The 58672-nt window shown below is 42.1% G+C and overlaps 2 protein-coding genes across 5 annotated transcripts; both read right to left on the bottom strand.

Moving 5' to 3' along the window:
* Positions 1-2099: 2099 nt before the first annotated feature.
* HECA (hdc homolog, cell cycle regulator) lies at positions 2100-41423 on the bottom strand. The gene is made up of 7 exons (XM_039706861.1): positions 41317-41423; positions 28392-28564; positions 27852-28190; positions 27533-27739; positions 12316-13356; positions 9049-9203; positions 2100-6423 (listed from the first exon to the last, which is right to left on the bottom strand). The coding sequence occupies exons 1-7, from the start codon at positions 41421-41423 to the stop codon at positions 6259-6261; spliced, it is 2187 nt and encodes a 728-aa protein (XP_039562795.1). The 3' UTR covers positions 2100-6258.
* Positions 41424-50806: 9383 nt separating this feature from the next.
* ABRACL (ABRA C-terminal like) lies at positions 50807-55648 on the bottom strand. Of its 4 annotated transcripts, none has more exons than XM_039707184.1 (3): positions 55630-55648; positions 52728-52794; positions 50807-51386 (listed from the first exon to the last, which is right to left on the bottom strand). In XM_039707184.1, exons 2-3 carry the CDS (start codon positions 52786-52788, stop codon positions 51202-51204), a joined length of 246 nt encoding a protein of 81 aa, XP_039563118.1. In that variant the 5' UTR covers positions 52789-52794; positions 55630-55648; the 3' UTR covers positions 50807-51201. The 4 variants fall into 4 exon arrangements, with proteins under 4 accessions (XP_039563118.1, XP_039563116.1, XP_039563117.1 ...); XM_039707182.1 differs by lacking the exon at positions 55630-55648 and adding an exon at positions 55281-55349; XM_039707183.1 differs by lacking the exon at positions 55630-55648 and adding an exon at positions 55257-55281.
* Positions 55649-58672: the final 3024 nt, after the last annotated feature.

Below are 58672 nucleotides of genomic sequence, written 5' to 3'. Positions count from 1 at the left end.
ACAGTCATGACTCTCGTATTAATAAGAGTCATGCAGTCATCACACAAAGGAAGCATTGATTTGTTATTCTGTAACTCTATCTGGATAACCAGGGAGAATTTGTTTTGAAAGGATTCAGCCATAGCCTTTTACTTTTTCAGCTGCCTATTAAATGAGTATGTGGCCAGGAAAATGGGACACAGAAACTGTAGGATGGATGTGACCTGCACCCGCGTTTTTCTCACAAGAAAACAAGTACAGTGCATGTTTAACAAAAGGGAGTAGCTCCAGGGTTACATACTATAATGGAGCTCAGTGCAAACTCTTGAATATACAGCACCTCAGGGAGGTACATTAGGAAAGGTACAAGAAGGAAAGTATTTTCTTCATCTGAGGAAGGAGAAAATATCTTCTTGAAACATGACTTGAGAGTCCCTCCTGGATGCCACCACAGCTGGTTTGGCTCTGCAAACTAGCCCACGTGTTTCAGATCAGGTGGCCTGTGCACTAAGGAGCTATACCAGCTGCTTTAGCTTCTCTCCACACCCCACTGATGTTGGTTGGTCACTACTGAATGAAAAGCAAACGTGCAGGAAGCTCAGTGACTAACAAATGTATTTAAGGCCAAAAAATACTCACGTACCTAGAATACTGCAGCAGCAGCTGTTCTGTTTTACACGGTCAGGTTCAGAACAAACAGAAATTGCTTCACAGAATACTGTCAGAACAGAAATCAAATACAAATGTATCTGTGTAAAACCTGGGCATGTATTTTTAGGTGCACACACCCACACACATATGCAGCCTGAATAGTTCGCTCCCCTCCTCTGACACAATCAGGGATGCCTTCAAGAGGAAAATGAGCCCAGGCATGCTCCTAACCCAATCTGCCTGTGCCACCCCTATTTTAACTACATACTGTATCATGTACTGGCTTGAAAATCTTTTTATTTCAGTGACTTTTTCCTTCCTCTACATTCTCACAATGCTACTCAGTTTCTTTTAGCAACACAGTAACACAGCAGATCAAACCAGAAATTCTGCAGTTCAGTGCTCAGTACCAAAGACTGCAGTAATTATGATAGTGGAACAGTCTCTACAAAACACTAGTTCTCATTTAGTTTTCCCACATTGGCTTAATGCTTAAACCATGACCTAAGACCCTTCAGCAAAATATCAATATGGAATCACTGCAGTCACTTGTAATTAGCTGATAGCAGCTTATTTACATTCCCATTCCATGAGCAGGTACTTGTATTTTAAGCAGCAGTTATCCAGAAGGCTTTTCACAATTAACATACAGGTTTGTCAGTTTCAAGGTTATTCAAACCAGACGCAGAATCTGCTTCCAAAATTAAACCTGCACAGCTACAGTGGGCTCTTCAGAGTGTTTCCAAATCTCACCTCATGCCTCCTGAACTGTGGCACTCCTTCCCCCCCCCCAGAAATATTTACTTCACCTTTTGTATGTTCAGATAGCCTTGATCACTTGCATCCTTCCTGAACTTCTCTGTGGTAATGTATAAAGGCTGAAAAATCACGCTATAAGCACATAGAGCAAGGTTTGCTAAAATTAGTAATTTCATTATTAGTTACACTGAGAAACCTTAGGAACAAAAATTTGCAGCCAGGTTTCAGAGATGAAGTGTTCTGTCCTAACGTGGGAAGCCCTTTTGCCCTAGGTGCTACCCTGCTGTGTTCTTCCCTCCAGAAGCTCTTCTGATATTTCACAGTCATCACAGGGTACTTTTCCAGTAACAGACTCCACCAGAAGTGAAGGACACAGCACTCTGCCCTCCATTCAGCCCCACAGGCAGCAGCTCGCTTGGCAGACCAGCATTCCTGAAACTGCTCCTGCAGGACTGACTGTGCCACAGAAGGAGCATTTCTGACACCAACAAAGTGAACAGGACTTCAGTTTGGCATGGTGACACATCACACACACCCCACCGTGACCTCTGCAGTACAACAATCTTTAAAGTAACAATGAAGCTCCATTGTAACTGACACCAAAAACCTGGTTTTACTGTGTCTTTTAAAATTAAGGAAACTGGAGTAATTCTATGAAGAGCAGGTGTAAGAAACTACTCCAGAGAACAGGGAAAGAAGAACCCACACCATTAGCTGTCTGGTATTTATTATTTTTTAATACAGAGAACTCACAACAAAATATTCTCTAACAACACACATAAATGATATCATAACCAATTATTTTAATTTCATCAACATTCATTTGCTATGTACATATTCTTCCATCTGCAAAAGTGCAATCCAAGAATGTCTCAACAAGAAACCTTTATGGACAAGTACATTTTGAAGGGTTTTCTCACCAGTGGCCTTACAACGTGTTTGTCCTTGGTTACTTGGTACAGCAAAATAAGGAACACATGGGAGGGGGAAGGTAAAGAAAAAAAGAAAAATATTGGGCTAGATGCCTCCCTTGTAGGAATATTCCTTATTTTTCCAACTCAACTCATTATGAATACACTGCTCATTACTGGAGATGTTAATGTAAATAGACTACAGGATAGTCTATGGTCTGGCTATAAAACACTGTAGTTTTATAATGACTCTGCAGCATTAGACAGAACAACAATTTCAGGCTGCTTATGTTGGTAGGTGTCAAATTACACATCAGCGTGTAAAAGATGTCCATTTTGTTAGTTATGGTTATCAAAATTTATTTGTAGACATCTTACTGATGGATTAATTCAGTTTTACACATCCAAAATATGAAGCCTACCTAAATGCAAGCCTCTCCTATGGAAAGGAGTTAACTACTGGAAAGAAAAGCATTTGCACATGCAACTCCCATTACTATCACAAGGAGTATCGTGCACTGAAGAAGAGCAGAATGAACCTCTAAATCCAGAGGACTGCATTCTCATTTACACAATATATTGCAGGCAAATTTAATCTGACCATGGGCCAGCTTAGAAAGAACACACAGCATCAGAGAAAGGAAAGGTAATGAAGAGTAAACTAGCCAAAGAAACAAAGCAAGCAGCTCCCTAGCTGGGGAGGAAATTATCCCTTATGATGCATTTGTAAGCTCATGACTACTTCCAGTGCTTGTCAAGACAGGAAGCAGAGAAACTGTGGTCTAGTTTAACCTCCAAAGCAGCCATCAGGTCCTAAAGAAGTTGCATGTGCACTTCTACTTCGGCAAAGCCCAGGAAACTCTCCTGGCCAAAGGTGAGGGCTGACTGCTTGACTGGAAACTGCATGTTAGAGAAAATAGTGAATTTTCCAGTGAACCAAGAGCAGATTTCAGTACCAACAAGAAGCAGGGAAAGCCTTTACAAATTATGGATAATTTACTTTCGAGTGAAAGTTCAGAAGAACCGTTCTGTAGCTCAGCTGGTTTCCACCGAGGATCATTGTTACAGTGCTATGTATGCTGCTAGCCTCCAGCTGAGAGATGTGTTTCACAAGAAAATAGGTATTCCTCAAGCATTAGGTAAGACTCAACAGCAGGATTAAAAGGAAAAGCTGGCAAAGAACTAAACTGCTTTCTTAGATAGATTTGTATGTAATTCCTTGTCAGTGTTAAGACTTTAAATGTGCTTTTCCCATCCCATTTTCTCAGTCTGCTCCAATCCTGGTTTTGACTTGGATGTATTACACAATCTCTCAAATACTTATTTTTAAAGCTGACCATATTTCCTTTATTCCATGTCTACTCATTTCTGATTGTCACACATACAGGTCTAGAGAGGCATCCAAAAACTTAAAGGGCAGATTATAAACTAAGCTACTCTAAGGGAAGCAAGCAAACAAGTATCTAGGACAACTCCAGATCCCACTTCTCCTCTACCATGTGCATTGTACAGTGACACCTCCTCCAACACTGCACAAAAAGCAGCACACAATGCCATATATCCTGTGTGGGAACTGACACCCCAGACTCATTACGTGTGACTGGCACTCAAGACTGAACCTACAGTAAGAGATGTATGCTTTAATTGCTCTCTTTAATTCCCTAATTACAGGAGCTTTCTTTGCTGCGTGATTTCAGGCCACTGTGAGAGCTGCTGCTTTCTGTCTAGTCTGGTTCTCATGGTCCTGCCAGGCAACACAACTCCAACCTGGTCAGCCACCCTAACTCCAGCAGATTGCTCAACACACCATCAAAGCTGAAGGGCTCATCCTTCTGGAGGAGTTAATGCAAATTAGAATTCCATTGTTCTTCACAAGGAAAGTTCTACACTGCACAGCTAATTAGATTTTTTCTGCTAGAAACCTTCTTCCTGCCCAGGTATGCCCTAGGCCAGCTCCTGCTCCCATGGACAATGGGTGCAGTGCTGGTCCCACTGCAGCTGGGCTTGGTGTAACTTTGTGCTCACCATGAAAAGACAGTGTCAGAAGTCTCCAAAGTCTTTCCCATAATTCTCCCAGAAGAAGAAACAGGTTTTCCCAAAACTGGTGCCAACAGGACAACTGCACAAAACCTCAGGAATGTACTCCAAACCCAAAACCAAGCCCAGGAACTTGCACAGAAGGAGAGGAGCACGAGTGGTGAAGGCTACCACAGCCTGCTAACACGGCTGCTCAGACCAGCGCTGGACCACACAAGCTGGGTGGCACCCAAGGACACTGCCACTCAAACTGTGCCAACACCCTGTGCAGCTTGGGTATAACTTGAAGGGTAGCTAATGCTAAAAGGAGCTAATTCTGCAGTGGAGACAGCCAGGAAATAAAACTCTGAACTTGGCATTTTTACACACAAAGAAACATGGATTTTCAGCTTGAGTTTTATGTGCATGACAATTTCTTAATTCGGCAGAAAGTGTAATTCTCAGTCCAACATAGGAAAAAACACTATTTTGGCTTCTGACTTTTTTGTTTTCTTTTCCAGGGTGGCAGACTATCAGGGCCATTTTCAAGATGTGATTTCAACAGATACACTCTAAAAAGATTCTAATTTGGAAAAAACAAAAGGTTTCAGAAGGAGTAAAAAATAATCCACTGTGTCAACAGAAACAAACCCCACACTTCTCCAGTGGACAAACACTTCATAAATACACTATCGAGAAAAGCAAAAAAACCAAACGTCCCTTAAATCTCAACTGATTTGAGAAACCAAGCAAAAGATGAATGACCTATTTTGAAAAATTTATTTAAGGAAGGGAGAAAAGGTAGTCAAGAAACAACAACTGCAGAGTCTACAGGGCCAAGCTCTCTGATACAAATTCACTGCTTAATGCAGTCTTATGTACAGCACAGAGGCATGTAGGAAGTAAATATGCTAAGTTTGCTTTCTTAAAACATCTCCTTGTTTTTAGATCCTAGACTGAACACAATTTTTAAAGACAAAGGTGCAGCAATTAATTGTTTTAAAAGCTGATGACATGTTTGTACTCTACCTCTCAGCTCACACAGGTCTGAGGGCCCAGACCCCACTTCATGGTTCTCCTTCCACACCAGCCACACAAGCCTGCAGCAGACAGCAAACCCTCAGTCCCAGCAGGCACATACAACCACACCCCTGTTCAGCTCAGCCAGCTCCTTCCCTAAAATGTCTGTGAAGAAACACCTTTAAATAAAGCATTTTAAGATCTCCAGTTTGTTTTGGTATGAGCAGATGACCCACGACAGCCCTGCTGGAAGCAGCACTATTGCCTGCACTGTAACTCAGTGAGGGCAATGCACATCAAACACACGTAGCAGGAAGACACAATGCCAAAAGAAGTCATTCAAGATTGCATGTTCTGGCACACATTTACATTCACTTGTCATGATACCTCAGTTTACCCCAGTCATGGGAAATCAAAGAAAGCCTGCTGAGGGGACTGGCAACAGAGGGCCAGCTCCTGCACCCCTGGGAACCAATGCAAAAGGCTGAATTAATTCAACAGTAACAGTTTCTTTCCAAGGATTTCCCATTTCCACCAAGCTGGAGGAACAACCCTATGCAATTACCCATTTTCCAACTGGACATATTTCTCTGTCCTTTATGTCTCCCCACACCCTTCCTATAAACTGTATTACAACTATACAAAAAATAAACCCAAGTCATTTTTAGCTGAACTTTACCCCACACATGGGATATATTGAAAGGCCATTAAATTGGCTTGCCTCCAACCTTCACAGAGATCTTGTCAGGAGGATTCTGGTTTTAACAACATGTATATATACATATTAATATGTACACTGACAAAGAAGCTGCTCTTTCAGTTAGAAAAGAAATTAGATTTCATCACAGAATGAATCCTATAAAAAGATATGTAATAAAGTTGAAATACCCATAAAATAGCTATTACTAAAGCAAAGCTTTCGTCAATAAGCCTCCAAAACTTTAAATGAAGAAAATGGCTTCACAAAGTGGTAGTCTAGATTTCCACAGTGAGGACATTGCTGGACGTTGCTGTATTCAGAGAAATACTGCATGCCAATCCGCACATCTATTACTGGCTTCCCACAGTGCTTACAGTTCAGTCGAGCCTGCAAAAAACAAAGAAACAAACAAAAAAACTTTTTGAAATAACCACACTCCCCCTCAGCTTCTCACCTCTGGAAAAGGAGGTGCCAGAGGCAGTCCCCTGTCCTCCCCAGCAGGAGAAGGGGTCAGTCAGGAAATTGGCAGTAATGGGATGTGCTGGTAGAGACACTCCTCACCTGGACTGGAACTCACACACACACACCATCCTTTGAGATTAAAGACCACCACCAAATTCTGGGGAGTGGGTCACCTCCCACTCTGACTGATGGAGGGTAGAGAATATCAAGGTTTATTCTGTGCTGCTTAATCTCTGAATCAATTCCTCATTTCCCAGCACAAGAAGTGGAGTCTCAATAAATCATTAATGAAGCATCAAAGCGAAGAGAGAAATTTCGTATTTGTGCCACGTAATTCAACCATTTAGGTTGACGTTTGAACATCATCTGTCTATGAAATATATCAGCATTTTAGTCTTTTGGCTTAACAAATGTATAAATTGATCTATTTTATCAGCACAACATGGTATTGTGTCACTTTAAGTGTCTATTTAAACATTTATAGTACATATCAGGTTATACAAACTAAACATCACTTCAACACACAAACTATCCTACAAAATCCAGCTGACAAAGAAGCAACATTAACTGGGTGTATATGAGAAGTAATCCAAGGTCATAGGTGAGGACAGACAGAGCTATTAATATTCAGCTGTTGCAAAAAAGTGAGACTTCAGAAGAAATCCAGCTGAGAAACACAGCCCATCTGATACAAAGAAAGCAACAGGCAGCATGAACGCTCAGCAAGCCCTTTGGAAAAATCAAGAGAAGCAGAAAGGATTTGAGACTGTAAAGAAGTTAAAGAGTAAAAATGGCAAATGAGCAGCAAGGATCTGAGCTGCACCATAGTTTAACCTCACAGCCCAGTACACTAATGAAAGCTTCAGCTCTCCACTTAAAAGAACAAGAAGTGTTGTCTAGGCCATCTTGATTTAAGGGATTTTCCTGGATGAGGAGAGGAGGAAATTATGAAAGTACTATCCCCGTTGAGACCAGACTCAAAAAGAAACAAATCAACAACTTCACTGTTCTGCTTGAAAAGCAGAAATTTTAAGAAATACAATCTACTAGGTTATGAATTTTTATGGAACTCTTAACCAAAGTGTTTTCTCCTTAGGTTCTCCTCAGCACATCAGCTAAGAGTTAGTAATCTGACAATGGTTGCAGTTTGTTATTCTACTGCAAATTCGTGATGTAGAATTAAATGTTTTGAAGTAAGGCGTGAAATTATTCAAAATAAATCCAGAAAGGCAATTTGGAATTCTATTATATACCATATTTAAATGTCACTCTTCTGTATGCATAGAATCATCTGTAACAATCATGGTGAAACAATAATGCTTATTATCTGGCAATCACAGTCACTGCAGCTAATGCTTTTATAGTGAGTTCTTATACCATGTACTGTCACACTGTCCATTAATCATGTAATTAAGGCTCTTGTATAATGAGCTCTTAAATCTTTTCTTGTACATTCAACAGAAAAAATTCAGATTTGAAGCTGCTGACTTTTACAAAGGTAGCAAGTTAGTATCAGTGCTTTCCTCACCTTTAAAAGTTCTTATTTAAGAAGAAAAAGTTAAAGCCTCAAGAGACACTAAATTTGGAGGTAATGTATCAGTCTGTAGTTATAATTGCTACCAATGTCACCTTATCCAGCAGCAGCACCACCACTTGCCTTTTGAGCAACACATTTTGGTAAATATGTTAAATTTAAAATAAACTGTCATTTTGCATATTGAGAAACTGGTATTTCAGATGGCTTTGAAGTATGCACATTACCATGAAGTGATCCCAGTTTGAATGGGTGTATCTCTGCAGGGCTTCTGCCCTGACCTACTACACCACCTGCGTGTCCCAGCGAGCACCTGGAGCAGAGCACTGAGTCATTCCCAGACAGATGTTTTTTTCACAGCTGTCTACCCCTACCTACACAGCAGAAGTGCTCTATCATGTGGACAATTAATTCTCTGGAATTCAAACAATCCCGCTGTCTCAGACACACTCAGGAGTAGCCCCAGGCCTCAGATCTTGCTCTCTCAAGGCATAGATGAGGTGAGCATTTAATGAACATGAAGTTGCTTCAGGCTGTGTTGGGTGAGGGCCATCACCAGGGTCAGCCACAAAATTAAGGAGAGCTGAGTTATGTCCAAGCACAAAGACACTTTGGACCTTTCTGTTCCCTTGGAGCTTTTTTGCTACAATTATGATAAAACACAATGTATGAACTAAAAAACCCTGGAAACATAAAACATCAGCTCAAAAGGTGGAACTATACCTGGCACTAGTGATGAAGCATCAGATTTAATTACCAATGCATTTAAAGGGGGCTTTATTTAAAAACGTAAGTGTATTAACCACTGACCCTTGCAATGACTTGAGCCTAGCTAAAGGCCATTGTACCTCTGGGAACAAAGGGACAGAGACCCGTCAGCCCTCTTATCTTGCACTCATAGGTACAGGCTGGAAAGAAGGATGGAAGGAGGAAAGGGAAAAAAAGATACACAACCTTGACTTTATCGAATCAGTTGGAATTTCACCTTATGAGACTTACTTATGTATGGTACTAACCTGACAACAGGGAGATGCTGCCAGAATATCGTAGGTGTACATGGTTCCCAGCTGATGCCAGCTTCCATCCCATCGGGACTTGCACTTAATGCAGATAATTTTGTGAACCCCTTCTAAGCAGTCTACACAAACAGCATAGAGGTGCATAAGCCTTCCTGTGGACAGAAAAGACACATTTTAAGGAGCCAAAAGGAGAAGATTAAAATAGACATTTTCTGCAATGTGCTATCTGACCTTCAGAGATACAAATCACATCTTTTTTTCTTTTTTTTTTCTTTATAAAGAGTGAAAGATAAAGTAAAAAGTACTTCTCCATAGGAAATACACAGGGCCTGACTGAAGCTATGCAGAACTCAGGAATTAGTCATCACCCTGCCCACTCTCCCTTACATCATTTGCTGGTAGGTCTTAGCAGAATATTTTATAGAAGGAGTTGCTAAACCTCCAAGAAGAGATGCCAGGTTAAGCTGTAAGATCAGCTGCTGTGTTTCCAAAACCAGAATATTGCCCTAGCTTCATCCCCACATGACATAAGAAGTGGAAAAGTGCTGAAACTTATTAGCAAACTTGGTACAGATTCATTTAACAACTTGCTGGTATCTTCCAGCAAAGAGGGAACCAATAACCTAATTAATAGTCCCCATGGGAAAAAAGCAACAGTCAGAAGAGCAAATTTTTTTGATGTACTTTCTTCTGACTGTTCATTAACAAGTATATTTACATTATATATTACACATACGAAGACTTTAACATGCCGTTCAGAACTATGAATATAATGAGCTCTATCATCACCTTGGGCTCTGTATGGACAATGGCTCTCAAAACCTGAGTTACATTTATGTCCATAAAAAACAAAAAAGTGGCTCAGACTAGGAAATTAAATATTTTCACCACATACATGTGACTGAACTAACCAATGCAAAATCCGAGACCAACTTTCACAAAAAACCAAAATTCCTAAATAAATTATAAAGATCTGGTACCTAGATTACGCCTGACTTGTAGTGACTAAACTGATTTGCAATTTAATAGTTGGCCTGACACCGAGTACTAATCCTGTAACATACCAGATGTTGCACTGCTATGTAAGACAGAGCTCAGCAGTATTGAAGTTACAGACCAAACACAAAACAGGACTGTGTTCAACATGTGTTCACCTTGGATTGCAATTTGTGCTCTTTGGCATCAAAGCACTGAACACATCACAAACTGTAATTCAACAGACACAATCTTGTAACTCTTCTACAAAAATGGTACCAAAATATTAATAATTTATGATCAGTCTATACCAGACACTTACAAAATTAATAGTCTGTGGTTTTACTGGTTTTGGTTTTTAAGCCAACTATTTTAGAAAAACAAGAAAAAACAGACTCTTCTTAAAACATACATATAAAATACACTTACTAGTGTGAGCTGGTAAAAATTGAGTTATTCTACATTGGCATGTTCAGCTCTAGAAAACATGATGGGATGAAACTAAAATGTATTTAATATACACATAACATATATAATTAACTCCGTTCCTAAACTGAACACTCAAGATTGATGATGTTCAAACATCTCCATGCACAGCAGTTGTGTTGAGCAGGAAGATAAATATCTGTCCCCATCTGAAGTTCTGTACCATTTCTGCACTTTAAAATACTACCTTCCCCAACCATTTAATTATCAGGATAGTTTTTGTATTGGATATGAGGCACCTGGTATCTTAAACATGCCTGAAGTAACATAAATGATTTTCTGTACTGAAAAGAAAATAACAGCCCGGAATAGCACCTTACAGCTTAATTTCATTTCAGAGAATACTTCTGGTAAGAATCCACCTTACCCAGGACAAGGAAGCAAAATTTTAACAATTAATTATTCACAGCAACTTGTCTGAACAAGTTTTTCAGATATATCATCCAACAGTTAAAAAATAGTCAAGGTAAAGAAAAACCATTTCACAGTTTCATTATTAGAGGTAAATGTTAACAAACAATGAGTTTCACTATTATTACTAAACCAGTTTTTTGTACTGATAAAATCACAAGCACATTGTGTGATTCCCCATCGAAGCAAATAAGCATAGTTATCTCACACAGGTATATTCTGTTTATCCTGGAACTTTTCTGGCTTGTGTATTTTTTTGTTGCTTTTTCTCCTTAAAGTACATTAGGCAAGACAGAAACAATAATGTTAGTGTGAATACAGTTTAGTGACTTAGTGCATAGTGATTTAAGGAAATAAAAAAATCAAATACAAAATTTACTGAGCAAAGGTATGTTACATAACATATTATGACCATGCATGGGATACAATTTACTTTACTGAAAGGTGAGAAACTTTAATGTTAAAATACCTCTGGTTAATCCCTTACCAACACACTTTTCAACACATAATTCTGTGCTTTTGACCACCTGACAAGGAATACTCTCTGACTTATTTTAGCCATGCTGCCTGCTAGCAGGCTGCAGGACAGGCACATCCAGCCATGTACCACCCCATGACTTAAGGTTGGGCCACAGCTTTCTGGAAGAGCTGAAGCTCATGCTGGCCCACATTAATTTGTTTTTCTAGGAGGAAAAACCAAACACGTGCTATGGTCTCAACTCATCTGAGAGCTAGGACATAATCAAGACATAGCTCAAGCACGTGCAAGTTTGGAAATAAGTATAAAATCTTCACTGCTACACTGCTGCTTTAACACACCATATTAAAAGCTTACTCTCACCACATCTAACCTCTCCAAGCCTATGCTATCACAGGCCAGACTACAGCCTTTTCTGTATATAAGAAATAATACTTAGCTATGAAACAAAACTGATATTCTGTAGTCTGAAAGCAGATGAGAGGTGCCTCTCCCTCATCAGCAGTACAAATACAACTTTCAGCCAGGCTGCAGCACAGCATGCTTAAATTGAAAAGGTGGTTTACAAGGTTGGTGTGCATCTTGGAGTAATGTTCCCAAGAGATAAACAAGCATGCTTAAGCTCCAGAACAGACTGGCTGGAAAACCTTCCCATGGTCTACCTAGGAATCAGATCAGAACTTGTGTAGTTGTAAGCCCAAACACAAAGCATGGATCTTTCTATACGGCATCTTTTTTAATTCCTTCTAAGTGTTTCGATCTGATCCACGTGAGTATTTTGGACATTACTTCAAGCTTTACAGAACTGCTTAAAAATGCAGAACCAGGATGGAAATCTGTAATGGCAGGGACAGGGCACAGAAGGCAGTTCCATCATTTAATGAAACCTAGCATGACTGACAGACAACCTGTACCTTGAAGGTGACAGGGAACATCATATTCAATCTCATCATGTCTTGATGGGCTAAGGAACAGGGTCCCGTCCACCAGCGGAAACTGTTCAAACACTGGCAGCGCCCTGTGGCACAGAGCACAGTTTACAACGTTCCTGTGGCTGGCACTGAGAGCAGCGAGGATGAACTTCCGAAGGTCCTCCCCTTGGCCCACCTGGGCATCGTCTTCCATCCGCACATGGAAAGTATTCAATTTATGCCTGGGGATGTGAGTGAGCAGCTCAGACAGATCGAGCCTTCTCAGAAACTGCACTGGGGTATCGAAGTGTCCTGATCTGTGTGCTTGCAAGCCAGCCGCCCCATAATCAAAATGTGCATTCCTGAACATGCCCCCCCCAGCCATGTTCTTCTTATGGGGCTCCAGGTGAATGGCATTCTTCAAAAACTCCCCCAGGTATCGCGAGGAACGAGGGCCGCTGAAATGCGTGGGGGCGAGGATGGAGTAGCCGGTGGGTGGGGACTGGCCGGGAGAGACACAAGGCGAGCGAACGGCGTAGCTACCCCCCATGACACCCTTCTCCTGGGAGTTCTGCCTGTCCATGGAGTGCCTTCGCTGCAGGTCATTACTCAAGCCTTTCTGCGGCTTGTTGGCCGGCCTGCCTTTCTTGGCCTCCTCTGCTGACTCTGTCATGGACCTTCCCGTACTCTTCTCCAACACTGATTTCTTCTTCTTGTCATCCTGCATCCGCTTCACCTGGTACCAGTCTGTGTCCTTCTTTAAATGACCCTGCCCGCAGCGGCAGGAGCAGAACCGAAAAGCCAGGTCGTATCCCTTCTTGGTCCACATGTTTTGGCGACACTGCTTTTCGTTCCAGCTCCTGGCCCTGCCAATGCAATTGAACTGGACGAGGATGCTGCTTTCCCACTCGTAGAAGCACTGAAGGTGCATCCAAGTGCTGTAGGGACAGTGCTCGTTGTTGCATATAACCTTCTGGTAGTCATCCTTCTCCAGGTCCACAGGCCTCCCAAAGCTACAGATCAGTGGAGTGGCACAAGGGGCTTCTGTGGAAGGTAAAACAGATATATTAATAACCTCATGGCCCATTTATTGCAGTACTTTCTTTAAACACCCAAGCTGTTACTAACAACTTGTAATACTGAAGGGCCACAAGCACCAGCTCTGGGTCAGTGCAAAAAAGCAGTACTTGCCCAAAAGAGATAAGCATGTGAAAAGAGATGAGGAAATGCACAAATAAAGAAACAAGATGACACTGCAGTCTGTGTAATACTTAAAACCAAAGCACCTCAGAAGCATTAGCCCTCCTCAAGTATTTGTGGATACCGTTGCAAGGCATTAAGAAGAAAGGAGAAAGCATTGAGAATGTTTCTGGAGAGCTGCTTTGAAGCCTGACCGGCAACATGGGGGGAACACACAGAGATGCCTGTTTGAAATGCAAGATGTTTGAAAAGCAAGTGAGCAATACAAGTAAGAAAGCCCAGCTTTGCAATCATGGGGGGAGGCAGGAATTGATCATTTCTGAGGGAAAATAAATTTCTTTTTTGGGGACTGAGCAAAAGACAACAGCTAGGGAGAGAAGGAGGGAGCCGAGAACTTTGAAAAGCACGACAAAGAGCTTACGTTCCTAGTAGAGAAAGCAGGGCCTTCATTACATTGCTTAGGCAAATACAGACTGTATCACCACCACTGACCTTCTAGACAGCTATATTTCACAAACCAAACAAAGCTGTCTGCAGCACAGACAGGTGAAAAAATCCAAGTGCAACATTATATTTTATCACCAAAGTAGCAGCTTTGCTATATCCTTGAGCAAAGAACAGTTTACTTCAATTACCTCACAGCAACAATATCCACTTCTACACAAAAAAATGTTCTACAAAAGAATTTTCTGCATTTAAGAAGCAATGACGTTTTCCAGTTCCTCACCAAAGTACCACTACATATGATTCCCATTGCTGGCTGCTCTGTTGCAGCTGGGAGGCTCAAAAGAGATTGGAAATTTTTTACTGGAGTTTTTGTAAGAACTTTTTATATGCTGTAGCAGGTTGACCCCTACGACATATGCTTACTCAAGTATTAAAAATACTTCTCTGTATTTCTGTCTTCCTAATTCTTCGACTTCATCAGGAAGTACTGCTCCAACAGGGCAGTCAGGCTGCCTTCTAACCTCTGTATGGCTGCTTTCAAATATTAGGCGGCTTCTTCCATGGTCAAGGGCTGCCTCACCCTATCTAAAACACAGCAATCAGTTTCCTGAAGTTCTCCTGAAGTCTCAGCCAGAGCCCCAGGGCTTATGGCAGAGGTGCACAGAACCTTGAGGACACAGACTGCTATGACTGAATTTTTTTCCCCTTAGGACTTCAAATTTCTACCTGATGAGCAGGTAGAAAAATCACCACTCTGTTGCGTTGTTTTTAATCCCATTTTTATCACTGCTTGCACAAACAACACTACATAATTTGCAGTAGAATGAGAGGTTTTATGCTCCTAGATGTACTTTGACTCTGACTCTCAGTATGAGACACGCTATCCATCATCACCTGTCCTACAGCAGTAATACACAAATCAGGTGTTCTGCAACAACAGATCTTTGCTGTGCTACTGGTCCTTTTTCCAGCAAGTTTTTGGAAAAGGCTATAAACAAACAAAATGTTCAAAGCTACCTTCAGTAAATTCAAGATTACTGAAGTTCTTAAAACTTACTTATACCAAAGAAAGAGGCACAAATTACACAGAAAAACTTTTCTCAGCCATTCCCTGGAAGATGCCACATCCTTCACTTAATTTCCGTCTCTGTTTCTAATGCCAAAATGGCACAATTGCAAGAAGAGTTCTTCTGCAATACCTTTCCTTCAGGGAGTGGCCTATAAATTGCAAGCAAAACACATTCCCAAAAGCTTTCCTTTGAAGAAGAAAAAGCCTATTTCATTTCAAAATATGGACTTTTCAGTCATTAAAAACTAATTATTACCACTCTGTTGCGTTGGTTTTAATGCCATTTTTATCACTGCTTGCACAAACAACACTACATAATTTGCAGTAGAATGAGAGGTTTTATGCTCCTAGATGTACTTTGACTCTGACTCTCAGTATGAGGCACACTATCCATCATCACCTGTCCTACAGCAGTAATACACAAATCAGGTATTCTGCAACAATAGATCTTTGCTGTGCTACTGGTCCTTTTTCCAGCAAGTTTTTGGAAAAGGCTATAAACAAACAAAATGTTCAAAGCTACCTTCTTAAAACTTACTTATACCAAAGAAAGAGGCACAAATTACACAGAAAAACTTTTCTGAGCCATTCCCTGGAAGATTCCACATCCTTCACTTAATTTCTGTCTCTGTTTCTAATGCCAAAAGTGGCACACTTGCAAGAAGAGCTCTTCTGCAATACCTTTCCTTCAGGGAGTGGCCTATAAATTGCAAGCAAAACACATTCCCAAAAGCTTTCCTTTGAAGAAGAAAAAGCCTATTTCATTTCAAAATATGGACTTTTCAGTCATTAAAAACTAATTATCAAATTGTAGAGAAGAGAGACAGGAGAGGCTTTCCCTAGAGACTCTTTGGAAGTTCCTTCTATAATGTGACAAATATTTTGTTATTGGCCGTCTCACATCTCTGAAAAGCCCGCTAATAACAAGTTTGGAGAGGTCTTTGAGAAGCAACAATTTTATTGGCTACCAGTGACTAACATTTCTCCACTCTTTTACTGAGTGTTATTAAGTATAATGTTGCTATTTTTCACTATAATGTTGTTGGCCAAGAGCAGAAGTGAGCGATAACTTATCTGCTCTGAAACAAAATCTGTCAGTTTACCACTTCAGAGTTTTCCACCCATTCTCCCAGACTTCGATTCAAGTCACACTACCACAGCAAGCGTGAAAAGCTTTTCTTTGTTGTCAGTCTTTCCTTCATCATATTTAAGGTTTGAAAGTATAGCTCTCAATTACAGCATCCTATGCAATTGACCTCAGAGAGGCCAGTTAAACTGAACCCATGAAAGGCAAATCGTCAGAAGTCATTTGTGAGGGCAAGTACCAGAGGCCAATATGAACAATTCTCACTTATGCATTTCCTTTATTCATCTATTTTGGTAGATATTCCTTTCCACCATTACAAGAAGGTAGCAAAAAAAGAACATGCCAAAAATCCACTTATGCTCTCACTGTGTTTCAGAGAGTAAATGTTCTAAGCGTTGCAAGTATAATTATAGCTGACAGCTGAGAAAGTACTACACAGACAAGTCTAGAATTGAATACAGACACTATACTTGTTCATCCACACCGGCACAGTTACCTGACTAAAAAAAGGAAAGTGTTTCTTTGATCACTCTTTGAACACATTTTTGAGTTTGTATGCAAAAACATATGATCTCTAGTTCCCTGAGAAGTTTACAGACTCTTCTTCACTATGTGGACAAAAAATGAAATTAATAAAATAAGTGACTGAAATACAAAAACCACCACCACAGACTGTGTCTGCAATTACTTAATTATGATCATATACTGGGTGTCTAAAGGCTAAAATAAAGGCAACTTTCAACAGACTTTTTTCATCAGTCAATGGAAATACTGTGGAATGAGATCTTCTCCAGTTTCTCCTTAAGAATTTACAGACACCAGATTACCTGAGGAACTTCCCACAATGGAACTATGGGCAAGAAAAGGCAAAGCTGCAAGTTCTGGACAGCGATGTCTTCTTCAACATTTAAGTTAACTAGATGATTGCAAGTTTTCACACATTCCCTCAATCTGATCTGCTATCCACACAGTGTGAATTGGCTGGTCACATAGTCACCACAGCAAAAGCAGGTCTAGAGCAGCTGGAAGACAGCAACAGAATTAACAAAAGCCTTCCATCACGCAAAAGACCCCAATAAACTGAGATTGCTTTGGAAAACATCATTGCTAAGAGGAGAAGCTGGTGTCTATTCACCTCTTCTGGGGACTCATCTGACTTTTCACTACTGTCACTGTAGCTGCATAGGACATACTCCAGAAAGCTAAGAGGGCTCTCTCTGACACGTTGCCACACTCCACAGCACAAGTTATGCCATGACAGTCAAAGCACCTGCTCTCACTGACACAGATTTGCTTTTATCAAGTCTGCTGGTTTGGAGAAGGCCTTGATTAAACTCCTATTATTTCCATAAGAGAAACTGAGAAGCCCAGCATGGCTAGTTGAAGTTGTCTCAGTAGAAAGTTCTGTTGTTTTCTGTAGTTTTCCTGTATACAAGAAAGCAGAAAATTCCACTACCTGAAAAGAATAAAAAATCTTCAAGCCAACATTTGGTTTTGCCACACATTTCAAATTATCTGTACAAAACAGACTGTGCAGGGCCGAACATCCCTTGCGGACTTCTCTGTACCCATGTCTCCTGCCAAACATAACCATGCCACATGTTCCTGCATAAAGAATAAATGAGAAACAGAAAACAGCAATTTTTGTGCAATTTTCCCAGTTCATGGCAACAGATATGCCTTAGAAGCAAAAGAGACAGCATTCAGATCAGTATGGGAGCGTCCTTCTAGGTAATGTGAAGAGCTCTTCCTATCAATTCATACCCTTCAAAGTGGTATGGGTTATTTAATCATCATTTTATAAATGAGACAGAGGACTTTTTTTCAGTATTACAAGACTTTAAAAATTCTTGTTATCAAGCCCTTGTACTTCCCATAATTAGAAATAAATTTTAAGATATTCTTCAAAAGGTCAGAGCTAGAATCATTGTCCTAATGTTTTATGATGATGCTATTAATGATTACTGTCAACAGAGATTATGATGGGAAGTAAATAGAAATTACACAGCCAAACTGCCCATCCACACCTATATCCCCAAGTCAGTTTGTCACCTAAATATAATTTGCTTCCAAGTAGCTAACAACTCAACAAGTTTCTGGTTTCCAAAGCTATGAAACTAAACTTCAGGGAAACTGAAAGATTACACAGTATCAGAGCAACATCTAATCTCCCAGCAGCTCCTTTCAAACTAATGCCAAAATAACAATAAAAGAATTTCTATTTAACTCTCAGTTTCAAGATGGGTTTCACAGCCAAAGAGAACAAAACAAGACAGTGTGCAGTTTTGTGGAGCAGAACAGCTTCAACGTAGGCTGTCAAGTTGCAACTACAAGCGCGTGCTGCTTCTTTCAATACATTATGTTTCCACATAAAAAAAAAAATGTTTTCTCATATTCCTCTGCAGTGATTTGGAACAGTGATTTTGAAAATAGTTGGAAGGAGCAGTACGTAAATGTTTTCTAAAACAGAAATAACATAAGACATTCCAAACACACGTACATTTGTGCAAAGATAGCTCACCGTTTAAACAAGGTTGTGTTTCATGTTTGACAGAGTCACCATAAAATTAATTTTTCTTTTGAAAATGAGAATATGACAGAAGACTGCAAGGAACCTGGACTGGTTTTTCTGGCTTTTTCTCATTTTTTCTGTTCAGGTTTATAAACATCCATAAAAGCCAGGAATAGGAATAGAAACAAAACATCTGAAAAATACCTCTTTCAACAACAAAAAAATCCTCCCACATGAACTGGATCTACCTTTTCACAAAAAAGAAAGGCAGTATATGAAGACCATCCTTCCCATTTTGTGACCCAAATGAAAGCAGCAGAACAGCTGCCTGAGGAACACCCCTCTGGTGAAGTATATTAAGGAGAATGTTGTTTACTTCTGTTTACACACCCATCATAAAACCAAAGATGCACCCAGCAAGCCAAATGCAATGATTCCATGGCTTCAGTTTCGTGACTGCTCCCATTTGTTCCAAGCCCTCAATGCAGGTGCCTAAAGCAAAATTCCCTCTTCCCCTGCTAGGCTCCCACATTACCCATTGTGTTAGGCACCAGAGTTTTTCAGTCAGTGGACAGAAACAGATAATTATTTCCCCTACTCGTCGGCACAGGTTTCAGCTCACTGCACAGATCTGCCATCTCTGGTAAAACTCAGGGGAGGTGTTAAACATGTGAGGCTGGGGGCAGAGGGAGAGGGAAGCGCGGTGGCGGCTGGACGAGACGGCCCTGCTGTCATCCTGAAACAACTGTCAGGCAACAGGAGGCTGTGAGGGATCTGGAAAAAGAAATTATCCCCAATAAAAGGGAAAGGTCTTGGCACCGGATTGGTTGCAAGACACTTACTGTGGCTTGCTCTTGGTCTGCTGTTACTCTAGCATCTCTCCAGCTGAGCCAAGGACACACTGGCTGCCAGCACATTACCTAGGCCAGAAGGGCTCCTGTGGGACACATACCTTGCAAACAAGCACTTTAACCTCTATCCTGCTTTCCCAGGAACACTGCTCTCTTCACAACCTTACACAGCCAGGAATTGTTCACTCTGCCAGCCTGAACCAGAGCTGAGTCATTCCTGGCGAAGGCCACTCCCTACCAACCATCTGCAGGGATCTTCTGAATTTCCTCTGCCATCAGCATAGCTTTATTTTAATTGATGTCATACAATATTACTGCAGTAATACTGTAATGCAGCTGTAGAAAATAAACCACCACCACCACAAAAAAAGAGAGAAAGAGAAAACTTGAAGTAAGTGCCTGATGTCTTTGCTTTGTTGAACCTTGTAATATAATCTAATATTCCAAAGATTATCAAGATGTGACAAAATGGTATTGTCATACTCATAACTGGTTAAATAGTACAAATAATACGGCAATACAGAAATGAGTGGCCACTTTCCTAAAAGCCTAAGTGCAGCAGAAGAATGCAATCAGGAAAAAGGTTTCACAAGTTGATCCAAAAGGCAGGCTTGGATATTCAGTGCAGCAGAACAACAACTAACAGCTGACAAACAGTAAGAGAAATCTTTCAAAACTGCTCAGCTCAGGGCTTATACTGGTAACACTCAATGATGATGACTGATATCTCTTCAAAACTTCTTAAGCAATCTTTGCTGAATGATCAGGACGAAAACTTCCACAAGGGAAGGGAAAAAAACTGTGGACAGAAGTACCTGGTAAGCCACTCTTATTGCAGGCTTTTTCTGTGCCATAAGACTCCCTCATGCTCTTGGAAAGAGAAGCCAAGGTCAGCAGTCCATTGGCAGTAAGCAACAGACAGAGGCAGTGCCACTGCAGTGAGGAGCTGTGTGGAGTCAGTCTGGCTGATAGCTTTATGCACCTACATATTGATATTGTCACCAGGTGCCAATCCAGAGCTCAATCCTGTCCCCAAGGACCACACAGCCGCAGGCAACACCTACTCAGAAGGGATTTAAGGAGAACAAAGCCATAAGCAGCCCAGCTCCCTCATGCTTTACCCCATGTGCAAGATGTCACTAATTCTATTAAGTAAGCAGTAACATGAAGTGATCACCTTCCCCTAGAAAAGATTTCCAGTAATTTGGAGCTGTTAAACCCTGAGAGAATTTAGGTGATGAGACTCAGAGAGGGCTCACTAGCTACTAGAAGCATCTCAAATGCACTCCACTTATGCTAACTTCACATCTGACCTCCAAGGCAATCTCTTCACAATAAAAAAAATAAGTTAAAAAAAACCACACCTAGCAACTTCACAGCAGCAGGAAGATACCATGGAAATCATAAAGGCTTAACTCATACCTGCCACATGAACACCTTCTAACTAACAGCACAGCCTGAGCTAATGCCTGTTTATGAAATCAGCTACCAGCATGTGATACAGTTATCTTGAGCTCTCATTCAACCACCCACTCCCAGCTCAACCATCACCTCACCAAAGGCAGAAAATCAAGATTGAAACTGTACAAACTAAGGAAAATAGGCACTTTCATGTGCACAATAATTTTGTAGCCTGTTTACACAGCCATCTGTGCTCCAAGCTGAACCTACTGCCTACACTGCTGAAACCCAACATGAGAATTCATATGGTCTTGTAGAAATCACCATCATGTGCACAATTATCATCTAGCCAACTTAGCCAGTTTCTTTCCATTTAATATGTGTTGTCCAAATATAGAAAACAATCACAAACAAAAGCTTTGGCTTTTGCTTGTGATGTACAGACCCTCTCTGTATAGGAGAAATCTTGCCCCAGCTTGTGCTGTAACACCTGAACCCAACCGGAAATATCCCCAGAGAACAGACCTAAGCCTCTACCTTCATCAGTACCAGGACAACTATGCACCCCCAGTGCTCCAATGTGAACTCTGATTTGGTTTAACCACGTCAGAAGACAATTGGTTCTCTGTGCCATAAGCAATCATGCCCCAGCCAGGAAGACTCCTCAGCACCATGTGGGTTTTTCTGATGACTTCTCTCATGGTGAATGCAGAGACGAATAACTATCTCAAGACTGGTGGGCCTTAATGTATTTTGAACACTGGTTGTTGCTCAGTCTGCACATTAATTGTCCCCATAGAAAAGCACTGTAAGCATTAAATCCTTTCACTTTAGCCTTCCAAGAGCTTTTAATAACTTGAACTGCTACAGAGAACTAACCTCGGTGCTTCAAGAAACAGTCATTCTAATAAAAACTGAAGCAGATTCTACTGTACCTGCCTTAGCAAGTTTTCAGTGGCAAACTCCAACTCATGCTGGAAATAGAGATAACTGTGGCATGCAGTAGATGCCCTAATGCCAAGCACAGATGTAAACACTGCAGGCTGGACTCGCTCAGACTGAGAGCCAGCTAGCCACCACACCCAGTGCAAAAGCACAAGAAAGGAAAGCAGGTTCAATCAAGGGGTACCAACACCTCTTATATTTTCAAATCTAGGGATATTTGTGTCATTGGTCCATCCTTCCCAAGTTTCACTGCAACAGACTGTATTTCATTTTCCATGCTAAAGGCTAAAGAAGCTGGTAGAAACTCAGTGGGAAACAGGAGATGCAGTACCCAGCATCTCCTCAAGACAGCAGCTCCTGATGTGGAGTTGTTGGTTCCCACAGACATCTCCCTCACAATGCCAGCCCCGTCATTACCATCCCTGGCACCTGTGTGGCACACAGAGACCTCAGCTGGACACTGCTCCCATCATGGGTATCGGCACCACACAAGGGGAGATGGGGAGTGCCAGGTACACCCAATAGCCAGGCTCCAACAGAAACTTCCTCCTCTCCCAGCAGGCATCCTGGGACACAGGAATAACAGCAATATCCCTCTCAAGCCCAGGAAGAAGGACTGATAGACTCCAAGGGACAGACAGAAAGACATAAAGGCTGAAGTGAATGCTCTCAAGATAAATGTCACTAAAGTCTACCAGGAAATGCCAGTGCTCCACTCGAAATCCCACAAGCTTTCAAAACGGAATTACCCACTCCAGTGACTAGATTACTGCTTCAAAAGGCCTCTTTGAAATTATTTGAATTTCTATCAAAAGAGTTTAAAGAAAGCCCATGCTCTACTAATCCTGTTATAATTTAGACACCTTGAAGATTAGCTGTAGGATTTTACTCTGAGCTGAATGCAAGGTTTTCCTCTGTTTTTTCCTCTTACATATGCTGCAGGAAGAAAAGCAGAGAAGGGTGGACTCCTGCCAGCCATGACAGTACTTTAATATCAAAGGATGTCTCAATATGCAAGGCTGTAAGAAAGACTGAAGAAAACTTACAAATGTCTCCAAGAGCTAGAAATCATTTTGTCACTATTTATTAGATCACTGTGAGTAAGATATGGGATAAGTACAGACAAAGCAAAGCAATGAGTTAAAAAACTGTATTCCTTGTATAAAACAGAGCAAACATCAAACCTAAACCTTACTCATGAAAGCACAACACTTGAGCAATAACTAATCACATGAACACAGAATGCTGTCAGGGCCCTGATAACCATTTTGATAGCAAATAACTTAAAAAACCCAAACTTAAATGGGTGTGTACTTGCTTGCATGAAAGGATAGTATTTATTTTATTCAGTAACACCATGAACATGATTCCATTTGCAAGGATTTGCAAAACATGAACTGCATTTGCTACCAAAGCATGTAATTGCACAGTTTTCAAATCCTAAAACTAACATGAAAGTCCTTTTGAACCTGATTTGCATTGATAGAGACAGTGAAATTTGCATTAAATTGATTTCTGCAGTTAGAAGAACACAATAGTATTATAAGGCAAAATTATTTCCCCTTAGTAGATTAATAGGTATTAAATTTTGTAGTCACTATAACAGAATAGAAATTTAATTTTCCAGGTGGTCTCACTGATACCAATGGGACTCCCTCAGGCTAAATAATCAGAAGGTGCCAATACTGAACATCACTAGAGTGTCAAACTGGAACTGGATGTTATATGCAGCAGGGAACATTTGACAGCAAATATTAATCCATGCTTAAATACTTCAACAATTCATTCTCTGAAAACTCTGTTTTTAAATTAAACATTGCATTGATGATTTTGATGTCCATCTTTAACTATACCACATCCAGGATATTTCTTTTTTTAATAAGTCATAATTGTTGGCCAGTCACAGTGTTCAACTGTTGTGCTTACTGATTTCCCTCTCCATACACTTCTCCTACATTAGCATTTTTATTTGAAAGTAAATCAGTCCTACAAATTCATGAAAACTGGGCAAAGTGTTCAAAAGCACACAAATCTGACTGCCATCAGCTTCACCTGCAAACCAACCAACTCACCAGCTCTACTACTTGTGCAGGGGGAGAAAAAAAAATTACCTTAAAACAAGTGGCCAGTACACTGCAGGACAGTGATTTAGAGACAGTGATGCTGTGGGGGTATTTTTACTTTAATTTGGCTGGCTTTAATGAATTACATGTTAAAGGGGAAAAGCACAGCTAAGGAGACATAGCTTTTTCTTTTCTCTAGTCTTCCCACAGCAACAGTGCTGGAGAGAACAGAGTGACAATGACAAGGGGATGAAGCAGCAAGATGTTAAGATAGGGATTACCAAGCCAAAGAAGAGGACTTGGCTCTACTGGACAATGAGATGAAGAATGGAAACAAGGCAAAGAAAATGGATAGAATAAGGAATATTAGGGTCAGAAACAACTCTATGTCAAGACTAGAGCAAGACGTTTAGAGGATAAAGGGATGAAACAGTTGGAACACAGAATCTGAAAGTGTCCAGCCTCAGCAAGGCAGAGACAGAATAGGAATTTGTTCCTCAGAGCCTCAGATCTAAAAGTAAACCCTGTGGATTTTCCTCTTCTGATGATGGGGCAAAGTAGCCACAAAATGTTATACTCATTTATGTCTGCAGATGAAGGTAACCGACTACTGCCATCAGGAACACTACCATCAATGGGGTAAGTGCAAAATCCCATGCAGTTACTGATATAATTTTACACAATGACAGCTCAGATTTTATGCAACATAACACAGAAAACAAGCAAGAAAATCAGAAAATTAAAATATTTTTTAGAAACATCATTTAATCATTCTGAAGACAGGTAACCTAAGAAATGAGACTTTCTGTGACATCGCATCTCACTTTCCCTGTGCATTGTGATACTGTTAAACCAGTCCACCCATTCCCTATAAGCCCCTCTCCATGTCCTGTGCATCACTTAGTGCAGAAAATGGATGCACTTTGGTCAAGAAAGATTAATGTATCACATGGTCTCATGGAAGAGAGAGAGGAACAAAGGACATAGCTAGAGAATGTGAATCCCCCTTGTAGGCATCATCCCAATACCTGCTGAGAAACTGAGAGTGCAAAGTAAGAAAAGCCATCACATCTGGTCAGTGGTTATGCTCTCTGCCTTCCCAATTCCCCTGTGGGAGTCTAGAACCCTTCAAGCACAGTTTGAGTTCTGAACATGCAAAAATTGAACCACCACCAAAAAAACCATAAACAAATGTCCTGTTGGGGCAGGAGAAAAGTCTGGTGACATTTCTCAGTCATCATGCCAAAAACTGGCTGCCAGTTTAAAGGAAAAAATTGTGCAGGGATTGAGGCAAAATTTATCAAAATGTAAAAATGAACAAGAACTTTCCACAATACAGAGGTGCTGTACCGGCAGTTCCCAATCACATGGCACAACTAGTCAGGGCTGCACAGAGAAGCCCAGAGGAAATTAAAATTCTATTTCATTGTGCCACATGGATCAGGGGCAGAAACAATACATGGACCACACAACAAACTGTGAAGAGTTACAAAAACCCCATATGTGAATCACTGTCTCTTCATGAGCAAAGTAGCGTCCTGATGTGACTGTGTAATTAGACCATCATAGTGATATCACAATGCAAAGCCAAGGTCTGCAGAGACATTTTCAACTGCTAAATCTGCTGCTTTCATCTCTGCATACTTCTGTCTTGCCACATTAATGACAGAAAGCAGGTTATGTCATTATGATCATGCACTGCATTCCCAGGGTACAGGTGGAGCAGGAGAGCAGTGACACCAAACACACACAGATTACACTAGAGCAACACATGGTGACAATGCAGAAGAGAAGAGCGAGCCCGGGGTCTCACAGGACCAGTGAGCCTGGGCAGCACGAGTCACAGCATGCAGCTGCACAGCCCAAAGGCAGCACAGCCAGGAGCTTCCCTGCAACCCAGCAGACTTAATCCACAACCCAGGCAGTCTCCCTCAAACACTCAAGTCTTGACTGTGCACAGCAGAACTCTACTAACCCCACCACCCACTGCAGCAGGCCACATCCTCCACAAACTGCTTAGTGCTCAAGCAACCCTCGAGGGCACAGCCTCTTACAAATGTCTGGAGTCTAGTAATGGGCTAGCTGCCTCCAGGGCTGTGGCTACACTACAGAGATTCATTTCAGATTCATTGGGTTTGAAGACTTGAGGGAACCCGTTATCATTGTCTAATCTTTTCCCTGCACATGAGCCAGATTCCCAATTCTGCAGCACAACCTGAACCAAGACTGTTGAAAGCTTTGCACTTACCAGAGAGAATACAATTTATGAAACTTACAGCTCAGGATTATCTGATGGGCAGTAGCAAGTGTAAAATAAAGCTAGCAACCACATCTACCACTCCAGCTTTTATGATTATCTGAAAAGAAGGGTATGACGAGATGCAATGATCCTGCCAAGGCAAAGATCAGGTACGCTGACCAGACAGCGTACAGCAAATGTTGAAGCCAAGGTGGCACCTCTGTAGTGAGAGGGTAAAAAAAAGGGAAGTGAGGGATTTGGTGAAAGAGTCAAGGGATGCTTCTGACCACTGAAGTGATATGGAAGCAGGGAGAGAGAATAAAGGAGCACCTCAGGTTAGACGTCAGAAAGGCAGCCTCAACTTGGGGAAGCTGGGCAGCACAGGGGAAGGCTATCCAAGCATGTGGGACACACAACCTTACAGCTGAAGAAGACCAATAACCAGTCCAGCTAGAGAGCTGTACCACTACCAGCGCTCACGGGCATCACCTCCTGTGGCACCTGCAGATGGAACACCACCGCGTCACCCACAGGCAATGCAGCCACACCAGAAACGCACCGCTGCTGCCACTTGTGCTTGAGCAAAACAAAAACTCAAAATACCGCTTCTCCCTACTCAAAGAAAAGCCAACATGTAAGACACCACCTGCAATGTGGATGTTGGACATATTACATTACCATACTGAAGTCATGATAAAAATACTCTAGCCATATTCTAACTCCTGTTAGCCTCTCTTTTTTTCCCCCTTGTTCGCTCACTTAAAGCAAAGAGTACAGAAAAAACCTGAAACAAACCCAAAAAGGAAATTCTAATAATTCTCCATGATTCTCTGGAGTAACAGTCTCACAAAAGCAGTCTGGCGAAGACCTCATTTGCTAAAGTGATTCGTAATTAATTGATAATATTTCCAAGGAAAAGTTTCCATTAAATAATACATGGGAATCAGACATCTTGAAAACCAAACTAAGACACTTGGAAGTGCATTTCTAACAGCCATAGGCAAAACTACTGTCACAAAGCATAATACCAGTTGTAGCTACCCTCCCACTTTTTGAAAAGCATGGAGAATAAAAAGCTGAAATTTGAACTTGGAAGAGGAAAAAAGTGAGGAGTAGGGACTCTGCACTGCAGTTTGCAAACCTAGCAGAAGAACTAAGAGGTGGGGGTTTTTGGCTTAGCAAAACTGTAATAAAATCTTTGCCTGCCTTTAGTTTTAGCCTGACACATCCTTTTGCAGCGAAACAAACATGAATAGCAATTCAAGTTTCTGCAAGACACCACCTTACCATAACCGCTGCGAACCAAAATCCAGCCCACGGACCAAAGGCAGCATAAAATGGTTGATGCGAAGTGAGCACGCTGCCCTGACAAACCCAACTGCTGCACGACGGCAAACAAAACTGACCGAAAAGCAGGACTCCATTTTCAATCGTGACGGAATAAAGCGGGGATTTTTCAACGGAGCCCCGAACCAGCCGCGGCGCGGCCGCTGCCGGCGAGCGCTGCGCTTCCCGCCCGCCGGGAAGGGGATGCGCGCTGCCCGGACCGCCCGCCGCCACCGGGAGCCGCGGGCTCCCGCCGCTCTCAGCATCGCCGCCGGCCGGCCCCCGCCCTCCGGAGGGTCACCGGGCGGGGACACCCCGCCCCGCCGTGTGTTTCGGGGAGATCCCTCCGGCAGCAGCCGCGCAGGGCCCGGCCGACACCCCCCCGCCGCCCGCCCGCACAACCCGGGGCCGGGCCGGGAGGGTGAAAGGCGTGTCCCTCTCGGCCGCCCGCTACCGCCTCCCGGAGCAGGCGCGGGCGGCAGCGGGAAGCGGCGTGCGCTGCGAGGAGGGGCCGAGCCAGGCGCGGGCAGCGGGAGGGGCTTGTCGGGAGAGGGAAAGCCCCGCTCCCGCCGGCACGGGCGGGGAGCAGTTGCGCCTCCCGGGAAGGGGAGGTCGCGCTCTGCCGCCGGCAGTTGGAGCCGGTGCCGGTGTCCCCGCGGTCGCCGTGCGCGCCCCTCGCCGCAGCCCCGGGCTCGGCCGTGCGCCTCGGGCCGCGCTCCCGCCGCGGCGTCCCGGGCGCTGTGAATGTCCAAACAGCGGGGAACACTTGGAAAATGTCACCTGAACGTGGAGGAATAAAAAGGAGAGGGAAGGAAACCAAAACAATGCGGTCTCGGGCGGCGGGTTAGGGAGCAGAAAGCCTTAGAGCAGCACAGCCCTGGCTTTGGATTTCTCAGTTCCTGTGGTTCCTGATGGGGGTGACCGACAGCGGGGGCGAACCTTGAGGATGTGAGTTACGGGAAGATTCAAAGTGCTGCGCTCCCCTGGAGCGGAGCTGGGGGCACCGTGCCTCGACAGAAGCGCTGTCGAGGGGCAGCAGCCTCATCTTCTCCAGGAGTCCGGGCTCGGTGGGAGGCACTGCGGACAATGGGTAACTGATAGCCTCGGGATCCCTGCACCCAGGGACACGGGATGCTGCCCGTCAGCTGCAAAACAGCAGCACTCGTGACATGCCTTTTCCTGGCTGACGAGCAGCAGCTCACTGCTCTTGGGTGTCATACCTGCCCGTATGCTCACATTCTACCTACCAGCTTATCCAATTTGGGAATAAAAAACTGCAGCCTATCATAAGAACATTATACCAGCTCCCAGGATGAGCCGTAATGCTGAGCTTGGCAAGCTTTTCCTTGCACATAAATTAACTTTTCTTCCTTCTCATCCAGATCCTGGAGAGCATCCATGACTTCCTTATGGAAGGAGTAGACAGGCATGCAAGAAATTGAGCAGTTATGTTGCTAGTCTGTGGCTGGGAGGACAAAATCATGCCTGAGCTGTTTGGGCTCTATAGAGATCAAATCAAAGTGGATGGGTAAAAATAAGTGAGATCTCTCTGATGGGAATGTGCCACATTTTGTAAGTCACAATTTTGTCTGAAGTAACTGGGCAAACTGTTTGACTGGAGCGGTTCCCAAATATTTTCCTTTTAAAAATGGCATACATTCTGCATCCTCTTGTACCTGTAGCCAGGGCCTTAGTTTCCCAAGAAAATTAGCAGCTGTATTTTAAAATACTCTTGAAGCAACTATCACAAGACATTTCGAGTCAAATAGCCTGGTTTCTTTGCCTGCAGATGTCAGCATTTCAGAGATATTTTTTAAAAGTTCTTTGTGTTGGTGGAAATTTTCTGATATTATGTGCTTTCCAGTGTTTTGCATTCCTATAGTTAAATGTCCTGCCTACCTGAGTTCACAGTTTTGAAGCTTCTAAATTGTATTTCTATCTAGAAAGCAGAGAAATGGAGAAATTGTGGCCAGTTTCTGAGGCCACAAGTCTGGGAAAATCCTGATTCCAGCCACCTGAGTTGCAGGACTTCAATCTGTTTTGGCAAGAGCAAATTTTACCCCTAGTCCTGTAGGTTTACAAAGGGGAAAAAAAAAGAAAAAATAACCTTTCCATCATTTCACAGGCACATAAAGGTGCTTGCCTGCTGTAACAGGGGGTCAGACCTCCAAGAAAAACTTCTCAAGCCTTCAAGTTTGTATAAAATGGTGAAAACTCCGTGGATGTGAAATAGGGGCCTGATTCATGTGTCCAGAGTAGGTGTGGAATGCCAGACTAAATGGTTCAGTGTGAGCCAAGACAGCAGCTCCTTACTGTAATCAGAAGAGCTGGAGGAGTAACTTCTATGGCTGGGTACAGGAGTGTAATATCTCAAGCATCAGTTTTGCAAAATTTGAGCTTCCTGGTTCAGAAGGTCAAATCTTGGTGCTGTCCAGTCAGCCTTTATGCCCTTGCAAGGGGCATGCCATGTATAGAAAAGACCTCCTCAGAGTGAGATTACAGACATCAAATGCAGAGATCGAGTCATTCCTGGCAGTTTTAGCAGTCACAGAGACCTGCTGTAATGTTCTGGGGCTGTAGAAATTCTTCCACCAGTTGGGAAGTACTGGTGCTACCATGTGTGCTGCCTGATTTCCCTGCTGCTCCGGCAGGAGAACAAGATTGGCACAAGTTTTAGCAGTCACAGAGACCTGCTGTAATGTTCTGGGGCTGTAGAAATTCTTCCACCAGTTGGGAAGTACTGGTGCTACCATGTGTGCTGCCTGATTTCCCTGCCTGCTCTGGCAGGGGAACGAGATTGGCACGGTCCCCCTGGAACTTGTCCTGCTTACACCCATGGTGGCTGTGGGGTAATGGGGATCCCTACACATAAGGGGTCTCTACCAGCCTCTCCACAGAGGCCTTCCCTTTCTCTGTCCCATGGAAGTGAGGTGGCTTTGCAAGTCCTTACTGCACAACATCAGCCAGGACTTGTCCTGGAGGTGCATCTTTCTGACAAGTGCAGCAGGTCTACACCAACCTGTGCTGCAAAGTATCAGCAAATTATATCTCTACAGTCCAATCCTTTGCAGAAGCCTTGTTTTTCATAACTCAAATATAAGTATCTCTTTTTCTTTCTGTAGAGTAGAAAAAGAATAGTTGTGACCAGTTGACTCTGAAATTAGGTATTTTAAAAATCAGGTAATTCATTATATCATTCACACAAATTTTGAAAAACTTAACCAGATTTCTGATTTCTGTTCACTTTTCCATTTACCATACTTCCTCAGAAGTTCTTTCATTGGAATAGATATTATCTCTTTAGTAAGTAAACAAGGAAGATGTTAGCAAAACATCCCACAATTCACTGCATTTTATTCTTGTTTGTAATTTTTAATATTTTATTTCTTTCTCTATACAAAGACCTAGCAACACTCCCAGAAAGCTGACCTTAGTATAATTGATTTGCAGCCATTCACAAATTGTTAAATCTCACTGAATTTTGATTTAGAATGTAGAAGACACCTTAAGACGCAGCTGCAACAGTGTAAACAGCATCACATATTTATACTTCAAAAGAGCTGCACACAGAAAGAATCAAGAGGCAGAGAAAATGTACAAAATCTGTTTTCTACCGAGAAGAAAGATTCTCCAAAGCAATATATTTTAGGTTTACAGGTATTGGCCGGTATTTCATTCTTGGTGTAATCTCCTTTGAGGTTAAAAAATGAACCTGAAAACATCAATAACAGAAATAAATTACTGCACCTAATCAGCATGATCGTATAGGAACAAACAAGACTTTCTCAATGGATACAGACTAGACACTTGAAATCAGGGTCAATCGACAAGAAATGGGAGAAGATAAAATAGTGTCATTCTACTTAAATTGCTGACAGAGAGACATATTCCACTCCATGGCTGTCAAAAAGTGTGAGACAGAGCTAATGGGAAGATGTTATGAATCATTTTGGAATCTTCCTCTCAGAAATACTTAGTGCAAAAATGTGTATTCTAAACTTTCTGTGTAGGTGCTTTTATATAAGGAAAAGTTTAAAAATAAATAATTAGATTAAAATAGTGAAGACTTAAACTCAGACCTCTGCAGTTCTCCAAACAATGAATTGAACAACAAGTGTTCATTCATGTCCAGGTTCAAGCTGATCAAATACAACTACCCATAACAAAGAAATAAAGTAAAGCATTCTTTGTGGGTGATAAAATGGAGTACTTTTGTTGATTTATTGCTAGCTATTACTGTCACCTCTCCAGATAAAAGATTTCTGCTCACCCAGCTTCTTGACATGACTAAAAACTCACATCTGGGCTCCAGTTAGTTGCCATTCACAAATACCCGTTCTGAAGAGAAATTAGTCCTTCAACCTCTGACTCTGTCACCTCCATTGGTGATTTCTTCCCATCCCCTGTTAGTGAAGCCACTCAGTCAGTGCCTAGACATGTGTGTGCTGCAGCTCCCCTCTCCTCAGTGGCTTTGGCCCAAACTCCAAAATCAAGAGATGAAACGACTTTGGTTCTTCAACCCAGTCTCAGTAAGTAGTTTTGGTCCTAGAAGTCACTTACCATTTTTCCTAAGTGTTATGTGAAGCCTTCCAACTTGAAAGACAATAAAAGCTGGGTTTCCTGAAGCATCTTTCTCTGTCCCTAGTGTGCAATAGTGGCAGATAGGCTCGTTGCAGTTGGCCAGTGAAGGTTGTCAGGGAAAATGTGAGCTTCTCAGCTCAGATGTAATTTGTGACAACTGACTGAATGCAGACTCTTGTGAAGCTCCAAGTATTTTTCAGGTCTTGGGAGCTTTGCTTCCAGATCATCACATTCATAGCTTTTGCAACTACTGAGGGAAAATTGGTGGCATTTCTCACCTTCACTGCTGCTGTTCAGAAGTTGGTAGGTGATGAAGCTGAAGAAAAATATATCAATTTCACGTAGTTATTGCTGAGATTACAGGCAGGGCACAGATTTTTCCATGGGAATATCATGTGTCTGTGAAAAACACAATTTTTGGGAAGCAGCAAAACACAAAATTATTCATAACCTGGAAATTTTCCCAGTTCTCCATGAGTGTTTACTACAAAGAAGTTGCTAGTTAGCATTTCTTCCTGCCATTTCTTAAGAAAAGGAAAAGGAAACACAGCATATAATGTGTCAGCTGTTACTCATTCTTTGAATAATGGATGCTATTTTGTGCAAAGGCTCCAAGACACGCATGGGCAAGTTTTCTCTGCAACTGTAGGAAGGTGATATAGCAACAGTTGTTGAAGGAGAAGGGATGGGAAAGTCTTTATTTCACTTTTGTGGTGTTTACTTTTGAAAAACTCAATTGAGTTTCCAAAAATCCAGTAGGGAAATATTTGCCATCCCTGGGATGAGCAACAGGCAGTTGATTAGTCTCTCCTGTTGTCACTAATTGTGTGTAAACGCATGGTTTTGGGGATTTATAATGAGATCTCAGGAGATGGGTTCTGCTATCACTAATTGCTACTACTCAATTGAATGGGAAGATTGGTTTAGATATCTGTGGTAGGGATGCTGTAAAGCACTGTAGAGCTGTATGTGAAATTGAGGAAAGTGGTGCTGCATGTAGTCCCTTGAACTCAAGGGAATTTGAGCACTTGTGATCAAAGGTGAAGGTCTTAACTCCAAAGCAAAGCATGAGCACGATGTTCTCCTTGTGCTGAAACTCAGTCTCGCTGACCCAGACCTTATTTCCCGGTGATGGGACCATGGCAGCTGCAGCACAGGGACAAGGTTTCTTCCTCCAGCCTCCTAAACACAGCCAGTGCAGCAGGCTTCCCTGTCCCTTCCCAGTCACCTTTGTGGTGATACCAGTCAGCTATTCCACATTCCATGTCTGAGAACATCACCGAGGTTTGTAGCAGCTGTGTATGCCCACCTCTGCGGGCACTTGCTGTTCTCCCTCCATCCTCATCCTTATAAACAGATGGGCCTCCTGTACAAGTCATGGCTTGGTTGCATTTAGCTAACAAAAGCAACAATCCAAATCTCCACTGCACCCACAAGGAATAATGAGGATTACAATCTCATCCAGAGTGCTGGAAGGCTCATTTGCATTCCTGGTCTGGCGATTCCCCTCTTTTCCATTTTGTGAAAGGACCCTCTCCCCAAGGTCTTTTTGTTCTGTTCCTAAGACAAGAGAGTTAAAAAGCTTTCTTTGATGGGGGAGAGTGGAAGATCTTGTTCATCACGTCTCATTTATACATAATTCCTACACATCATACACTTCTGCCACAATTACGATTTCATTCATATCTCTCCAGAAGAATACACCAATCGCCTCCGTGGCTGCCCTGTTTATCATCTCCGGCTGTGGGAGCAGTACCAGCCAGGTGCAGGGACAATGGCTGGCTGTTCATTTCTCTGCACCAGCTGTTACCCTCAGCACGCACCCAGTCTGGGTCCTGCTGGTGACAGCCCTGGTATGGTTGCTGCTGCAACTTTAATTTTATTCCAAGAGCTGATCCCGAATGATTGTTCTGAGATCATGCCTAAGTATAGCAAGGGGTAAGTGTGTTTTGTGGAAAGACACGTTCTGGGCTTTAAATCTGTCACAAAATAGCTCAGTGTGAACTTTTAGGGTTTTTTCCCCCAGACTCGTGGGAGTTGCTGACTGATGCAATCAGATAATGCCAGGTAGTGAATCACTCCCCTGCCATCGGCATCCACCAAATCTGTTCCAGATATAGGTCAAATTGTGACTGACTGCACCAGCAATAGCCAGTGCCTGACAAAAAATGCATGGATGCCAAAAAGGAGCCCACAGTTTATATTTCAGCCCTACAAAGCTCCTGGAGCCAGCAGGGAGCCCATTCCATTGTGTCTGCTTGTGACCACAGGAGCTGGTCAGCACCAGGCAGCTTAGAGGTCTCAGGACAATTCTGGGCTTTTACTACATGGGAGAGGAGAAGGAGAGGAGAGGAGAGGAGAGGAGAGGAGAGGAGAGGAGAGGAGAGGAGAGGTTCATAATGAACTGATGGCATAGGAAAGAAGAGAAAAAATGCGTACTAAATGTTGTGAGGCCTCTGCAGCCTGGACTGAGGATCCAGGTCCTAGTCATTTGCTTTCAGAAGCATGAAATGCATCATTTCCTATTTAAAAAGTGAAAAAGACCATCTGGGAATTTCTGGTTCTGGTTTCAAGTACTGCTGTTCACCAAAACATCAACTGTGAGGTTTTTAAAAATGGCTTTGAACAAGATGTGTTGTAGCAAAGGAAGAGATATAATTTGCAGCTGTATGAAAGCAATGTAAAAAAAAAGAGAAAATAAACTCAGAAACATTTTATTAGCCTTGATGATGTCATTCACAGATCTCTTCCAACTAATTACCTTTAAATTAATAATTTCCAATTAATTGCTTTACTTTAAAACCTTTTTTCATTATTATTAAATAGAGACAAAACCTACTCATAGCTGTGTCTGTTACATTTTACTTAAATCAATTGGATTTTCCTCCCCCACGTTCTCTGCTCAGTCTGTTATATTATCAGTCAAAATCCCACATTGAAGAATGTACTTTCTGCCTTTGAGATTTCTGCTCACTTCCCTCCAGAAGAGAGAAGGAATTTGCCAGTACTTTGACCTTTCTCTTTCTACTAATCCAACTTGAATCGGTAGATGCCAAAGGAAGCTTAGTTATTTCATATTTTTCCAGTTTTATATGCCAATAGGGCGTCATTCTTTATATAGACTCAGGTCTGAAGAAGAGTACATTTTGTTCTTTTACAGACCAACAGAACAAGACAAATGGGATGCTGTAAACATCTAAACAGAACTAAAATGAATGAATAAATGGAACTGCAAGCTTTGAGAGAGGTCATTCAGAAATAGCTTTCTTTCCAATAGACTCTGTGTTAGTGACTCAAAATCATGTACATAGCCAATTAAACCATCAGTTCATGCTGAGATGCAGGGATGGGGTCTGCTGCGTATGTTCTGTGAATTATTGACTTCCCTTACAGGAGATCTACCTTCTCTTCCCAACAATTTCATACATGTATGATGTGATGTTGAGCAAATCATCCTCTCTCGTGAGTTTAAAATCTCACATCTTAGAATGAGGGTTGTTATATGGATGTTCTTTGTAAAATTCCTTTAAATCCATGGCTGAAATCAAGTCTTACACTGAAAAATCAATGGCATTGTGCATTTACAGAGGAATTTCTCAGACTGCTGTCCTGGAATTATACAAAATTGTATACAGTAATTCAGGAGTGTTCTAGTTAGATGAACCTGTCTGAAAAGGCCATATTTCCAGTTCAAGGACTTTTTTTTTTTCTTTTTCAGCTTTGGCCCAAATTATATCAAACTTAGAAATCATTAGTATTTCCCGCAAATGGCAAGTTCCAGGGGAAAAAAAATAATCAGAAATAACAAGGAAGGATGGCTTCCAAGAGAAATTACATTCCCAAGTGAATTCTGAATTATAGACAATGGGTGCCTCAGGCAGGGGGTAAGGAAGAAAAGAAAATTAGTTTTGCAGGACGCCTGAAGAGAACCAAGCAAACCTTGTGTATTTAAATTAGTATTTATCTTCTTTTTGTGTTTTAACCTCCATACCTAACCAAAATTCAAGGTTCTGTAGTAATTTTCTGGTAAGAAGAGTAATGATGAGACAAGTGGGTGGTTTTGACAGAGCCCCACTTGTTTACAAACAGTGTACGAAACTTTACTTCCTTGAACAAGGCAAAACCAGCAAGCTGGAGACAGCTTCTCAGAAGGAGGTCTGGCATGGCTACCCACCAGCACTTGGAACAGCAAGATCCCAGGAGATTTTCCCAGCACCATCTTCCCTGTGCTTATTCACACTGTAGCTTATGTTTGGCTTGTCCCCTCCCTCTTGGATCATCTGGGCTGCTTGCATGGAGACACAATCCAGGCAGTGGGTGTTGAAAACTTAGGTCTCTCTCAAAGCCCCTGCTGCTGGGCACAGCATTAAGCTGAAAGAGGCCACTGCAGATAATTTTGGTGAAAAGTTGAAAAAAAACTTGCATGACAACCTGAAAACTCGAAAAGGAGAAGATAAGAGGACGCCCCATGTACTTGCTTTGCCACAGAAACACACCTTTAATATGAGGGTATTTGTTACTCTGGGCCTGGCTGCTGCTTTGAGCATCTGAGGTTTGTGATTTTTCAGGAGCAGGCTCCATTAGGAAACAATTCAGTGCCTTCTGCCACAAGAAGTATTTGGGATGACTTGGGTGGGATGAGGATGGGTAAAAGTCATAAATAACACAAAGGTGGCACACAAATGCCATCAGCGTCTCCACTTGGCACAGCCATTGCTGTTCCTGTCACAGGCTGAAAGGTCTCTCTTTCTGTAAGAAGTCCTTTTCAACTTCCAAAAGAAAAGTGTGTTGGATATCACAGAGTTTCACACCAGGAAACATGCATGAAATCACTGTAAATAATAATAATAATCATGAAATTGTAATAGATATGCAATTTCCAGCAGAAAAAAATCTGCTAGCAACCAGAAAGGAGACATTAGAAAAAAAATGGAGATGTCTTTTTTATTCTCTAGTTTGCCATCATCCCTTGATATCTCTGAGTAAGACTGAGGGCTCTGGAGCACATCATTTGGGCTCCTTCTTGCTTTTCTTTAATATAGACCTCTTCATTGCAGAAAGGAAAAGCTGGTATTGGAACCACAAGCTCAAGCAATTCTAGTGAATCCATATGAAATTTATGGAGTATAGCTCCAGGCACACGATGAAAAGGGCAGAAAGTGTGAAGGTGATATTTAGTCTTTGGGAACACTGAGAAGAGATGAAGAGTCTTGGAAGAGCTGAACTTTTTTTTCCCCTAAATTCCCTTATCTCTAATCTGAAAGAGTAGGTCTCTCAGGTATTGAGTTTAAATTTAGATTGCAGTGTTGTTTACTACTCTGTTACAGAAGTCAGATAGATTTAATGTCCAGACCTGTAAATCCTTTGCAGTAAAGCAGGGAAAAATAATGAATTCACAGAATGAACACCAGTTCATGGAAGTGTACGGATGAATGGCCTGTGGGGTGTTCCCACTGACTGCTGTGCTGATTTATATTGTTGTCATCACAAACTTCTTGTATCATTTCTCATTGTACTCGAAGAATATTGTTACAATTAGATTGAAATTTGTCTTCATGGGAGGTATTGCCCTGACAGAAGGATGAGGATGATCTGTAACACAATTGGCCCCTTAAGCCTGCCAGATGACATTCACTGGATCTTCATCACCACGCACAGGGCCCGCCCAGAAGTTGGGGAATGGTTAACCACGGGATTTCAAAACACCCATACCTGCACAAAACCTTCAGATAAAAGACAAACAACCACCTTTGTGTGGAACCAAGGAAGGGAAAGTCCAGGCACCTCCCTCCATGGCTGAGGAGGAGTTGAAAGCAGCTGCTCCTGCTGAGGTTCTTGCTCATGGTGCTGGGTGTGATGTGTGCACACATTGCATCTAACCTCCAGGCACCTCCCTCCATGGCTGAGGAGGAGTTGAAAGCAGCTGCTCCTGCTGAGGTTCATGCTCATGGTGCTGGGGGTGATGTGTGCACACATTGCAGCTAACCCCACTCTGTACATCAGACTGCAAAAACCAAGACAAATTAATCATCATTTCTCTTTGCCAAATAAGTAAATACTGAAACATTCATCTTGCATACAGGAAAAACGAGTCATCAAGCTGTCACAGGAAGAGCTGGGGCTGGTGCCAGGACCAGGAAACAGCTATCCAAGCTCTCGAGAGCACTAGCTCTCATCCTGCTTCCCTCAGGCAAAACAACTGATCTCCATCAGAGTTAAACTCAAGCTAGCTCCCCTGGAACAGGGGGAAGTGGCAGCCCACCTGTCGTGGTACCCCTTGGACCCTCTCTGGAAGGAACAGATTGCACTCCCTAACTTTTGGATACTTGTAACCTGCTCTTTGCTGAGAGGAAATGAGGAGCCCCATGCAGTAGCTCTAGGTGGTTCTGGTTGCTTCTACAGCGGCAAAATAGCAGGCACAAAAAATAACAGTGACAGGCTTTGAAGACCAGCTAATGTTTCATTTCCATCTAATTTTCCAAATTTCCTATGTGTGCATCCAAAACACAGATGAAGATTAAAAGCTTCCCATTAAAAAATAAAACCAACAACCTGGTTGTTGCTTAATCTCAGAGGCATCATGGTGATATTTTCACAGATCCCATAGCTGACTATTTTTTTCAAAGGCAGGCCAACACAGACTTCTTGCTCCTGTTTTTATAGCTCAGTTCATCCTACAGACTCTCTGTTTGTAGGACCATGAGATTGCCTGTCTTGATATACACATGCAGATATGCTTCAGTTTGCTGACTTTTCATCTCCCTACAGGACAAAGAAAGGCAATATAATAAATAAATAAATAAATAACAAATAAATAAATAAACCTTCAAACTTAACAAAGAAAATAGGATGCTTGGACAAACCTAGTGCTCTGGAGGAGCTGACATTTGATTTTCCCTACTAACACATCAGTGATTCTCTGTGCTACAAAATAACTATGTGGTTCTATGTGGTTCAGCTTGTTTGCTCTCAGGGTTGTTGGTAGCCTGAAATCCCCTAGCCACATACGCAGGAAGGAGTCCTTTCATCAAGAAGCTTTGCACTTTGCATCACCAGTATTGTAAGTTACTGATACTGCCCTTGATTATAGCCTTGGATGGGACTGACCGTAGAGGCAGCAATGTGCTGACAACTGAATTTAGCTCCAGTCTGATGAGATAAGGCAAACTCACAGATTTTGGCACTTCCATTCAGGAGGGCTAATAGCAAGAGCTAACACCAAAAAATGTGGTAGAGCAAAAGGAATATAAGGAAGAGAAAATAATTTGAACCAACTGGAGGAGTTAATCTCCAACAGAACCAGCATGAATGAGGGTTGAAATTATTTGCACAAGGATAGAGAGGACAGATTTTGTGTGTGCTCAAAGCTGGTTAGGGAAGGCAATAAGCTCTGCTCTTTCCTTCCAGAAAGTGAAAAGATAACTTGTTCTGCATTTAAAAACAAAAATAACAAACAAAAAAAATTAAACAGGAGAATTGCCACAGTGGACTGTTGTTACTCCACCTGTGCAAATACGTTTGTATCCAATGGCAACAAATCTGGAAGGTCCATCTGCTTCTAGCCAACACATCAACACCCACTGATCCCACCTCACAAGCACTTATTCTGTGTCCCCTCATTTTACCAGGTCATAGAAAGGGAGGAGGAGGGAGAAATCCAGTGGATTTGCTCTAATCCTTGCATGCAGCTTTGGATCTGCTTTGTATGGTCCCAGAGCCACCCCCTTCTCTATATAAACCATATCCCATGGTGAAGAGGAGATTCTCTACAGCTCATGGAGAAGAAAAACGAGAGAATAAAGGGTAGTGATAAACAGTATTTAGCTTAGGGAAATATAATTTAATAGTGACAGAGTTTGCATTTTATGCCAAAAAAATCCCACCAGTTTTCTCAACTTTTTTTATGAGAACTTGCTGAAGTTGAGAGGCAGAGTGTAATTTTACAGACTCTGACACATTTAGCTGACTAGCAGAGCAAAAAAGCTTAGGAAATACCTTTTATATTCAAAGGTACAAAATAATACATCTTTTGGTTAGTATCAACCTGGTTTTCTACATGCCTAGGATATAAATGTAAATCTCTGCCAAGCATAAGGAGTTTTTAAGAGTGTTAATCACCTAGCCCTTTTTATGGTGTGTGAAGTGATTTGAAATCTTTGGGGAACATTAATACTTTGTGAGGAGAGTTCCAGGATAGAAGACTGCAGTTTGCAGCACTGCTAAGACATATAAATCACTTCAGCTGTGGTGGAATGTGATGATTTGAAGCTATTGGGTTTGGAAATGGAAAAAAGATGTGATCTTGAAAGACTCAAACCACTTTGAATATATTGAGCCCAATCTTACAACTCTGATTGAGACATTTTCAATAAACATCAAAATACAAGCTGCAAAATCAAATACTTTCTTCTGGAAAACTTCCAAGAAAACTTACCCTTTCTAGCTCAGCATATGTTTAGAAATACTGGGTTTAATCATACAGTAGTTGCACTTGATGTAATCACCTGCTGTTGTGCAAACTGAGCTCAAACACCTTTTCTGATCTAGTAATACTATACAGAATTTTGCCATCTGTGGGAAATGCAAAGCCACAATGGAGGAGTGCTTTGTTCTGCAAGGGGAAAGAAGCTGCAGAGACAACATTCTTGCTTCCACAAGACTGCCCTGCTGTAATAAGCAGAAAAAATTATGGAAAATATGAAGGACACTTACAAAATTGTTTAAGTTACATAAAACAGAAGTGGAAAAAAGTTGAAGCACATTCCTATAAGCAACATCACCCAGAGTGTAGGAAAACTATAATTTTTACCATCTCATCCTCTGACCTTGCTCATAGGCAGTCTTGAGGACTAGAGGGAAAACAATCTTACATCCAGTTTACACATAATTTATAAAAGTCTTGCACTCTCTGAGATCTTGTACTGTGCTAATATGAAATGCTAAGGAGGGAAATCTCTGAAAAAGGATTTAGAACAAACAGTTGATTGGTGCTCAGTAAGATGCCATTAGTGACACGGGATCAGACAGGGTGTGTTTGAAGATTACACTTGCTTCTAAAAGCCATTGTGTATCCACAGAAAAAAAGTAATAAAACGCATTTATAAGTTTACCAAATTATAAGCACACACAAAATCATTCTTCAGAAGAAGTTTCCCTGCCTTTTGCCATGACTTAGTTTAACAATAAGAGTGACATGAGAGAGCAAACTGAACTTGTACGTGCAGGTTGTGAGGAGTTACATATTTAGCTTGATTAATTTTTGCTATTGCAAAAGATATCTGACCTTTTCTGGAGGAGCTCAGTTGCCACCTCTGCCTCGTGGCAGGCCTTTGCAAGTCTGGAGCGAGGAGTGGTGATGTGGGCACTGTCTTGTTTCCCATGGAGCTCCATTCCAGCTTGGATGACAAGCATTTTTCAGGCTGCTGCAGTCCTTTGGCCATCTGCATTTGCCCCATCAGTATCCTGACAAAATAATGGAGCACAAGCCTTTGTGAAGGGGTGGAACAGAGTGTGCTACCAGCAACTCATGCACAGATCCAGAGTGACACCCTGCTTTCCATCTTCCTCGTGAAGGATTTGTGTGTAGAAATGCTTATCAACATGGAGATAATGCTTATCAGTGAGTATACAGATTCATCATGCAGCACTTACATGATATGCTTTAGAATAAGGTTAAACACTCTAAAGTTATAAAAGACATCTCCCACAGAGCCTTTATTTGGATCCTAGTGTATGTACAATGGATGATCACCCATATGGGAATTAATGAGGCTCCTTGTTTCACTTGTTCCACCATGTAGGAAATGAAATTTCTGTGAAAAATAAAGGCAGGAGACTAAAGGAGAGAGCATGTCTTTTAGAATAAAGCAAGTGAATAGTACAAAATGAAACCCTGCCACTGCTGCACACTTCCTCCCTGACAGTAACCACAGCTTCCTCAATCTGGTCCATAGGTGGTGAATTCATGGTTTAGACAGGACAGGGTGGAGAAGGAGTGTCTGGGTCTGTATAAAATGGGCCAACATTAGAGTACCGAACAGTTCTGGAAATCAGAAAAGACCAAAATTGTTCAAGAGGAAGGCTCAGAAGCAGCACATGACACCAAGAAGGATTAGGTACATTTTAATATCCTAACTCTATGTGATACAATGCACTTCTTACATTATAGAAAATGTGTATTTGGCAAATTCCCATTGGGACAATTTTTAATGTCCACTCCAACACATGAAACACTCAAGCTCTCATGAAGACCAGTTACTCTACTTGAAAACAGCATCAGAATATACTTCCCCAATTTTTCTTCCCATTTTCACTGGTACATTGAATGACTCCATTTCAGAAGTGAGACAAGGACAAGTGTTAGAAGGAATCAACAAAAATTCATCTGTGTAGTGATCCTGACCAGGAGGACACTGTACATCAAGGAATTAATCACCTTCCACAGCAAACCTGAGCAGTCTCAGGCCTGTGCTGTGCCACGTTGCACATCCAGCATGGCCTTCAGCCTCAGCTGTGCTGCACAGATTGACCCCTCGACCATGGGACCAACTTGGCCACCCCGTTATGGAGAGAGGAGCCTGTGGGCAGCTTGCTCTTCGTACCAGCAATTACACCATCCAATTTGGCCTTGGCCTTATCTGAAAGTGCTGTGAGAAGCTCTCATGAAATCATCCTTCATGAAAAGAGTTGGGTGCTTTAAAGGAAATTATTAACTAGCTTAAAGGACCATAAAGGAAGGACCTTTCCTTAGAGGGTTATGCCCTAAGGAAAAACATATGGGGCCTGTCTAATGATGTGGGGACTTAAGAATTACTTACAATGTTTCTCTCTTTATGCTCTTATTCAAATGGCTATTTTATTAATTTAATTGTTGTCAGCCATTCTTTCTGAAATCCAGAAAGAGTCCTGCACTGTATTTCTCTCCATCTCTCTCTCACACACCTTATCACCAACCCAGTGCAAAATGTCTTAATGGATTTTTTAAATTGTTTTTGTTGCAATAGTGGAAAAAAAGTCTGACAAAAAAATATATTGGGAAAGCATCTAAATGAAAGTCTAGGGGTGAGACCCCCTACTGTCATTTGCACCATTACATCAGTAAAACAGATGTTCCAGTCAGGGAAGAGTCAGGAGAGGCTTTGCGGTGTGTAATTGGACAAATTCAAAGGAACAATACTTACTCTGGAGATTTTCCACCAAAAAGCCTGGTGCTACCAGAAAAGCCATAGGGATAGGATCTGTGATCAGATGCCTTAATGAGAACATCTACTGAGAATTAAGGGCTAAGAATTAAAAAGGTTGTTTTGTCTACCCATTATGCAAAGATGGAGATATTTTGTAGTATAACAGGTATGGTTATGTTGCTTGGGCATGCCCTGGAGATACAAACTAAAACAAAAGAGAATAGGTACCTGTAAAATGGACTGCTGGTGTTATAGAGGCACAAACTCACACCTAACCTTCTCCAACAAGGGCAGAGATAGTCACTCTATTGGATAGTCACCCCAAAAGGCACACCTCAGGGTTGGGAGGTAGAAGTACCATGCTCGCCCCTCAGGCTTTGGACCTCCAGGTGAGGAGGAGCTACATGGCTGTATTCATGGTAGAGACAACAGTGTCTCTGGAGCAGAGCCTCTTCTTATAACCATGGGCAACACTGGGCAGAGCACCCACTAGAACCTCAGATTTTCTCAGAAGTTTCATCCTGGGCTTCTCCCCCAGGTTTGCTGCCTTCCAGCAGCCAGGTGACCAGATCACCCAGCAGCCTCCACAGCTGAACCACCCCAGTGAACCTTTGAACCTGAAACACAGCTCATGCCAGGTAGATTTTTAAATGGTAATGGTGATGGGTTAAGCTGGTAATACAAACCACTCTCACGAGACAGATATGTCTAGAGTGTGATTTTATATCCAAGCTGTGGCTTTGGTACCATCTGGTTTAGTGGTATGGTAGCCCCAACCACTGTGGCTGAAGTCAGAGGATCATGATGTAACACTTGGGTGGCTCACACACTACCTGTGCTGGGGAGGTGAATGTGCTTAGATGTGAGTGCAGTAATAAAACTCATGATTTTCACACTGATTGCTTCTTTTCTTCTGTAGCCACAGCCTAATACATGGTTTGATCTCATGTGAACTGCCCCACTGACTTCTAGATGTTTGCAAAAATATTCTATAAGATACAGAAGCATTCTTAGAAATTTGATGCAAAGAAAATGTATTTCTTTTGTGGCCTCACCTTAGCCATACAACACCCTCAAGATTTTAGATTTAATGAAAACATTGCTCTTGTGCAGCAGCTTGGAAATATGACCAGAAAAGTAAGGAAGGCAAAGAAAAAGCACCTCAAGTATTCTTTAAAACAGAACTTTCCAAAATCTAATTTTTGCATCAGTCTCTTGATATTCTTGCAGCCTGACTCATAAAATGCTGAGTGTGTGTGGGAGAGGCAGAGGGGGAGAGAAGGGATGGCGCTGCCATTTAAAAAATAATTATAAATTGATAAAATGCCAACTGTCTGCATTTTACCCTAAAGACATCATTAACTGGCCAAGATTATTGCCATTGTCTGTAACTAACAATGCAAAGATTATTAGTTTTGTTTCTGAAATTTAAAGGAGACTGTCATGAGACTTGACAGCAACACATTCAACTTGCAAGGAACAGCTAAAGTCAGGAGTTTTCTAGACAGTTTTAGTGATGTTTCTTTTTTTGTTCAAAACATAGCAATTTAAAATATGTGCTTGCATGATCACGAGTAGTCTGGATTGCCATAAAGCAAAAATTTGCAGTATCATTTAGTTTGCTGTGTTTATACCATTTACTCCCTCTTGCTTCTGCTGACACAAACTGGTTTTGTTTTCTTTTCTGCAGAAGGGTTTCACCCCTGGCTGTCACCCACCACAACATCCTGCTGGCGCTCGGGCTGCAGACCACAGAGAGGAAGGTTTGACTTTAACATCCAAATGCAAACCCTGCTGTCTTTGGCTGCTTTCAAAATGTAGGGGAAGCATGTTGTGCACAGGCCTAAACTTAGCAAAGGCAGTGGGACTGTGGTATTGCCATGTTTTAACCCTTCATTCTCTGGGCCACGTATTATACTTTTAAAACAATATTGTTCGGTAATCCCGAAAAATCTGTCAAGACCCATACTAGGGTGCACATCTGTTGGCGATGGAGAGAGATGGGGAGACTGACTCGGTGATCAGAACCCAATTTTATTTATTTATTTATTTATTATTTTGGGATACAAATGCTTATATACTATTTTAGGGAGACTAGTAATGTGTACTACAATGATTAGGTTAAAATCACATTCACAAACTTACGCATATAACAACATCTCTTGCTTGCAGAGTTTAATAGGATTTTCTTTTTCTGGTAAACCTGTTTGATTTAATCTTCTTGCAATCTAGGTCTAATTTTCAAAGCTCCATTTGCTTTTGCCAAGGCATCCTGTTATCAAATCTCTTATGTTAACCAGGTCCAAAGTCCATCATCTGTCTTGTGTCCCCCAGCGTTCCAACATACACCTATGAATGGGGTCCCAAGCATGACTGGGAGCTCTTTTTCTCACTATGCAAGGTGTCTGAGAAAGAACCAAGCAATGTGTGCTACAAGCGTATGGGTGCCTTCCAACTTGAAACATTCTATGACTTCACGGACTGCCAGAAATGTTCGCAGAGAAGAAAACAACTCTGAGAAGCCCCACTACAGCAGCTCCCTGCTATGGGGCCAGCTGGCTGGACGTGCTCGAGTGGAACACAATGCAAGTGTAAGCACACAGAGAGGCCTTGTTTTCCAGACAGAGACACAGGTTAGGGAATCCCACTCTTGGTGCTGAGCAAACCATTCAACCTGTGTTGCTTGACACAGTAAGCACAGGGCAGCTTCCCAAGGAGCCTGAGGCACAGCTTTTCACACAGCAATTTCTCTCTGCCTGCTGACGGTTTTTGGCACACCATGTGCCATGCAGGGGGCTGGCAGCAACCTGCACCCACCTGCTGCTGATGCTCCCACGCCTTCAGGTCAGAACCAATGTGTCAGGGTAATGAAAGATGTCTGAGTGGGTGCTTAAGGAGAAAATTACAGACATTTCTGTATAAAGCTAAGGACTATGCAGTGTCCCTGCTTCCCAACATCCTTGATTGAATTTAGGCATGTGTGTATGTGGCTTGATTCCCTGTGGTCACGTGTCTGAGACAGGCACACTGGTGTTCAGTGGAGACAAGGTGGCAATGCCTCTGGGTATGAGAAGGTTTGCATGATTTTAGGTTCCCAGCAAAGTTTTCCAGTGAAACCTTTGGTGCCTGTGGACTTGGACCTACCAGAGTACCTTGCAAATATCACATACTTGGATTTAAATATTCCAATACCACTGAAGTTACGTGCAACACAGTTATTTCCATGTTTGTATCTTGACTGCTTTGTGAGCTGCTTCATGATGCTGAAGTCCTCATGAATGGTAGTGAGTGTCTTCAACAGCTGTTAACTTTCTTTTTTTCCCCTAAGAAAGCAGATTTCCAAGAAAATCATACTGTGCTCCAAAATAGAATTTTATAAAGGAAGCTTTTTAGAACATCAGCTGCAGAGGGACCAAGGCCTCTTGACTACTACAAGACCTGGCAGTAATATGTCTTCTATTACCAAAACTTTGCAAAATACCTAATTCTGGAAGATAAAAGCTATCAATTTTACTAACATGATCTTCTGTGTCATTTAGCAGACTTAGCAAAGACCAGGAAATGCAGATCATTATATTCCTATTCAAACATAATTGCCATTTTACTGCTTGTTTCCCCACTGGGAAAAAAGAGTCAGGTTTTGAGTACATGTTGTACCAATAAGTATGCATAGTATGCATATACAATTACATGGTACATACCATTGTCCTCTCTGGAGAAGAGCTTTAAGCATGGCAAGGTGGCAGCAAAACCCTTAGTGTCACTCAGCTTTCAGTGGCTGTGCAGGAAGAAGCTCCAAAAAGGAACAAGGTCATGGATATAATGCTGCTATATTTTTGAAAATGCTGTACTAGAAAATGCTCAGGTCTGACTCTAAGCATTTCTCTGAAAGGAGTTTTGATCTGGATCTGATCTGACAAGACTCAGGAGAGCATTTGTAGGTCGAACGACTCCCTCTCTAGGTTAGCAGGCTGATATTTGAGTCACTCAGGTGCTCTGGCAGAGATAAGCATAATCTGCAATGACATCTAGGCTACACCAGAAGATAATGCTGCTTCTGGTGTATTATTCAAAATGTGTGCCAGCAGACTGGTTTCGGCTGCTTAAATACACACTGCAGCACATTTGTGGCTAAAGCTGTACTCAGAGTGGCAGAACTAAACTGAACTGCCACCCTCAGGAAAACTTTATTAGAATAAAGTCACATTAGGCAGTTTATGTAACTAGATGTTAAAAACACTGCTTTCCAGAAACACTGTCAAATAATATCCTCAAATAACCTATTCAACTTATTTTTAAACCAGAGGTACCTGGAATAGTGACCATACAGAATCCTGGAAATCATTGCACTGGAGCAACTCCTCACTTTGCTCTTGACTTTCTTTGAGAGTGCCATTTCAGATCAAAATGCTGAAGATATCTTGCATTGAAAATCAAATCATTAGGAGCTCTAAATTGTTATGCGTTTTGCTGCTGAGAGAAAAGGCAGATCACATGAATTTTGCAAAATTACTGACTTTGTCAGTTTCCAAAAGATACATGTTGTGCTTTTTATAAGTCCTTGAAAGCATGATTCCTATCATGTTATCAGTTGAAGGATTTTCAAGTAATGGTGAACATCTGCTGGAGACTGTGGAACAAACTTTTAGGACTGTTTTTCATACTAGGTGGAGATGATACAAAGATATCATTAAGGGTTCGTGTTTTGGTATGGAGCCATAAGGCCAGTCCTGTGGCAATTATGTGCTCTCATCTTAGCAAAGGCTCTGCAACTGTTTAAACATGCTTAATATTTTGTGCTGCCAGACTAGAGGAGAATCTCAGTCTATTTATAAAACTAATTTAAAATAAAGTATCAGTGGCAATATAATAAGTTTTCAGTATGTAAGAACTTCCTGCTTCTCTTCCTCTTATTCTTTCCTTCAAGTGTTTTTTTTGTGGCAAAGCTTTACACAGGAATGAATGGCGAAAGTGACATTGCTCTCATCAAGTGAAATCCCTTGGAGCAGAAAGAATACCTCCAGGAAGCTTTGGAAGGAACATGAATTCATTCCAACAAGAGAGGCACATAAAATGTAGTGTTGCATATATTTCAATCTTGCTCTGCTCATGCTCCTAGCAAAAAAAAAAACAAAAAAAAAAAAAAAAAAAAAAAAAAAAAAAAAAAAAAAAAAAAAAACAACCACAAACTCACAAGAGAAATAGCTGCAAAGTTTAAGGTGTCACCACCACCCACAAGAGGTTATGCAGACCTGCACCTCAGCACCTTCACAGCTTAGTTAAAACTCCTTTGAAAAGCACATTATCTCCAGTCACTGGATTTTGTACGGAAACAGCAGAGATGAGTGAGTGTGAGTGCACACACTCCACTCCATCATCTACTCTATCAGTTCCAGCTGAAGCTGTGCACAGGTGACATCTTAAATTGTATCAGTTAGCCTTGCCTGGAGCTCATCCAACCTCTCTTCAAGTTTCCACCATGCTCTCAAATCTTATGGAGACGGAATTAGCCAAGCTACACTGCCGCTGATTTCCCAGCATTATCACAGGCAGGTGACAGCTACTGATATATATTAGCTCCCATGCTGCTGTCAGAAATCTCTGATTCTTTCTACTTCCCCACAGTCAGAAGTACTTTCTGTTTTGGAATGACTGGTGCTCCTGGCTGCCCTGCAAACTTCCTTCAGAGCCATAGCTGGCATGATCACAAACCCACCACAGAGGAGTGCTGATTGTACTACTGTTTATAGAAATAGGTAATTCCTCCCCGCAGCTTTCTATTATTGTATCAAATGCTCCAGGAACTACGTCTCATGTCCAGGCCATTTGCTGAGGAAATTATTTCCTTAATAGATGTGTTGTCCCATGCATGGGAAGAAATGTTAGTATTTTATTTTCTCTGGGGAAAAAATAAATTAGAAAGTCAACAGTGCTTGTATATAACCTGAAGTGAAAACCCTACACAATTCTGAGGCCAGTAAATACTGGATTAAACTTTGCACTGGAGGCAAATTCCTAGACATACATCCTTGTTCCTGTTGTTCCTCTCCTGCTCTCAGAATCAGAGAGAAAATGAAACTCAACTGCCCCAGGCAGTATACAAGCCACATTCTCCTCTGATTCTTACAGATTTATTTTAATTCCAAGTTTCCCTGTCTCTTTCTACATGGTGTTCCCAGAAGCCCTGAGCATTTTTATTAGTATTGTTACAATAAACCTAAAGTAAGAGAGACATAAAGGTCTCTTCATAGTCCTGCCTTGGCTCCAACTCAGCACTGAGCCTTATGTTTGCTGGTTTGGTTTTCACTAGATTTTCGAGGCTGAGCCCTTCAGTGCTTAAAGAGCTGTCAGGAGCTTGCACAGAGAGCTACTTCCTGGCTGGGACAGGTTGGTACTCCCTGTACCAAAACTGGCATCTCAGATAATCACAAAGCACTTGGTATCTGCCAGCGTACTCAGGCTATTCTGTGAATCCAGACAATCCAGACTCTTGCAGCAAAATAGAAGTAGAAGAAAAAACAGCTGTAGTTATCGGCAACTCACAGCTGTCTGGTCTCACCCCTCTGGCAGAAGGCATGGGTCTCTGTCCCCCTTCTTTCCACCTGTAGAGCACAAGGGTCCAGACACTTGCCAGCTCAGGCCTGGAAGCAGAAGAGCTGCACCAGAGAGGCAGAGCCCTGGAGCCACTAAGCTGTGCTGAGCTCCTGCTCTGCTCCTTCACTCCAGCTGGCTTGGACCCAGACAGCTCAAGTTTCTTTGTGTATCACTTCCCTGCTCTCCAGATTCTGGGGCCAGCAAAAGCAGAGGCAGCCCAGATCTGTTTGCACACAGGATCTAAGTTGTTTTCCTGTTGCAGAAAGCAGAGCAAAACAAGACAAAAAGGGTAGCAGCTGGAACTACATAGCTTTGTAGAGATTCAATAACAATGCACCCATTTGGTGGATCTGTAAATGAGGAGACACTTTTCAAATGTTTTGTACTTGTAAAAGGCTGCTAAGGGAAATCCACCTATCCTGCAACTTTAAGAGCTGCAGCTGTGGAGGGTAAGCACAGAGCAGTAAGCAGTTTGCTTACCCACAACTGCTTTCTTCATGCATCAACTCTTTCTCCCTCCTGGAGGGTACACTTCTACCTGATAAAAAGAATTGGCAGTAAGGTAGAAAACAATCGAAAGGGCTTTTTTCTTCCCCTCCCCTGCCACCTTCTGCCTGGAGAGATTTAGAGAAAGTAGGACTGCTGTGAGGAAAAGAACCACAACCTGAAGCTGCTGTACTAACTTCCGGTTAACACCGCATGAAAGCATTCAGGGAGCTCCTCACCCACTTCCTTCACAAGTCTAGAGGACAAGAAAACAAAAGCATATGACCCTGCCACAGATGAATGAGGTACATTTAACAGTCATGGTTTTTTGTGCACAATCTGGCCAATCCAAAGGGCAGTCAATTCTTCTACTGAATCACACTACAAAATTATTTCTATCTCATTGCCGTGCTTTCTGAACAGTTGACTAAATATGCTCCTTGCAGGAATTCAGTTTGCTTTCATTTCAGATTGCAAATAAAAAGAGAAACCAAAGCAGTAAGAATAACACAAATTTAAGTATGTGCTTTTATTTTATACTTTCATGGCACATTTTCATTTGTAAACATTAAATTACCAGTCCTCTTTCTTCATTTGTTGAAAATAACCACCAGACATTTGAGAGAATTACCTGAGATTAAAAAAAAAAAAAAAAAAAAAAAGAGAAGAGAGAAAAAGGTCTGGCATCTTTAAGATTACTCACATACAGTACCATTTTAGGAAGACTTACAAAAGGGAATGTTTTTCAAAATAGGACAGTTTTCTTTTGACTATAAAGATATAGAAAATACATCAAAACGCCTCGGAATGATCAGCCTTATTAAGAGTATGTGGCAAATCAAACAATTGTTTGATTGATCAAACTGTTTCAAGCAATTCCATTAACACATAGCTGGAGCACTGCATCAGTCCTGCAGCAGCATGATATCCACGTTGTCATGAACACCCTGTAAAAGCAGCTCTCCTTGGTAAGTGACGATCTTGCGCCGTTTTGCCGCCTTAAGCGTTCCCACCAGGGCTTCAAAGAGGTTGGCACACTTCTCATCAGCAAACAGCACGCCAAATTTCACGCTCACTTGTCCGTCAGCATCTACATAAAAGACATAATATAGATTTCCTTCAAGTTAGGAGATTACTGGGAAGATAAGGTGACACAGAGAACATTGAAAGCAAATCCCACTGTGTTTCCCTGTTTATTTGGGATCATATTATGAATGCTGATGATAAACACTAGGCAGAACTCCTGCCTAATCTAACTTTGCCTTTCCTTTCAGAGACTTGTATCAAGGACCATATATCTGCTCTGTTTACTTTTATTGATGACTTTCTGAAACCTATGACAAGCACAGGCTATTGAACCTCTTCACAGCGTTTGGAGGAAATTAGTTTTAAATAATTAAAATCCTAGAATATCTCAAATTGAGGGAGACCCATAAGGATCAAGTCCAACAGCCTGCTCCTCCAACCTAAATCTAAATGATACATTAATTTTTTTTTCACATTTTTTTCATTCATTAATCTTTGAGGGTCATATTGAAAAGGCTGCAATGTGAATTTTCACACAAAGCAAAAATTCAAATGTATTTGTTAAAGTTATGTTATTCCTAAGAAGCAAATGCAGGCATACAAAATGCAAGATGTACATATGCATTTAGGCTTTGAAAAACAAGTGGAACTGAACAAATGGCACCAGAACTGACATATAGGAGCAGGTAGCACATCCACAAACTGCATAAATTTTTGTAAAGAAATAGGAGTTTCAGCAATAAAAAACAATTTTAAGAGAAAATGGTACCTTCTAAGCAAATTTAATGAAGTTTGGAACTACACACAAAACTCCTGGATTAATTTTAGGCATACAAATAATATGATCAAATAATAAGATCATGAACAGGATGGAAATGCATGAATTCTGATCTAAGCAAATTTAATGAAGTTTGGAACTACACACAAAACTCCTGGATTAGTTTTAGGCATACAGACCAATTTCTTCCAAATAATAAGATCATGAACAGGACGGAAATGCATGAATTCTGCAGAAGTTACCAAGGAAGGAGGTGGAAGGAGAAGGTGCAACTTTCTTCTATGGTGACTGTAGCAAGTATTGAAAGCCTAAAGAAAAGGTGACTCCTGCAACTGATTCAGGATTCAGGGAGCAGGATTTCAGGCCAACATCCTCTCTGCTGCAGAGGTTTAAATGTTTAACTTTACACCAGAACTATTTTAAAGGACAGGACACAGGCAGTTACTGTACAGTCCAACATGAAGTGCATATGCAGGTTTTCAGGTTACCTGCTTATTTGAATTTGCCAGGTTCTTAAGTTTGATGTAATACGACTACATGTGTATGACATGCATGCATGGTGACACGTATGTACATACACACATCTGTAATGTGAACACATCCATACAGAGATGCTACAGTACTTACTTTTGGTTCCCAGCCGCCGAATCTCCTCAACTAAGAGGCTAATTTCATGTTCCACATTCATTGTGGTCTAAAAGGAAAAGAAATTTACAAAGTTATTAGGAATCCTGTAAATCCTTTGCACTGTTCTGGCGTGTTCTCAGTTCTTTAGGAATGTCAGAACACCTCATAAATCCCAGTAGCCTGGAGATTCATGGCTACAGGATAATCTAGGATTTCAGTCTTGAACAGATAAAGAGCCTCTGCGCCTCTGAATTTGAAGGGAAAAGAAGTTACAATCTTGTTACATTCTATACACAAATATAAGGAGCCAATCTCAAAATATGACAGATGTGGGAAGGTCAAAGAAGAGGAGGGTCGATTGTTTTAAGGAAGGAGCTTAAGCTGCCACAGAATCAGAGCAACTCACTAACATCACATGACTTCAGGGGCTTCGCAACTTTCCATCAATGGCTTCAATCAAAATGGAACATCTGCCTTTAAATTTCTCTCTGACGTATGTGGTAGATTTGGTTTCTTAAACCACACCACAGCTTTCTACATATCCTGGGAAGATACTGCAGACACATATAGCTGGTTTCTGAAAGGACAGCAGCTCCTGCACACCAGCTACTGAAAGCAGAACTGATCCAAACTATGCAAGTGACCTAAGGCAGTCAACATTTTTCCCACCCAGAATTATCCCAAGAGCCTACTAAGCTGCCAAACCTATCCGGGGCACCTCACTGCTCTGACACACAGCAATCTGCACCAATCTGTACCAATGCCTTGCAACACTTTAGCCATACGTGGCACAGCACATGGCAGCACTACAGCCACACACAATACTACCCAGCTACAAAGCACCGAGGTTAACAATTGCAGGCACCTGAATGGTGTTTTATGGCCTATCCTGTGCAAAGCAGCATCCACACAATGAAAGCTTTAGATGCTGAACTCCTTAAGCAAAAACTGGCACTGAGGTAAGCACAAGAAATGGGGCATCACAGACAAAGCAAAGCATCAAATGCAGCTTCCACGGGTGCCAACAATGCAGCTGGAACAAAAGCTGCTGAGAGCTTCTGGAGCTGAGCACTAGCTGAAAAGGGCTCAGTGAGCACAGAGACCCTCTCTGTTGTTCAAGAAACCGGGATTTCTGCACTGGTATGAAAGTGGAGTTTAAAAATAGACATCTGAATGCATCACAACCTCTTCCTAAGAGAAAAGCTTCCCCTCCTTACTTTTTTTACTGAGTTAAAATAGGCAAGAGTGACATAGTTCCACTTCCTGATCCCTTATGATTTTCCCAAGAGGCAAAAAAACGTTTGCAGCAGAGTCTGATTTTTAGATCCAAAATTCACATGCCAAAAAAATGTTTCTTTTTAACATGCAAAACTGAGCAAGATTAATTATCAGCATGGGTTTTGGGCAAAAGCCCCAAGGGAACCACAGGTTCATCCCTAGTGCACAGCACCAGCAGCACTGCAGCGGGCACCAGCCGACCGACAGGTGACACTGAAAGTGGACGTGGCCCCGTGGGACCAGCGCTGCAAAGGGCAGAGCAGCCAGGCTGCACAGCTGCAAATGCCTAAGGGGAACTCCAAAAACTTCCGGACGCTGCTGGACTCCGCACTAAACAGATGAAGTCAGCAAGGAAAATATGACCCATCTCTTAGAGAGCTTACACTCCCATTATTTGTCAGACTGCCACTTTTGACATTGGTCATCACAATGGCATAATTATCTTCTCTTTAAAGACGCTCTTCTTATTTTAAAGGCTCTTTTACACTTTCAGCTCTTTACATTCACGTTGATTTCTAATTATCTTCATACACGTACATCATCAATATAAACAGCATTATTTAGAATAAAAAAAGTTCAATTCTACATTATTAGGCAAGACTTTTGAGATCAGAGAAGCGTGGCTGAGCAAGGAGTAGGGGATACTCGGTATTTCAAAACTTGAATACTTTATACTGCAGATGCTCAACACAGCAACCATCAAAAGTGCACGCCAGCTATTAGGCTCTGATACTCCTGACGCCAATACGCTGCTGCGAGGCGGTATATTGGTGCTGTGGAAATGAAACACTTCTCCTTATTTGGCAGAAGCGCGCCGAACCGCTGCGAGCACACGCGCACACACACACAGACACATACAGACACACAGACAGACACACACACAGACAAGCGCATCTGTCACCCCCCGCCACACGCGCACACAGACACATACAGACAGACACACACACACACAGAAACACACATAGACAGACACACAGACAAGCGCCTCTGCCCCCCGTGCCGCCCGTCCCCTGGCAGGCACCGACGGTCCCTGGGCCGGCCCGCGCTGGGAAGCAGAGCGCGGCTCGCCTCCCACAGCCCGGCGGGATCCGGCTCCCGCCGCCGCCCGCGCAGGGAGCACCGGGAAGCGGGCCCCGCCCGGGAGAGCGGCAGCCGCACCCGCAGCCCGGGCAGCGCCTCTGCCCCCGGCGCGGAGGGAGGGAAGGCGGCTCCCTGGTCGGACGGACGGACGGACGGCTGGCTGTCCCCGACCCGCTGCCGCCCGCCAGCACTCACCCGCTGCCGCTGCTGTGGCCGCTCGGAGCCGGCGGAGCCGCGGGGCAGCGGCGGGCGGGGCCGGGNGGGCGGGCGGAGGTGGCTCTGCCCCCGCCGCCGCCTCCCGCGCCGAGCTCCCACCGCCCCGGGGCGGCGCTCCCGGCCATGTTGGCTCGGCCCGGGCAGGGCGCTGTGGGAGCGGTCTGCTGCCGCCCTGCCCTGCCCTGCCCTGCCGGGACCCCTTTCCCCGTGCCAGCGTTAAAGTCTTCCCGCGGCACGGGCGTTGGTGAGTTTGCTAGGTAGAACGCCTTCCAAGGGCCGCCCTTCAGCAGCCGCCCCTCTTCCTGTGGGTCAGCTTTCTGTAACTTACCGTGTTGCTTCAGTCGCTCTCCGTCACCCTCCCATGGCCCCTGTGCCCCATCTCCGCTGGCTTCCCCGGGTGACATCATGCCACATTCCTTAGGCCCTCCCACATTTATTTTCTCCTAGAAAACTAGTTCTTCTTCCAAAGAAAGTGAACGAGCTAAGTTCACACCATTTACCGTCGATGAAGTTGTGTTGCAGTGTATCTGTGTTTCCATTAAGCACCCATATCCTCGCACCCTACGCTGCAGAAAGAATGCAACTTAATTTTTTTTCTGTCTTCTACCATGTCGTTCACTACTACTCTTGTCCCTCTTCACCTCACAGAAACATTTACATCCTCTCTCAAGGACTCAGGCATTTAAGCTGAGAGCTGCATCAACTCCTACAATGAAAAGCCACCAAGCCCCAAGTCAGAGTCAAGGCTCTCCCAAAAATTCTCACTGCCACAGCTGAAGGCATTGCCGTCACCGGCTGTCTCTGCCACCTCCTCATGACTACCATAAAGCGGACTCGATAAAAGAAACTATTTCCAGCCCTTGCAATTCACAGTTTTCATGCACTAGTTTCTGAAGTTGAGGCTCAGATTCCTTCTCAGACTGTGAGCTGTGCCATGTGGGGCTGGTCCCTTCTTACACTCTCCCATCCTGGGTGTGAGGAGGAATAAATAGGTGATGGCACCTCAAACCACTGCAGCAAGCTCTGCTAGGGCTCAAACCTGCAGCTAGATAAATTGATTAGCACAGTGGAAATGATGCCAAGAAGATCACATTTTTATCACTCCAGGGATTGCAGTCCAGGCCCATTGCTTTTCCAAGGAATTTTTTGGATGGTGTTTGCATGAAAAGATTAACTTTTCCATTGAATAATCACTATCGATCAGTTACAGAATCTTTGGTAGTTAAAAAAAAAAACCAAAACCATACTGCTTTCTGGTTTCAATATGCTACCAAAATATTTTCTGGAACAGATTAGATACTGTGATGATTTTACATCAGTAAGGGGTGCTCTTTGCAAAAAACAAACCTTGATAGTTAGGAAAACAACATTAAAAGGAATACATTCCTAAGTTGCTAAGGAAATAAATGAAATTTAAATCTATCTGAATTGGATCAAAAGACATTGAAAATTCCCAGGAGAATGCAGCATCTGAAGAGCACTGATGCTCTGTGCATATGATGCCATATGTGCATACTGCTTTTCCTAAGGTCTTTGTTATATTGACTGACAAAATGCTAAATGCTACAGTAAAAAAAGGTAGTTTTTTAAGGTAGATCTGAGATAAAGCTTTTAAAAGTGAATCTGTTTAGTATGTTACCAAATACATTGAAGATTCCAGTTATTTAGCAGTATAGAATAAAAGTGCTTATCTTCTGGTTTTATTGTTGACAACATGCTTTCAGTTGCACATAATCTAGATTTCTTAATCATCAAAAAACCTCATTACATTTGCACAAATAATGTAGGCTTTTGCATAATGTGATTGTTATTATGAATAATTTGTTTGATCGAGTAATAGTTTGTGACTTTTTCAGACTAAAGGTAATATTATTGTACTGATGATGAAATCTACATAAAAAATCCTTTTCAGTTTTGACTCATAGACCCTAATTTATAAGAAGCATCAACTATATATCTGAGAAAGATGAACAAAACTCTGTAATTCCTCATCTTATTTTCTTTTGACACATGTTTTTGAGTAAGCCTAATTTTTTTTTATTCTGTCTTTTAAAAAGGAAGTGTTATACCCAAGTATTTGTGTCCAGGCATCAGGAGATTATTGAAACACTTCTGTTACTATTTCTTTCATGACCCTTCCTAGTCATGTAATGTTAAAATAGGTTAATAAGAAATCAAAACCATCTGTTACCATGACAATTAAGGTCACAGATACTGCCAAAGTACAAAAATTAGCTGGGCAGCATCAGAAATTAATGACTGATTATGTCATTCAGGGGCAGCAGCAGTGAGCAGGAAACATGATAATTATGGAGATGGTGATTTCCCATCATTCTGTTTCCACAAATTGATGCTGTTTTAAAAATGAAAGAAGTGCAAAATTGTCCTTTACAAGCTCACAGGATGGACATGGAAATATTACTCATACATATTTCATATAACTGGTGAAGGTCATCATCAGACTCATAATTCATTATGCATTTTAGCTGTGTAAAAGTGCTCCCTAAAAGTCAAGAGACTCTGCCTTAAAACAGACTATTCTGATTTGACCTTCCTTGGCGTCTCACTTGATTGTTGTTGTTGTCCCCCCAGATGCCCATGAAGGCAGCCAAACAGAGGAATTATGCACGATGTGAAAAACATCACTTGAGAACAACACAGTAGACATACTGCATCTGATCAACTCATCAATATAACTGGACATTTTGCCTCCAGCAGGGACCAAGAGAAGGCATTTGGAAAACAGTGCAATCAATGAAAACTATCGGTTTTTCTCCTGGCTTCTGGCAGTTACTGGAGCAAGTAATTATTCTATCTTCTCCTTTCTCCATCACACTCCCTAATTTAATCTCATATAAGATGAATGTGTCTCTATGTTGCTGATCCTTCTTGTTTCTCTTTATAATTTTTCAAATAATTCTCTGTTAGTTTCTGGGACTGAAGAAGCAGAACTGTCAGTGTTACTCAGCATGTGGGTATAGTATATACAAAAGACATAAAGGATGTTTTCTGTTTTGTTCTCACTCCCAACAATAAAAATTCCCAACATTTTACTTGACTTATTTAAAAGTCCTTAGTGCCATGCACAACGGTTTCAAAAGCTATTTCCAAAGTGGTAGTAATTAATTGTTCTGTTACAGATAATATAGGATTACTCTCCCCCCAGTACACTACTTTGCATTTTTCAGTACCATCAGGTATTTTACTGTGTAATTTAAAGTAGGATCACACAAACTTCATCACCTCTTTCCCCGTGTCTTCAATGACAGCTTTGAACAGCACAGAAGGTCCAAGCAGAAATGGTACTAAGAGCACACTAGTAATTAGTAACCTCTCTCAGTCACGACTATCAGTTGACTACCAGCTTTACC

Source organism: Passer montanus, unplaced genomic scaffold (genome assembly GCF_014805655.1).
Source record: "Passer montanus isolate IOZ18808 unplaced genomic scaffold, ASM1480565v1 scaffold2, whole genome shotgun sequence".
Taxonomy (NCBI): Eukaryota; Metazoa; Chordata; class Aves; order Passeriformes; family Passeridae; genus Passer; species Passer montanus.
Note: the sequence above shows the minus strand (reverse complement) of the source record. Positions and strands in the feature narration are given on the sequence as shown.

Excerpts from the sequence above, each read along its gene's own strand:
- HECA (XM_039706861.1), bottom strand. The coding sequence starts at position 41,423 with ATGGAGCTCCATGGGAAACAAGACAGTGCCCACATCACCACTCCTCGC. Across the intron at positions 28,565-41,316 it reads ACTGAGCTCCTCCAGAAAAG|GGATCCCGAGGCTATCAGTT; the intron begins GTCAGATATCTT and ends CCCTGGGTGCAG. Across the intron at positions 6,424-9,048 it reads CAGCATCTCCCTGTTGTCAG|GCTCGACTGAACTGTAAGCA; the intron begins GTTAGTACCATA and ends TGTTTTTTGCAG.
- ABRACL (XM_039707181.1), bottom strand. Across the intron at positions 51,387-52,727 it reads TCGGCGGCTGGGAACCAAAA|ATGCTGACGGACAAGTGAGC; the intron begins GTAAGTACTGTA and ends TCTTTTATGTAG.